A 68691-nucleotide genomic window follows, 5' to 3' on the forward strand; every position below is an offset into this window, starting at 1 on the left:
ATTGCAAGAGCTGTGCACGGATTGCCCTATGCTTTAGCATTGAAACCAAAACCTTCACCAGCCGCACTGTATTACGTTTTCCTTGTCTCTTGGATAGGATTTACTAGAGCTGCACTCCGAGCAGCTCAGAACTCACGAATACTTCCGAAGAAGCCGAAAACACACGACGTGATGTACATGAGGCTCAGAGGCTCCCTTCTCTTGTTTTTGATAACGGTGTTCAGTGTAATTTGTTGTGCGCTTTGAAGGTAATAATATTCCATGTTCAAGTTTGTGCAAATCTTCTGAACAAACACAATTTGTGTGACAATTTTAAGGAAACCATAAACCTTTTGGAAATTCTTCTAATTACCCCAACGACAATAGCTGAAGCAGAACGTTACTTCTCTAATTTTAAAATAGTTAAAACATTTTCGAGAAGCACAATATGTCAGTAAAGAATCAATGCTTTGGCTGCCTTATCAATCGAGCGTGATTTCATATCCATCATGCCGAACTTTAATCATAGAGTAATAGGACATTTTGTACAGCAGAAGACACGTCGGATAGTCTATTTACAAACGATAAAATATTTATAATTCAGCAGTATTAATAAAATTTCTACCTGTAGACATTACATTGCTATGGTATCTGAAAACAAGTGTTTCTTACGATATGGATATGGTATTTTTAAAGTTTGTTACACGCAACAGTGGCGTATTTAGGAGGAAGCTATCGGGCTCAAGATCCCCCGAAATTCATTTAAACTTGTAGGCATCCCAAAGGAAAAATTAAGTGCTTATTCATATGCTGTGTATAGCTCCTCCCGAAACAAAATCCTTAATACGCCACTGACACCCAATAAACGAAACAATAAGGTTTTGAGGGGTCGCAGTGGCTGGCTCAGTGGTAGAGCGTTCACCTCTGGTGCTTGAGGTCCCCGGTTAGATCCCAGCCCCCGCCAAGTGAACTTTGTGGTGGACAAACACCGTGTACGTGGGTTCTTCCGTTTCCTCCCACTTTCTTCATTCTACCATTTCATTCATCACTCATCATCACCGTCTCCTTTAGGCTAACCGGCATAATCGTGGGACGTAAAACTCAAAAATTTCATTTCATTTTCATAGTGTTTTGGTTGCGATACAGTAAAGTTGTATATATATTTGTTAATTTCAATTATAATTGTCATTTACGTATAACGATTAGAGTGCTAAAAGATATGCAGTTTGTGTACATTTTATAATTAATTACTGCAAACGGGAAATTTAATATACAAAAAATACACTGTGCAGAACTACCTCAGGTTATGGTATCGAGCCGCTACTGACGTCATGTATCGCAGGGCTCACTGTACCTTCACGGGTTCTTTATCAACAGTATGTATTTTTTTACAGAACTGTGCTATATAGAATAAATAAAACCGTTTATCTTTGATGGTTTCGCTAGGGCGCCTTAAATAAAGGGAGCACTGTACCATTCACGGGTTCTTTACCAACAGCATACAGAAGAACCGTATGTATTCATTGTACAGAATTGTGCTATACAGAAGAATAAGTAAAACCGTTTATTTTTTATGTGGTTTCGCAATGTCGCCTTATGTAAAGAGCGTACTGTACTTATCATGGGTTCTTTACCAATAACAACTGTAAGAATTTATTATAAGAAAAGTTGTACCTTTATTTATAAGAGCGCTCCGGGACATGTCCCGGTGGGCCAGCACGGGCCTGCCGTTATCATGGAGCCCCAGAGAGGGACCAGAAAATTTTAAATGGTAATGTATGTGATTTGATCATGGACCAACAAATACTTTTTTATGAACAATCTTTTGTGTGAGGCATTGTTCACAAAGTGGCCACTATTTAATCATCTGGTTAGTTTTATGAGATTATGTCAGAGTTTACAATTGAATGGTGACCATTTCATAAGATCTGCAACACAAGAGTTGTTTCTTTTTCCGTTGTCCTTTAAATGAAGTAAATAATTAAATAACTTGCTATTTAAAAATTTTCGGGTTGCTTCATGATACAGGGTCCTGTGAGGCAAACAGATAATTCCACTCAATGCACCCTCCAACACTTTTCTATTTCAGTTCTTTATATTATATTATCTCCAACTCATTGCGCTAGGCATTTTATCTGAATGTGTAAGAACTCACAATTAAATGGCAGTCGTTTCTTTAGCGGTTCCACAAATGGAGAAAAAGTTCCTACAAAAGTTTTTATTTTTTTTTTCTCTCCATTATCTTTCCATTGGTGTAAAATCTTATATACGTACCTTGCTACTAAAAATTTTCGGGTGACCCTCGGAGAGCAATGGTAGAGCACTTTGTGGGGGTAAACAGAGGTCCCCGTCCTCTGACATTTTCCTATTTCATATGTTGCATTCTTTATCTCCAACCATTTTGTGATTAATAAAAAGGAACCTGGGTAGCTACCTAGGTAGGTCTATTTTATATGAAATACCTGGGTAGCTACACAAAGTTAATTTCTTGTATAAAAGCAAATGGATTATAATATATTCGCAAGCAAAAAGAAAACATAAATGGTTATCAATCTTTATAAAATAATTCAAAATTGGGCTAACCCGATTCTAATGTCCAGTTTTACGTCTGGTGGAGAACGATCTTCTGTAATACGACTAATGGATGGATTAGCCAAGCGTACCATGTTATAAAGTCTGTACATATTCAGAAAACAGGTCAGGATGCCTAATTGTACAGGAGGCACCGTAATGTCCATAAGGGTGAGGCCCATGACCATTGACCAACAGCATGTGCAACTAGTACAATATTTTAAGACAAGAGTTGAAAGAAATAAAACACAAGGATTGATTTTTTTCATGCAATATTGTTTACAAAATGATTTTGGTGATACATAGTATTTACAAAAAAGATATGTATATATGTCTTTATTATTATTATTATTATTATTATTATTATTATTTTGTGCACGCCATCGAAAGTTGGTGTATGCATAATAATAAGCATATTGTCCACATACCGTCGACAGCGTCACAAAGTGTCGTATCTCAAAAAAATCGAAAATTGAGATATTTTACTATATGGTTGCATACACTGACTTCTACAATTTAGCAAAACGACATACCTGTAATGTGCGTTGTTTTGACGGTGGTGATGACGTCACTGTGTCGTATCTTAAGATGAAGCATATAAACCATTTTCACAAACAGTCGTATCTTGAGTTACGACAGTTTGTGAGCATCAGATCTTTCGCAACTGGACAGATACGCCTATATTCAAAGCAATTTGTTTATGTATACGAAGTGGCCCAAAAGTAGGTATACAGTCCCGTACTGATAAACTCATTGCTTTTTATATCATTTCTTATTGTTATCCACTTAGTTTCTTTATCATTTGTTCCTAATGTATTTTTACTTATATCTTAAGCTCGGAACACCCGAAGCAAATACACTTATAAGCTAGAATGTTATAGGCCTACTTGATCAATGCGGGGCTGTATACATATATATTTACATGACATGGGGCGTCCTGTAGATCGACATGACATGACATTTTTGAGTTTTACGTCCCACGCTTATGCCGGTTAGGCTAAAGGAGACGGTGAATGAAATGAATGAAATGATGGAATGAAGAAAGTGGGAGGAAACGGGAGGAAACGGGAGGACCCCGTGGAAACCCACGCACACGCTGTTTGTCCACCACAAAGTTCACTTGGCGGGAGCAGGGTTGGAACCCGCGACCCCATGAACCAGAAGTGAACGCTCTACCACTGAGCCACTGCGGATCGAGGAGAAGGCCTTTAGATATAGAGGTTAGCTGCGAAGATACTGAATAAGCAGTCGCGGGCAAACAAGGAGTGACCCTCCAGCTTGGGGGTTTGGGTGAGGCTAACAAACTCATCCTGTAATAGAAAAAAAGGGACACTTTTTCAGAAACAATCACAGAAGCCTCGGACCAAGACTGAAACTTGGCACGACATCAGCAAAGGAAAATGAACATGAGATTTGGAACATGGAATATTAGAATTCTTTATAGGGAGGCGCGTTAAAATCCATAACGAATGAGTTAGAGAAATACAGGATGGACCTAGTAGGAGTTCAGGTTGGTTGCTATGATGGGGTATGCGGCGCAAACACGTAAGAACATCAGAGAAATTCCTCTCCGATTCTTTGAATCTAGGCATGGATAAAATGAGGGAGATTCAGTCCACAGTACTCTAAGCACATCTATTAAGCACTGTGGCAGTAATTTTGTGCCACAAAACCCTCGCAACTTGAACCGATTGTTAAACTGGCAAGGAAAAAGAACCCATATACCGTTCATTGTGTTAACAGAATCGATGTATGAGACTAGATCTCTGTCCCAATGTCTTTGTATTCTGTCAGTTAGACGTGACGAAAATGGAGATCCAATCAATTGGACGGAAATGCGCGAAGCGAAAGTGAACAAAGACTATCCAAACTGCATTCAGTTTAAGACAAGTCATTTTGAGGACACTTACATAACTATTTCCCTGAAAAAAAACGCAGATTGAATCCACCAGATAGAAGTTCCTATTTTGCAGACTTGTCAAAAATTATCACTCCAGAGAAGTACGAGGACTCGTTTTGATTGATTGATTGATTTTTAACGTCCCTTTTAGCAACGAGGCTATATGAGACGTTGACCTACTGATTAACGTGCAATCCGAACCACATGAGCTCCCGCCGGGAATCGAACCCGGGTCTCCCACGCCTACGAGGACTCGTTATCATTGTGTCCGGGCCCAACTGCAATCATTCGAAACCCTGAACATGTTCAATTTTACAGAAACTTACATTAGCCATCCTTCTCTAGTGCAATATCAAAGCATGCAATTTGCAAATTACTTTGCAAGATTTTATATTCTGGCAATGAAAACTTGATAGCATTATTTTATGTTATGGTTAGTATGCTCTTAATATTGTGTTTCCTGTGTGTTCTCAGGAATTTCGTTTTACCCTCAAGAATCTCAGGAAGCATTTGTTAAATTATTTTGTGTAATATACACGAAGTTTATCAATAAAAGTGCAATATATTCCGATTGTTCATCTATTAATGTAGTTCTCAGAATAAAAAAATATGCGTGCGTCGTATCTTTCATACCATCGTCACAAACAGTCGTATCTCTTTCCCGCCAAATTTTTCACAAGCTCTTACAAGCAAATTCCATAAAACTTTCTACACTGATTTCTTATGATTTAAGTTATAACTTGGTAAATTTTCTCTCTTTTCGGTAAAATAGATTTTGAGTTATGGCTGTTCAAAGTTGTGTGAAAACCTATAAATCGCTCTCCTGAAAAGTTTAAAAAACTGAGATACGACAGTTTGTGACGCTGGCGACGATACTGTTCAACGTAAACTTTGCATTTGTATTTTATTACATTCATAATGAATGCAATGGATTTTTAAGATAGTAATATGTTGCGGTACGAAAGGAAGAAGACAAAAACTAACTAAATATACTACATGACCTTCGCTTATCAACTTAAATTGCAATTCTATGACTGCGCAGTTTTGTAGATGAATCTGTATTAACAATGATTGTCAATGGAAGACCGATACATATGAGCAATTAATTACAAGCAAACACTCCTGTAAAGTGTTTTCTAAAAGAAGTGCTTCTGTTTAAGACATTGACTAATTGTAATGTATCATCGTGAATAAAAATGACAAATACATGTAATAACAAAGTACATACATACCTTGATATTTAAAAGTCCAAGAAAAGTTGCGTTGATTGTGAATTTCTAGTAGTAATGAGAAATCTCTATAAACAACAAAGTTTGCTAACAAAAAATCTCGAGAAGTATTACTGGATCACCGTCAATTTTGAATCACCGTCAATTTTGGATCACCATCACCATCACTGAATCTCCGTCACTTCATTTCGGTATTAACAGAGAGTCCGAAAAGGAGATAAAAGGATGCCTAATCGATTATAGGAAACCATTTTTCAATACCTATTACCGTTTTTGCTCTATAGTGATAAATGTTAGAATCGAAAATAGTTGCTTTCTGCCTTCAGGTGGATAGACCGCTTCTATCATCAAACTCGTTTTCTAAGTTTTGACGGTTATCCATTAATAGTTCTTGAGCTCTTTGGTCTCCCGGACGAATGAACACACATTGTTTCTGTCCCAGACGGACACACGAACAAAGCAGATATCAGGTTTCATAAAACGTATTGAGCCTTTGGGGGTCAAATTTAAGAATACATTTATTGTGACCTTAAAATAACATTACAAAATAACATATGCACAACTTTGTTTGATGTCCTTCGGCCATATTCCTGGAACACCAAAGTCAAAAAATTTGTGTAGTCACCTCTGTAAAATTTCTCTGGTTTCTGGTCAAAAAATTGTGATAGTGGTTTCCACAAGTTCCTTTTGTAACTAACTTGACACCTTTCAGAGAGTTCTGCTGATACTAAAACAAATGATAATCCGATGGTGCTAGGCCCTGGCTATACGGAGGATATATTAAACTTACCAGTAAAAATTATCTCAATTTGTGAGAGCTCATTAAGGATATATATATGATCTTGCGTTATCAAGTGAAATACAACACCGTTTCAACTTAATTTTAAAGGTAACTAAGAAAGTTCTGTCGCATTTTCTGGAGGTCTGTGTTCATTTGGCACTCACATCGTGAGTTGAATGCGAATGGAGATAATGTGAAGGTCAGTGCTAGTGTGAGTATATCCAACTTACTACCTGGTTGTAGCAGTTCAGTTACACCGTGGACGTGCGTAAGGACAGAGTGAACATGAGACCTCCACAGAGTATCATAAGGGCGTGTATGCTGTATGAGTTCAAACTGGAGTCAAACGTCGCTGCAGCGGGACGGAACATATGCCAGACCCTCGGTCAGGGTGTCGTGACAGTGCAGCGGTTGTTTATCAAGTTTAAGGACGGTGACGAAATACTCGAAGACACACCACGTGCCGGAAGACCAACATAAGTACAAAATGAAAATCTTCAGCTAGCAATTGAGGCGAACAGTGGCCAGACATGTGAGGGACAGGGAGTGTAGAAACCGTTTGGCAGCATCTCCATCAATTTGGGAAGCACTACAAGTTGCGTCGATGGGTCCCACATGATTTGACTCCGGGCCAGAAGGCAACGCGAGCAGACACCTCTGTTTCTTTACTGTTTCGTCTGAGAAAGGAGTCATTTCTGGACAGGCTGTTGACAAGTGATGAGAAGTGATTCCTGTACAAAGCTCCACGGCGCCGTCATCATTGGTTAGCCATGAACCGGTTCCAAAACAGCCGAAACCAGCACTGCACTAGAAGGATGTTCTTTGTGTTTGGGAACTTCTACCAGCAGGTCAGAGCATCAATGCAACTATGTACTGTCAGAAGTTGAGCCACGTTCAAGAAAAAAAAATCAAAACTGGTACCAGCACTTCTGAATCGCAAAGGGGTCCTCCTGTTACAGGACAACGCTAAGCCCCGCGTAGCTAGGATGACCAGAGACACCATTCTACGCCTTGGATGGGAAACACTATCGTATCTTCCATACTCCCCGGACATGCACCATCCGATTGTCACCTGTTCCATTCCTTGGACAATCACCTTAGAGGACGCTAGTTCAAATAACTAGTAGAGGTGCAAAATGCACCTGATACCTTCTTCGCTTCACGACCCACCAAGTTCTGCCGCGACGGAATCCATGGTCTTCCAAAAAGTTAGCAGGTCTTCGATGCTGATGGACACTATTTTTGATCTTCCAGGTACGTCTTAGGTGACATATCAATGATCAAAGGTGGTGGGTAAAAAGGGACAGAACTTTCTTGGTTACCTTTATAAATGCCCTATGTGAAAACATGCTGACACAGGACAAGTCAGTGATTACATTACCTTATTAAATGCGGAATTGAGTTTGATGAAGTAAATGGGCATAAGATAGCTTATGAAGAACTTATGAAGAGAATGCCATTCTCACAGCAAGAAGAAGGCTTCTTCAAAATAATAAGCTAGGATGGAGATGTTAGAGATTTAAAAATACAGATGTATAATTAATTGGACAAGTTTTTCTTTCAGATTAAATTAGTTGAAGTTGCATAATACGTGATTTTGCTATTGATTTAGATAGCTTTATTATCCTTGTTAGTTACCAAATGTTGTGTTAAGTGGTGTACTGGTATGTGACAAATTGAAATAGTTCCTTGAGAGTTGTAGGAAACAATCAAGGAAAGATTACTTCACTGTAGAAAGTATATGAATTGAAGAATCTGATTTAACCTTTAAACTACGGAGGGTTTAACCTTTAAACTACGGAGCTCTGTAAGGGTTTACAAAGAAGTCCATTGCTTCACTCCTATTTATCGAAGACACATGAAACTGCCAGTGTTACAAAAGTTATTGTAGTACCATTTCGAAATCGAAATATCCGTAGTTAAGACAAGAAACAGAGTATTTTGAAAACAAGATATCCCGTAGTTTATAGTTTAAAGGTTGTAGTACACAATAAAAGGTTGTCAACTTTTGACGAAAATTATTAAGCCTTATTATAATCAGTTTAATTTATGTTAGAAGTCTAGTTATAAGGGACTCTGTTTCATTAGATCTTCAATATAAGTAAAAAGTAAAGTAGCAACGAAAAGTATGAAACCTCGAAGATGTAAATATTTTTAAGAGTTTTCACGAAAAGAATATTTCAAGATTGTATGTTAAAGCTTTTTTATAATTATTTTACTACAACCACTACTACTACTAAGTAATTTTTATTCAAACTAAGATCTATGTGTATTAAAAGTTAATTCTCTGAAAGAGTAAAATGCAACGAAAATTATAAATAATCTAACAAATAGAAAGTAACACTAATATAATCTGACGTACATATATGAACATTGAATACTGTTATTTTTTGGACATGTACGTACTGTTGACGTCTTTTCATAAATATCATATAAACTGAACGCACGCAAACTGGTCAAGGTAATGGCACATCATCAACGCATATCAAGGCCATAATTGATACTTATTTCTCAATGCCAAGATACGAGAAATGAATTTGAATGCACAGGAAGGAAGATAACAATGCAAATGAGAATTAGTAACGTATGTTTCTGTATGCACAAGCTTTCCTGTATCGTTGCGTGACCGAACATTTTTCACCATTATCTGGTTCTGTCGTCTGGAAACTGTTGCAATAGGTCACTCCATCCGCTTCTATTATTTGCGAGCAACATGAGTGGTAAGTTTCGGTTTCCAGCTCTTGGACAAACAAACAAACAAATAAAAAAGCAATGAACTGATGGGGCTTTTGTCACCAGCTTTCTCTGTGTTTATTGGATTAATGTAAACTAGACTAGCTTTTGGTGTTTAGAGGAGCATTCTTTATCGGTGTTTGTAGTATTACGGTACGCGATGAGATTGACTGTCAGACTTATATTGCTCTTCTGGGCTGTGCAGGTGAGTTATTCATATATTTTTCAGTTTTTTTTTTTTTTTTTTTTTTTTTTTTTTTTTTTTTTTTTTTTGTAAAATAATCTTCGCCTTCTTTCAATAATATAGCAAACAAAAAGATAACGCCATTAATTGTAATTAGGAGAAACAACAGCTCCATTTTGTGTTTTCCTATGGGGAATACGATTCTCCACTACGTAAGTTGACACACTTCCTTAGTATATCACTGTAGTTCTACTATGATTAAATATATAAACTCAGGGGTACAAAATGGCCTCACAGCGCAACCCCAAATAACGTACCTCAGGAGAAAAGAAAATATAATCAGGAGTGGATTAAAGACGGAGCCAATGGAACCCAGGCCCCAGGCTCAGAGAGCCCCTAAATCCTTCTCTTTAATACAAAATATAGCAATCAATTTATTATATTATAGGCTTCAGACAAATGCTAATTTTTTTCCCGCTCGCTACGCTCGCGGTATCGCTATAGTAAAGTCTTCTTCCATTAGCGTCTTCACGATACGTATTTTGTGACGTAGTGAGCTATTTTGGGCTCTATTACAAACCAAATTATTAGCTTGTGACAATTCCTTTCAAAATATCTGTGTCATTACTTAGAGCAAATCTAAGAAGTTTTCCAAATCTCCTTTACTTTATTAGTGTTTTTAAGGGAACTGATGTCCATTTAGCTTGTATTTGGCATTTATGTGTTACACTGTAATATATGAGCATTTAACTGTTAATAATGAATGTAATTAAACTAATTATTGTAAACTTGGAGCACATTAAAATAGTACAGCATAGTTCTCGGTGTTTTGATAAGCCTATCAGGCAGTGAAAGGCAGCAAAGAAAATTTATGCGCTGAAATTATTCGTAACATAGAGTCTCTTTGAAATAGCCGGCTCCAGGGCCCCAAAAGCCTTAATCCGCCCCTGAATATAATAAAAAGAAAATGGGAAAGTAACAATAAAAGCTCACATTTGATTGAAAGCTTTTTGTCAGATCTTGACTTTTTCAACCTGCAATCGCTACAAAATATCCTCCGGTTAATAGATATTAAATAAAGGAAATTTATCAGCGATATTGACATTCCTATTCACAAAACTATTCGTTAATAAAACAAAGATAAGGCAGACTAAACTTGCCTTATGTCCGAATTGTGATTATTGAGTCTTGATTTTCCTGTAGTTTTCGAATGTTATGATTCAATACAAAGAAAAAAAAAAGAATGTCCTGCTTAAGTTACAGAAATACACACGATATACCTGAGCGTTTTAAATCAATCTTATCGGCTGTTAAATGTACTTTTTAAATAATTAGGTGAATTTTACAGAGTTATCACTGGAATTTCTCCTGTATTGTCGGGTGACCATATATGTAGAAAATACATGAATCTTTGTTCAAGAACTGATCATGCAAATAAGATCGATTCCCTGTGTTTATATGTAACTTTTGTTTAAAATTGATTAAAGAAACTTCCTAAGAATTGTTTTGATTTGAATTTAGCGTCCCTTTCAGCAACGAGGCTATATGAGACCTGGATCTATAGCTTAACATGGGAGCTAAACCATATAAGCTGCAGCAGAGAATCGAACACAGGCCTCCAACGGCGAAAGCATCTATAGTAACTGCTTAGCCACGAAGGAGCTCTCGAAATATTCTAAAGAAACTTTCTAAATACAACTAAAAGATTTTGTCAAACAAACAAATTTCATACCAACACATATTTTTTTTAAAGTGAACACATTTAAAATTAATGGTAATGTCTGCCAATAGAGTAAGTCATATTTGCATAGTAAAAGGATCTATAAGACTATTTTTCAGTATAGGGAATACTCTGAGACTTTACAGTATGATCGTTGACAATTCACGGTAGTCTATTTTTCACTGTAAAAATGTTTTTCAAAAATAGTGTATATTTTGAACTTGTAAATAATTACAATTAACAAAAAAATCAAGAATAACATTCAGACTTCATTAGGTAGCCCAAAAAATAGTGAGTCTTTAGCGCATGGGATGGCGTTAGTATCCCTAATTCCAGAATATACAAATCACAATGAGTCGGGCCTAACATCATTCGACAGCTGACAATTGAAGCTGGTAGATGTCCAAGAAGTATCGAAGTTCCTCTAATCAGACGTAAGTATTGCGTGGTGAAGATGAACGAACTTTCCACAAAACAAATTCCGTAAACTTTGCGCTACTTTTTAGTTTTTTTTTATTATTATTATTTCTAATGAAGCGTAGTTTCGTAGAAGAATTTGTACTGTTTATAGACAAGGTACGTTATTAAAATCAACAGCCAAAAGATAGTTCAGTCACTTTTTTCTGGAAATTTCCATAACCAAGATGCTTCTCGCAGTGAGCGACTAATCACAGTAAAGCTAGATGATATTCTGGCAAAAATTGATTAAGTCTGATGGTGCCAGGTCCTGGCTATATGTTGATGGATTAAAATATCTGTCTTAGCTAAAATTAGCCAAGCTCTTTCAATTTCAGATGAGTAATGTATTACGTATGTGGTCTAGTATAATGTGTTTTACGTTGTTAAACATGTATGTGGTCTACTATTGTCAGCGTGCTATACGACACCCTTTGTGTTGACTACTTCCAGGCGTTTCTTTTGAATTTTTAGGTACATTTGCACTAATTGTAAATAGCACATGTCCAGTCTCTCGTTCTGCCTCATGGCACCAGTTCGTGATGCACGATTCCTTCCTATTCCACCAAACGCACAGCATAACTTTCCTGGGCATCAGTAAAAGCTTTGCCACAGACAATGGAATTTCTCCTCGCTTTGACCATTATCTTTCTCGCGCACTGTTGTCGAGTTCGTTACATTTCAGTAGAGATTTGCAGATTGAAATTCGATCGAGTAAAACGTTTTGGGATCAGATCATGTGGCACCCAAACATCGAGCTTCTTTTAGTCGTCAGCTTTCTCCAAATAGTTTAACACTGTTTTGGTCATAAATGTTTAGGCCATTGGCAATGTCATGAATTCATACATGCCGCCCTTACTCAACTTTTACCAAAATATAATCCACTTTTCCTGTAATTAGTCGCCCGCTCCAAGAAGTATCTTGGACATCAAAATTTCCAGAAAGGAAATGACTGAATCATCTTTTGGCTGTTGTTTCTGATTATGAATCTTGACCATAAACAGCACAAATTTCTTCAGGAGCCTGTCCAGATTTTTCCACTTCTATCGAAAACAATAAATTATAAAATGTAATGCAGTTTTGCGAAAAGTACACTTACCTCCACGACGTAATACGTTACTTCTGATTATAAGAATTCCAACACTTTTACACACACACACTGGCTTTATCAAGTGACGTTAAGCCTGTCCCGCTGCAACTCATATATCCTGAGATTTTGAACTCTAACGCCATCTCGTGCGTAAAAAGTTCAATACCTTTTAGACTACTTAATAGCTAACTTCGTGTAAATATATTATATTACTTTGATATGAACTATGTAACCACTTAAAATGTAACTACTTTTCCCACATTCTTAAAAAATATATTTTTTTATTTTATAGGCTGTAAGAAGTTACTCAGAACACTCGCATCATGCCGAAAGTGTATTTGGTAAGCACACATAATTCTATCAATTATTTCGTTTCTCTTTAATTTTGTTGTGTAGTGTCTTTCAAATCCCACAATTAGAGAATTTTAAGTTATAAATAAAATATTATTCTCAGCCTAAAAGACCTTACGTTTTCATAGATATTTGAACATTAAGAATCACCCCTAGACGTTATTAAAACAAAACCAAAAGATTTGCTAGTTATCAGATCTGTAGAGATCAATATCTGCATACCTTAATTTTATTGGAAGAGGTCAAACGGGAATAAGGCACAATTTATCAAAAGAAACATTATTTTATCTTATTTTTTAAAAAAAGCCCAAACTGTTAACGCTCTTTCTTTCTCAATATTTTATTTCGATCTCGATATTCAGATCGATATTTGCTTCTGATAAAATTAACCGAGTGCTGTTTGAATCCTACTTTAACTAGTAGGCCTCAAGTTTATAACTGTAGTGGTGAAAGGGAGCGTTTAACTCTAATCAATAAATGACAAAATCGAAAGAAATGTAATACTGAAATAGAGCTAAAGGAACTTAAAATTATATTTTCTAAGTCATATATACAGTACATATTGACCAATAACTTTTCGGAGCTAGATTTTAGTATACCAATTAAGTAGTCAATGAAGTTAACATCTTAGTTCTACTGCTACACACTGAACTAGTAACACTAATACACTGAGGAAAACATTTGTGTAATATTGAATAAGGAAATCATTTCATGAAATATTTTGAAGGAAATGAATGTCAGTGGTTTAAGAAAAATCTCAAATGAAAGCGTATATTTATTTTATTGAAAGCCAATTACGGATAAATTCTTGAAATTTAAGATTAGAGAAACCTCAGAACTTAAATGAAGATATTGTTAAAGATATGTTACTTGTTTTCTTCGTATAAACTGTATGGGTCTGAAACAAGTGGGTTTGTTATCGAGTTTAATAGCTGGTTCCTGTTAGGTGTTAAATTTAGTTCTTTTTCACACTTCATACGACATCAAGTTTATTATCTATTGACTTTCAAACAAGACTTTTCTTTCCAACTTTTATGTTTTCAGTATAACAAAAATGTTACGGTAGTATTAACTGTTATTAAGAGGGCCTTAATAGACAATAATAGAATAATATTATCCTTCCAACATATAAAATGCAAGCAGTGGTATATTCTTAAAGACTATGTAAATAATTTGACATTTTAAAGGCAATATATTGATTTTTCTGTGTGAAATCAAACATTAAAAAGAAGTTTGTTTTTTTTTGTCTTATAGAGATATCATCATTAGATGCATTAGGAGAAGACATAACGGCTAATTTAGAAGAGGATGAAGAACCAGTCATCCCTGTTGAAAGACAGAAACGTGAGAAGCCTGGAAAAGCAGTAAGTGATTCAAACAGTAATCAGTTACTTGGTAGCATCTACAATATTGTGACATTAATATCTACTTGAAAGCAAGAAATTGCGCACTAAAATGTTTGAGAATACATTAAATCACTATGATAATTGTCAATATCTGAATTTTTAATCTGCTTAATTTTATTATGGTTCATTAGTCGATGGGTATATTTCATGTAAAGATATTCGATACATTGTCTCTTAGTTCTTTTGAGATAAACCCTATCCCAAAATTTAGAAGAGAAGTCATCGCGAAAAATTCCACTCAACCACTTTTGATATGATAATTGAACTGATATCCCTCATACTGAAAATAAATTTATTCAGTGAGTAAACTTAGCTATAGTGCGCTCAAAAATTGAGCTTATTACAGCACTTATGGACAACAGTTTCCACTTCTTAATCTGACAGAAGTTAACTTATTTAAGATTGCACATTAAAAAATATTTAGTTCTACTATCTTAAATGTCAGACTATCTTTAAGAAATATATGATAGTAAGTGTTCTATATATAAACAAATGGACGCAGATTTAAAGACTCCACCAACATTACACATGATAAGAATGATGCGGAACGTTTTACAAATTTCCATTGATTTCATCTATTATTGTTATTCCTGAAGTAACCCACAAAAATAATAATCAGACAGTAGGCAATATTGTTTCACGCATGTTAACATTGCTGGAAAAGATATACTTCTTTCACTTGAGAGTACCTATTGCAGTGCTGTCACACAACTAGTGCGAACAGTCTAGCTTGATCTCAACCCGTGTAAGTTCGTGTGGCGTGGAAAGTATTGTCCCAATTGATTTAATCAGGATTCTTCTATTTCCTTCCAGGAATTTTTATTAGAACTTATTAGCATTTATTGTTGGTCTGCTACAGCGTAAAGGGCACAATGGTGGAACGTAAAGTTTATCATCATTTCCTCAATATTCGGAAAATGTTTCCGAAGCAGTATGCGATACTACATGAAATGTAAACAAATTTTTCAAATACCTAGGTAGTCACGAAATTGAAAACACAGAAGAATCAACAAACAAGCAAATCTACTCTGTAAAAGTTAAACAACAACCCAACTAAATGAGGTATCAAAGGAATAAAGATTTATGCCAGAAACCACTGAATACGGAGGAAGAGAGAGAGAGAGAGAAAACTCCATAGGTCATCATATTGAAACGAAATTAGTAAATGCTCTCTACATTTTGTATGGTTCTGTGCTGTCAATGAAGCCAATATTCTACCACTGATCACTAATAGCTATCTATGGATTCCACCAAATTATAATTTCTCTTGTATATTCGGATTTCCTTGTTTTAGCTTTTCTTATTGCTGCTAAATGTTAACAGCAACTTGGCATCTCCACATTGTAACCCAGAGACCAGTTTATATGGTACAGTAGGACATCGATAATCCGAACGTCAAAAATCCGAACGCGATCCCTAGAAGTTTTTTACATTTTGTCTTAGCGCTAGCGATAAATAAACAATAGGGTTGTCCGTCATCGTTGTATGAAGTCAGTGTTTTTACAAAAGCTCATTCATATGTAATTGTTTGTCGTACATATTTTTATTTTTATTTTCCCTTAGGCCTATACAAGTTAAGTTTAAGTGTGAGTTATAAGAACAGTGTAATTTAGTGTACGAGCAGGTTCTTCAGAAACCTTAACTGTAAGTAGCCTTATGAACGGTGTTGTAATTACCGTATGTACTGTATAACCACTGTATCGATAAAAGAGCATACCGTACAGTGTATTTAAGCCTAAATGGCATTTTCTTCGTCATTTTCGAAAACCCGAACAATTTGAAAAAGTGTGCGGCGCGCCACCCTGGGGAGGCGCCGAAGGTTGTCAGGGGAGGCGCGAGTACCTTTAAATAAAGAACCTACAAAGGAACATATTTATAATGCAACACGCATACTTAAGTCTCCACCCTTCTTCTTTAGTAATACATATTGGACTAGGCCTTTGTATCATCTCTGTTCTACATACGATCACGAATGACCCTTTCACCTTTGGCTTAAACGTGAAAGATGCTTGTTAGCTGGCCACTAACAATCTTCTACTTTATCTTTGTAGAATACTATGTCTTCGGAATTTCGCGTGACTCCACTGAATTTTTCTTTCTCTCAGTTCCACATATAAATGTGCCGAGTTTTATTATTTAATTTCCCTCTCTGCTTGTATTTTCTTGTTAACATAAATACCTGACTTACCACAATTTATAATTATTTACACCGGCTAATACCATTAAAAGGCTAATACCACACCAGCTAATACATTAATACAATGTAGGTCACCTGTGTTAATGAGATATTTCCATTAGGGATTAATAAATGAAACATAGTTTATCATAACGATAGTCTTTCTTTTAGGGACACATCTATTTATGTTGTTGACACTTTTCATTTTTGACAGGGGAGGTACGTTCAGAGTTTGGTTGTTGAGAGGAGCCTGAATCGCAAAAAGTTTGAAAACCCCTGGCATAATGTATATACATTTGTGCATTAGAATTTTATATGATTATGTTAACCCTCGTACTTTCTTCACACTCAGGCTAGTTACCTGCATCATTCATCAATTTCCACGTACGAAGCCTTTGTTCTATACAGCACCCTAGCAGAACTTTGTAAAGAAAAAACTCCTTCAGTCTCACGTTATGCCACTCTTCTCTTCGACACAGATTTCTTAGACCTACGTTAATTCACCTATCGATAAGAACTATAATTTGCATGTTCCTGAAATCTGAAGGAAACACTCACCACTTATAATACTGTCTTCAAAATATTTCTCTTCTGTCAAAAGCAACTTTAAATGTCTTCTATGTCGACTTACAAACGTCTTTCGTCATACAACCAGAGGCAGCTCGTGAGAGAGGTCACCTCGGTAAAACGTTAAATTTCTACAAGTTGAGGGAAGAAAGTTCATCTAATGTTAATGTTTGTATATAGCTTTTTAAAGCTGTATGAAAAATTTATTCCCTTAAGTAATAGCGATAAAATTTAAATTTTTACAGATGTGACTTCCCTCAAGAGCTGTCACTGCACGTTAAGTTCTAGATCTTTGACTATATCCTTGCTGTTGAAAGAGACAATAAATTCAAAAAAGAATCCCTCTCGTCACTGATCGTATTATCATTTTAACCTTTTGCTCATTCTTCCTTTCATCATTAAACCAACCTTCCTAGTTAATACTCAGTATGCCCTTTTCTAGTGGGCCCCTCAGCCTACCTGGAGTTTTCCAAGTTAATTGACTTCCCCAGCTCTCTTTATGCTTAATATAGGTGGTTCGACTCAAATATAAAGTATTTATTTCAATAATAAACAGGAAATTGCACAAAAGTGAAATAAATGTCAGCATGCTCGTAAGTTGTGCCCATTATTGTTGATGACACGCTGTCAGTGCTCCGGAAGAATGCTACCACCCTGAAAGAGATCAACACAGATGAAATTAAAATCAACTTTTAGATCATCAAAGTTAGCAGATACGAGAATGCGACATTTCGATGTCAACATCCCCTTTCTCGAGCTCATGTTCTCAGGTGCTATTGCAGGCGATATCTCACCCGGAGCATACCAAGGCTTGGCACATAACTTGTCTTCGGTTGGATGGACACACCAATTCACACCAATGCAAAATAGCCATTTCTATAAAATTCCTTTGATCGATGTCTGTTACAGAGTTCTGAAGTTCTTGCGGGTTCATTTTGCGTCCAGTTTAATTAACAACATAAGAACATAGAGATAAGTGATTACTGAGTGCTCACATGAAGCTTCGTTTGATTATGTTATTTACTTTTTGTGAAACTGCGATATATATGTATGTGCATGTTTGATTCATATAACCAGATACACATCTACCGTGCAGATTATTTGATCATTTACACTGATAATATGGATATATTTTGTAATACTGTAAATCAATGTAGAACTTCACTTATGAACAGTTTGGATGCAATCATGTTAAATCAAACTCGGTATTACTGATAATTCTACTTTTGTAGTTATTTGTTTGAAACAATCACAACTCCAAGTGTATACTATTTATAATCACTGTGTTCCCAGACTTGTTAACAGCTTTTCTAGAAGTACAACTTGAACCCAAGCCCACATTACACACATACCATTCTCTTTACTCTTTCGCGTAGGTAAAGATTATATACGAACTTAACTTATCCTTTTTCGTGTACCCCTCTCCTTAAAAATCGAACCTAAACAATCCCACATTTCCATTGCCATATGATCTCTTCCCAGTTAGGTAAATGTATTTATCTGTATTTTGAAATGATGATCCTCTGATAAGCATTTATCATAATTTGATTCTTCAAAATCAGGTTTTACGTATCATGACTACTCACGAGAGTATCATACGCTTCTGTAGAAGTGAAAATTATGATTTCATATTTCACGGGTTTATCCAGATGAAATTGTATAAACAAATTCAATTTTTTAAAGAAAAATCGTTCAATTTCACAGATAATATACTTCCCTATTTGGTAGTTTAAAACATCTATTTAATCCACTTAATGGTAATTTTGGTAATTTAGGATAGAAACATAATAATCTGTTCATATTGAATGCCTCTTCCATAAGCAGAAGAGACATTAAGTAAAATTGATAGCAGTATAAGTCACAGTGCTATAGCGACAGAAAACATTTGTCTGTCCTGTGTGTAAACTAAAATCAATAGTATAATGCATGTATGTTCATAATTCGTTAGAATATATTTAATATTTAATGAAGAATGATCAAAACGGATCTAATATATTGTAGTAATATCTATCCTCGAAACTCTTAGTTCACGCAGAGTTAAGTAGCACTTCAACTATCTCTAGCAAGGACTTTAAAAAAATCAAACAACAATCTCCCGTTAATTACAAAGAAATGTAATTTATAATTGATCTTCTAGGGTGTAAATACGTGTTGTAGAGGAATGCCTTCACGAGGAAGAGAAGTATTTGACCAGTGTGTGGAAGAACTGTGGAAAAAGGAAGGAAAAGGTAGGTTGAAATATGGTTCTTGTGCGATAATTTATTTCTACTAGGATTACTAATTCTTTTGGTTGCTGTATAAACAAGTGGCTACTGTATTCGCTGTCGATGCACGTTATCTTGAGTTCGTCTTAGTGTAGATCACACAATTCTTGCTGTTGATCTACTACCATAAGAAGATTGGGGTTATGTGGATTAAGAGAGCTTCAACTAGACCAGAAATAACAGGAAGGGAGCTGATGAGCTTATTACAGATCACAATATTAAACATATCTGGCTGGCCAAAGTCCTCCAAGGATTTTCACATCATAGTATTTACTAGTTTTTCTTTCAATTGTGATAAGTACGTTTACATAATTATATTTCCTATACAAGTAATTTTCTTTTCTTTAACTTTAAGAATTTCTTTCCATCAAAACACATGATAATGTTTTACTGAGTATTGATTTTGGAGTAACCATTATTTTTATTTCTCACAACCGTCATTTTCATTTGTCACTTTGTTTGAACACTTATTAAAAAGTTTTATCTTTATGGTTGGTTATTACACGATAGCACATTTTAAATTATTAACTAAGAATATTTTAAAGTATATATATATATAGTTTTTAAATTTTCTGAGTTTATCACGAATTCATGTATGTATTCTTCAAGAATGTTCTATGTATATTAGAAATTACATATTCCTTCAATAAATGTCTGAATCAAAGATAAGTCATTATCTTTAACATATTAAAGATGGTTTAAAAATAGCTACTCACTTCTGTGACTAGTCGCTCGTCTTAAAATCGAGCAAGAGAAGTCTAGTTTAAAAATGGTTAAAATTTGGAGCTACATGTGTGAAAATGGTTTGCCTGCTCTTGCATGAATCTTATGACAATTTACTTCATAAACCAGTCTATCATAAGTGACACGATATTATTAACGTATTTCTACCAGTTTTTATTGTTTCTCCCCACAAGATTTCTTGAGTATTAGATGTTTACACACAATAGTCAGGTTCTTCGATTAATTTCAAGTAAAATCAACTGCTCACTGTTGTCAGTATTTTTGTGATTGTCTCACATGCTGATAACTGCTAGAGCTCTTGGTTGTTACTAAATTGCTGTTTCAAAGTACGTTAAAAGTGTTACCCATATTCAAAGTATTTACATTTCTGGCACTTCTGATACTCAAGATATGAGCCACTGTTAAATTCTAATTTTAAACTTGAATATTATCGGGTTCAAATTAATCATTTTTAGCGTCCTCTTCGGCATTTACATCTTGACAATTTGAGGTAAAATTTCAATTGGGATCTCGTATACCCCCTTTCCCCCCAAAATACACACTTATTTGTATTTAACTACAACCAGATTTAGGCAATTTTAATATTTTAGCTTTAAGTAAAACCTCAAATGATTCAAAGCAGATTCATATTTGTTTAATCTTTTCTGCGGATTGTGACATTACGTAGGTGCACGCTATATTTGAACAGTACTGTGCTTCCAATTGCAAGCGACTCAGGCTCTCTATCAACGTAGATGACAATCCTAACATTTAACCACGAACGAATTCACCGAATTCATAATATTTCTTCTAACTTATAGTTAGCTTTTCATGCAAGGCACAGGTAAAGTATTTGTAATGGCTTGTATTACAAAATAATAATAATAATAATAATAATAATAATAATAATAATAATAATAATAATAATAAAAACTACCCAAGTAATGAGCAGCTCAAATTTTGTGATAAATATTATGGAATTGAAGGCTAATAATACAACGCAGATACTGTTTTCTGCTGAAGGCTCTACACCTAATTCAGTATGTATTAATACAAAACGAAAAAGTATTGCATAGGAAATTGTTATTTGAATTCGTATTATTTCTTTACCTAAACAAGATTTTAAATCTTCATTGTTTAATTATTTTTACATTCATTTCTATAGTAACTTCTTAAAGAAAATCGTCCGGGACAGTAAAAGTAATATTAATCTATCTATTAATGTGACTGAATTTTTAAATCAAATTTGTAATCTCATTAAAAAGTGACAAAATATTTTTACATGCTTTATAATGCTATTTTGCAGGCAAAGAGGAGAATGATGCGGAGTGGAAACGCAAAAATATGAAGGTACTTAAATTTCTATTCTTCTTAAAATTAACCTTTACAAAAGTTTGAAAGTAAAATTGTGAGTGTTTATGATGATATTGGTTAAAAATTAATGTAATACTTATGCGGGAAATGGAAATCTAATTTTAAATAAAGGTTCTTCGAAAGCTATGTAAACTGGTTGGTACGATTGGAGTTTTGCGAACCTTACAGCACCCAAGCTATATGAGATGTTCACCTACAGCTTAACGTGGGATCCACATCACATGAGCTCCCACCGGAAATCGAACCCAGGTCTCCCGCGCAAACGTCAACTCGTAGAGCCACGAAGGACCTCACCACATAATCTGTATGATAACTAAAGATTTAAAGGGTCTCTCCTGGTAAGATACTGAAATCGACCTTTGATTCAAATTAGGTCGTTATTGACCCCTTGACCTAAAACTACCTCAAAAACATTTTGACTCCTTACTCCCAACCCTTACTGAATTATCGTATCATACATGCTCAAAATTGAATATGATGCGATAATTCGGTAAGGGGTGAGGGTAGGGGATCAAAATTTTTTGGAGGTAGTTTTAGATCAAGGGTAACATTTTGGGTCAACAACGACCCAATTTGGATCAAGGGTCGATTTCATTATCTTTCTAGAAAAGACCCTTTACTATCTCTTTTTCACAATGAATTGCCTTTCTTTTAAATGATAACATTAAGCACCTTCTAAGAAATAGAAATGACACTACTCGCTGATTATTTTAAGGTGTAAGAGACAAATTCAGTACCACGTTCAACTTGTTAGCTCATGTTTCTTTTATATTTTGCAAAGTTCATTGTTATGGTTCTTCTCTTTTAAAGAGTTTGTGCTTGACTTTTATTAATTCGAAACCAAAAAAGTGAACGGAAAATAGTGTTTGAAATGTCAAGGTAGTTGACTGAAATGCGCTGGCTCTCCCTTTGAACGCAGAGTTCACTCTATAGCTAGCTACTCCTAGCAAAACCTAGCTGCTCCACTTGTTAACAAGACCGTGTACAGAAAAATAAAATCGGAAAGAAGGTGATTTGTCTGAAACCGTATTTGGGAAGGTTGAAAATTGCATAAATTCAATTTTTGCCCAATGTAAATTTTAGGATCTCGGAAAGGGATTTGATCCTAATATGGTAGAAAATTCATAAACAGTTCGTATCTTTTCGGCTGTTTCTTTGATATACCTAATATAATGCGGGCTATGTTTAGTTAAACTATTGTGTTAGAGGTTAACGTGAAATACGGACAGACTAAAATGTAAAGAAGCTCTTCTTTTAGTAATATGTTTGTAGATCAGTCTTGACGTCATGAGTTTCCATGTCATAGTTCAGCAACTATTACTCTCTTGAAAACATTCGGATTTTACATAATTTTGAATACATTAAAGTCGGTGTTGAATATAATATAGAGTATGTATATATATATATATATATATATATATATATATATATATATATATATATATATATATATATATATATATAAAAAGATAATAATGTAGATATAAAAATCAGAGAGCTATAGTTGTATTATACTTTACTTTTATACAAAAAGCAAGAACTGTGTATTTTCTAAATATTTAGGTATGCGCAACCTAATACCAAATTACTTAATTTTCTTTGTAGATTAAAGCTGAAACATACAAAAGGTTGGTCGGTTTACAACAACTGATTTGACAATGATGCTATCGCCTGTATAATTGCGTGAGAATTATGAAACTGGCCTTGTTGTCAGTTTAGTGTCTTTGCTTGCCAATGCCGGAGTCTCGTGTTAATTCTAATGAAATGCTGCCGACAGTGCACCGGTATTAGCAAAAAAAAAAAAAAACATTTTTCCACGTACATTTTTCATAAAACCGAATAGTGAAACAGTTTTGGGAACATGTTTAAATATTGGAATTACCCCAGTTAAAGATATTACAGCCAAGCAATCAGAAATGGGGGCCAAGTAGAGGCATTTGCCAACAAAAGACATCAATTTGAGATTACGAGTGAAAGTATCTTCTGAGATGCTTCTTGTTGATTGACAGGCCAGGAGAACCCGCTATCTCAACGTAAAATGGCCCAGAAATTAAATCTGGACAGTCCATAGTTAGGCACATCATTTGTCGCAATCTTGGTCTGTGGTGGGTGCATAAGTGCCAAGTTCATAACCTCTTTCTGTGCTACGTTGGTTAATATAAGAGAAATTGGAACAAACTTTATGGTTGACGAAATGGTGAGGTACGTAAGGTAGACGAAAACGTAAAGTGAATACTGTTTACTTCCAGTAATCCAACATGACACTAATCTATCATAAACACATCCCTCACTTGTACGGAGCCAACAAGAACCAGGTGAGGATCTACATGGAGAAAGCATCCACTCATGTCTTCCAGATATGAAGCCGGAAAATACAACACGTTTATTCCTTTGCATGGCTTTCTGTAAAAATGCCTTAACTCCGATTTTATAGAATATCGCTTCTGTATATTTGGACAGTTAAAGTAACATATTCAACATCACCTTCATTTGGCTACGGGAAACCTGCAGGGAGGAATGGGATGGAATTTCTGTCTGTGCTCCAGTGTAACTTGTTGCAGTGAAAATAGTGTTGTCGGGCGATAGTCCATAATATTGGTGGTCTGGTAGAATACAATTGATGATTACGGCACAACTTTTGACAGGTTAAGTACGCTTTGAGAGTTAGTTTGATATAACCTGATCAAACTTCTCTAGTTTTGCATTTTATTTGTTATCTACAGCGTTTCTTTCAATATTACTATACAACAAATGGTATAAAACGAAGAAATATGCAAAGGGACATTAATTTCATTACTAGACGAATAAATATATTTTGATAAATATTTTGTTTTTCCTGTAATTTAAATAAATATTATTTTCTGTTTCAGTGCATTAAATATTGCATGTACAGGAAAGAGCATTGGGTAAGTCTCTGATTCAAATTAATTACCGGTAAATCAATGGTGTATAGTACTGTCACTTTTCACATATCAATACTTATATCTTAAATTCAAAAAGGAAATTTAAGTTTTAAAAAATCGTGAATGTATTGAAACAAAATAGTAATTGTTTATACGGAAGTTAACATGATAAATAAGTAAATATATATCAAAGACCTACATGCAGATGTGTTAAAACAATTCCCATCAGTTACGTGCTAGAAGTTCACGTGATGGCGGAGCTGCTTATAACATTCTTTGTCGTTATATCATCATCATCATCTTTGCTACAGTTGTGTATTGAAGGAATGGTTGAAAGGAAATATTGATTACTCTTACATTATTGCATTCTTTATGTAAGAAGGTTTTTTTTTTTTATAGAATTACGAAATATTAACTAGCATATACAAGATACTAGATTTGTTTCATTGCATCCGAGGATACTTGCTAACATTATTGAGATAAAAAGGAATTATGAAATATTAGTTATTATAAGATACCAACTTTGTTTGATTGTATCTGTGGCTACAAACTAACATAAAAAATAACTTGAATTAAGACTCATTATAGATTAATATACAATCTGCTGAAATTTAACCATTCACTTGTAAATACAGGTTGTTTAGATACAACTTCCTAAAAAATGTTTTAGGGCAATTAATTGATGTAAATCTATATAATTTAAATCAGAAAAAAATGGAAATGACATATTGTTCAAGTGTGTAGTTTCCAAGTAATTCGTTATGCAATATGCTGAGCAAAGATTTCGAAATTTGTTATTTCTTTATTTGTTGACTATTTGAGAAAGAGAACCAATAAACAAATAACTTAATCAAACGATAGTTTACGTTAATTTATTAACAAGAATACATTTTTATGAATTGAATATTTTTTAGAATTTTAAAATCATTATTAGTTTATTTAGTTCCATGAATAGAGGTTACCCGTCAAAACTCAAGAACCTGGTGTCTGATACGTAGTTATGAAAATATACCTTCAGTTTATTTGCAGTTTATTTGTTTCTCTTTTGTTTTAGGCAAGCAATAACTAATAAGTCAATTATATACACCAAAATGGTTATTTTATCTATTCTCATTAAATTTTAAAGAGTGTTTTTTTGTTAAAATTAATTATAAGGTACACGCGGCGCGCATAAAGTCAAATTGATACTAGGCGCTGCGCGGTATCGTTACACAGAAAACATTTTCCTAGAAATTAAGTTTCTTCATTAGAAAATTCAAATACTTGCATAATACGAAACGTTTGTTATGATGATACCGTGTATACTCCATGAAGTCATTATCAGTACTTCTTCACTGAACACTTAAAAAGCTGTAATACTTTATGTTCTTCTCACTTATGATAATTCAGCTCTGATGTTAAAATTGGCGAGTAAAGAAATTGTATTATTTACTGAGTTGGTGAAACTCCTTAATGTCTGAAGTTGGAAATGTAATAATCAATAATTACTACGTGTGCTTATATCTTTAATGTGTTTTCTCCGACAAACAAAGAAGAAGTAATCTTTTTTCATAACGCAAATAGCGATGCCAGACGTATGAAGATCCCCTTATACACACTATAGTTATGGGTTTTCTAGTTTTTACAGAAGAATTATTTTCTACCAAAATTTTATAAAAAAAGCATATTATTTTTTATATCAAAAACTTTCTATAAATATTAAGTTTACTGTTTACATCCATTACCATATGTACAATTGCATGTAACTTTTTAGTTATCAGTCATGTTTATCCATTAATATTATGAAAGATGTGACTATTATAAATTAAAAATTGTGGTCATACGCTTACCAGTGAAAATTTTAACACTTTTGCATAATATAGACGAATACAACGTGTTTCAGTTCAAATAATCAAGTGCTAGTTCTTCTAATACTTGTTGCAACAGTAGAATAAACAAATAATGAAGTCCTTTGAAAATTATTCACATAAACGAATAATTATTGGGATAACTATTATTCGTAAATTGTGTCAAAATAATTTAATAAAGTCAAATTTTGATTATTATTCTATACCGAATAGTGTAATTCCTTTGTTTCATACTAAAAGATTATATGTTAAGTGAAAGAATATTTATTTAGGGTACTAGTATTTGAATTTATAACCTGAATAACATTACTTGAGTGTTTACTAATAATCATAAGTACGTTGTACAGTAAAATTGTTGGCACAACTTATATATTATTATAGTATATACTACTTAGATATAAATATATTTGACAATCAGTGAGGCTATGCGGCCACTAATGAACATAAATATGCATAGTAGGCAGGGCCGGATCCAGGATTCTCTGAGGAGGGGTGCACCAATAAATACTAGTACATTTGAATTAAATTTGAGTTTTTTTAAATGCCTTTAGGCATCTGTGATATGAATGAGGAATTCCTTTAGAAATGCTGTGTATCTGCTCTCGATGAATTATTTTCCTTCAACCTTCAGAAAATGTACTTAAATTATTGATTTTGCAAAACTCACTGCTAACTTCTCACTTTAACTAGTGTATATTTACAACGAAGGGAGGTACACGTGCACCTTTGCACCTTCCCCCCTAAATCCGGCCCTGATAATAGGATAATTGGAAATAATAATGGTGAAACTAACCAGTTCATACCAGCTTTGCTATTTTAAATAACTTACACTAAAAGTACAAATCGCTAAACAGAGCAACGTTTATTTAAAAATAATAAATGTGTGACAGTTTTGCCAGCTAACTGAATATATTGGCTTCATCAGACACTGCCTTCACACGTCAGACAGACAGTGTCTGATGAAGCCAATATGTTCAGTTAGTTGGCGAAACTGTCACACATTTATTATTTTTAAATAACGTTGCTCTCTTAGCGATTTGTACTTTTAGTGTAAAAATAATAATGTTTATCATATTTATGCATTTTCTTATTCTGAAACAAGTATTTCAATCATAGGGAAAACTTACAAATATTTAAGATTTACATGTATTACTAGTCTAAATCCAGAATGAAAGATATTAGAAGATTTTAAAAAAATGTACAAGTTAAGAACTTTAAATGAATTCAATTGTGCTTCAATAAAATCAACATAAGAAATATTCTTTAAAAAATTATAAATGTGTTTTATATAAAGGATAATAAAATATGCCTAATTAAGTTATATCTGTAAATGATGTATTTTAATTTATTGCTTGTAGATTTCCGAAGGTGGAGTGTTAAATGAAACCAAATATAGAGAAGATTTCATCAACACCTACAATGCAGACCCTTGGGCACCCATTGCAAATAAGACATTAGACGATTGTCTTCATTCTGTATCATCAGGTAGCCTACATTTTTTTCAGTTATGCTAGAAAGATTTCTATTAATGCATATTCAATTTTGTGAAAAAATTGCGTACATTGATGTCCTTTACCTTGTCCAAAAATGCAAAAAATAGGCCTTACTATAATAATTATTCATACTAAATTTGTCTGAAATATAACATTATCGTTATTAATAAGTAATCGCAAATTAATTAGGTCAAAATACTTTTCAGATGAATAAACAGTACTTACGCTTGTTTGCCTTCTTTTTCAGTTACTCATAATAAGTTTATAACATCTATTGTTTTCTTACCTCTTCTGTAATGTTTACTGTATGCGAGGTGAAAGACTATCTGGACTCACCACGACTTTATATGGATGATTTCTCAATGAGCAGTATCATTGTTAGGTTCAAGAAGTCTCTTGACCACTTTGTTGTCTCATATTTCTTTACCAATTCGTAAAATTCTTCATTTAATCCATATTTTTGAAAATTTTACTTGGTGTACTGTATTATCTAAAACAGTATAAATGAGGGATGTAAATAACCACTCGCCCGGGGCGAGTGATTCATCGGTGCAGGCGAGTATTTAATGTCATACCGAAGGTAAGTACATGATTTCTATTGTGGGATGTGGGATAGGAGCTTTTTTCTTGGACGAGTAACATTTTTTTGCTTATTTGCATTCCTGGTATAAATGTTGCCTTTTATACCACAAGTGTAATATCGCTTCTCATTTAAAGTATTCTCGTCTTTAAAATATCATAAATCCTTTATTTTCCCTGCTTTCTTCATTTCCTAGTCAACATCTAAAATATGCAGTTTGTCGATACTTTATGCTGTCTTCAATTTATTTTTGCCTCTTCTTAAAACTCAATTCCCCATGCTACTTATTTTCTACTGTCTTCCTAATAGCCCCTTGTTCTCTGTGAAATTCCATTAGTTTTATCTCTGTACGTTTCGTAATATTTTCCTACCCTTTCTAATTATTCTTTAGTCTCACCATTATTTTTTCTATAGTTCTCATCTTGTTTTGTCGAATTTCCTTCCTATTCTGTTATTTGAAATTACTATTTATCGTTTTGTTTTGTTCAGTATTATTATGTTTCAATACATTTCTTTCCATTATTTTCTTTGAACATCAATCTATGATCCATTATTATTAGCTATTTCTTGTACTCGGTATAACGCTATTTTTCATCAGTCTATTGCATATAACGGTCAATATCTGTATGCATCCACTGACCATTATCACTTTGGCTCATTTTTCTGAGTCTTAGCATACGAATTGATATCTTTCTTCTTTATGTTTTAACTTTTCAATTTCTAAGAGTATGGTTATAACGAAATTTTCCTATTTCATCCTTCCCATCTATCCATTAAATTTTCTCATATCAAATCACCTTCCACCCTTCATAGAACAATGTGTTTATGCGGTGTTTAGCTTTCAATTTTTCTTAGTTACAAAAATCATGGTTGGCAGAAAGAAAATTCAAAGAGTTCTCTGCGGCTTAGGCAAGAGCATCACATTTACAGCAAAAAAAAACTGCAGACTTCTTCTAAACGTCACTGAGTCCTGCTGTGTGTGTGTGTGTGTGTGTGAGAGAGAGAGAGAGAGAGAGAAAGAGAGAGTAGCCAATCAGCACACTGTCCACTTGATCGTTCATTGGAAAGAAACACGCACGTGTGTTTTTTTAAAAAAAAAGAAAAGGAGAATATGTTTGTTTTGCTATTTTCGTCGCGTTTAAAGAGAAAAAGGGAAGGACGAAACAGAAAGAGTTCGGTATAACCGTACCCTAACTTCCATTTCCCAAATTCGCTTTTGGTCACATTTTTACAGTTAATATCAATTTTAGCCCAATTGATTATATTGTGATGAGAAAAAATTGTTGTCCCAGGGAGAGTCTTCACGTTCACTGAACTATTCTAATACGTTTACCAAATCATAACACAATCCATCTATTTACAGAAAGCTTCCATGCATTTCTTTCCAAATTGTGTTGGTTGATCTAAGTTTCTTATTACGAGTGAGTTCTGTCTACAAAAGTTCACAAGTTCCTCTTTTGTTTCATTTCTTTCTCGGTGCGAGCGGTCCCGGATTCGATTCCCGGTGGGGTCACTCGGTCGAAAAAGTGAACACGCTTTTTCAGGCCAGACACCCTGAATGAGGTTTTCTCGGGTTTTCCTCATTCACCAGGCGAGCACACAATCCGAGGAAAGGGTGGTACCTAACTTATAGATCCCAGGCCGCTCCCTTCCCTCCCCAATCCTTTTTTCCTTCCCTTTCCTCGGATTGTGTGCTCGCCGAGGGGTGTCATCCCTCAAATCATGACGGGCTAAATGGCCTTAATGCCGAAAGCTCAGAAATCTAAATCCTAAATCCTAATAATTTCTTTCTCTATAGCCATGTTTGCCTAGTATAGAGATCTTGTCTTTTTAGAATTTCTTCTATGTTCTCATAGTTGCTCTTCATTTCTGGAGTTATTTGTGTTCTAATCGCTGCATTCTATTATCAACAAATTCTAATTTCTTTATTGTCTTTCAGATTCTAGAATTCCTCTTATGCTAAATCGAACGACTTTCTGATCTGTGTAAATTTCCTTTAGCCTTAAGTTCACAATCTTCCATTACCTTGGTATGGAAGTGTACAAATTCCTATAATATATTTAGCTGGTTTTGTTTCATTTCTGTCATGACATTATATAATGTTTTCGTCTTTAACATATAATATCTCTTTTAGTCTTTGTTATTGTTCGTTACTTTCAGTTACCGTTGTAATGTGGATATTCATTCCTCCAATGGTCTTCGGTAAAACATTCTTCAACAGAACCAAATGAGGGATTTATAACTGAAATCTTTTGTCCTGCGAAAGATTAACCGTAGTTTCCTATATCTGAGAAGATCAGGGAAAATAATATGCTAGTTTCCTGATGGCAATCACACCTAAGTAGTCCATGCTTTAAATGCACTCGAATACTCGAATCACAACCTGGAAATAATATTAAAATTTCCTAGCGACCACTATGGCTTTCACTATTTTATACGCGGCTGCTGCATTTAGACTAATTCAACACAAGCGAATCTGTTAATCATTTATCACTCAAACAGCTGTAAATTTCAATTTGGCACGCAATGCTCAACATTCGACACAGTAGAAGAGTTTAAGTAAAGATCATGTCTAACGAGGAGGAAATATTCTAACTGTTCTGTAAAATTATATTTCTGATGTGGGATTATTTCCTCCTATTAGGAACACTATTTAAATTTCCATATCAGATTCCTTTGCCTGTTCTTAGCTTAAGTGTCACGTTATTTTGAAGTTCTCTATAGTATTTACCTTATTTTTTAAGGAAAAGACAAATCCTTTGGTTTAGTATAAACATCAAAACTTGTAAATTTATGAAGTGTAATAGGTAAAACTTATTAATTCATATTCCTCAATGATTGTTTCTTATGTAAGTAATTAAATACGACCAAAATGATTCGATTTAATAAGTGATCCGATTGACTTACTCTCAGTTGAGCATACTTGAAACACCTTTGAATCCGAGTAATAGGGTGATAGCGTTTTAGTTCTGTCATGCTCAACACACACTTTCTAGATTACAATTTCCCAAATATGTTTAATTTACATAAATATTTTTCTTACCTATGCATCATTATAGAATCGAATGTTAATGTGCCTAGTTAGTTACTTGTTACTAGTTAATGCCGCGTTTTTATCACCGATTGTGTTCGATCTGCAGGCCACCTCTATTGACTATTGCTCGGTATCTCTGTTTCCATTGGGCTGATGGGATAGGCACCAAGAGCACAATAGTCCATCGGGGTGGCATCTGGACTCTTGGAAGAGATGTCTGAGAGGGGAACTGCTTCAATTTCAGTTTCCTGTTCGATACAGTGAATATTTGGGAGATGTTTTCGAAGCGTGGCTAGATGCCTTATCCTTAGTACAGTTCAACTTAGTTCACGTATTTTCCATACAATGCTGGGTTTTCATGCTGGCATATTTAATTCAGGACATAAGTCTAGCAGTAATCATAATTGATTTTGACGTTTTGCTCCACTTTTCGGAGACGCAGTTCCTCTGTAGCCCAATCATTTTAGACAAAATTTGTATCAAACTGTGCGAAAAATAGTCTAAAGCTGAAAATTGGCAGATTTGTTCTATTCGATATCCTGAACAATATATCAAAAGTCCCCTAATCTCCCGTGGTCGCTTCCTGGAATTACAAGCGGTTAAAGTCTGAAGTGCTGGAAAAGCAGAAGTGATCACTGGAATGGCTGTTACTTATCAACGGTTAAACCTACAAAGCTATAATAGGTCTCAAATAAAAGATAAATAATAGAGCTTCATTTAAAGCTATATATTGTTTTAATTGAACACCATCCAGGGCCGCACGAAACAATTGAAGCCCTCAAAAGTTGAAATGAAACAAACTCACTTTTTCTTTGCTTGGTTATGGACGTTTTGCTTTCGCAGATATTGTAAAGCTACCCGATTAAAAAAGTTTCAGCAAACTTTCTCTTTCCATCGGTATCTTTGTAGTGCATGTACGACTAAGAGTTACGGAGTTACGTGCGTTTAAGTGATGCGCGCTGCACTATTGCCCGTCTTTCACGCGATCGTTCTGTGAGCACCTGTAGGCTAGATACTTTACGTAATAATATTACAAATAACTGTGTGAAGCTGAAAATTGGTACATTTGCTGTATTTGATGTCCTGAACAACGGATCAAAAGTCCCCTAATCTTCCGTGGTCGCATCATAAAATTCTAGGTGGCTGAATTGCAGGAACGCTGTAGAAACGCAAGGAATCGCTCTTAAATCCAAACGAATAGGTCTACTGAGTTCAGATAGGGCTCGAATGAAAGATAAAAGAATCGGCTTTATTGTGAGGTGTTCATTTCACATCATGTACTGTCACACAAAGAAATAAAACTTATAAAAACAACTAAAATAACCCTTTTGTTTCTTCTTCTTCTTCTTCTTCTTCTTTTTACTTTGGAAGTCTTAGTATCGCAAATATTGCTAAAGCTCGATACAAATCTTTTGAAGCTACCCTTAGCTTCCTAATGACATCCATATTGTTTACATAATACCACTAGCTGTTGAACTACATAAATTTAAGCGACGCACTGCATCTGCACTGATCTTTGTCCAGCCTCACGTGATAATGTTTACGCCGTTTGCCCAGCCGATATGCAAGAGGTACAAACTATGCATGCAGAATTCTTGAAAAAATACGTTTCTTATGATGACGTCTGTAATTTCAACGCTCTCGCAACACTTTTATCTATCGTTGAAAACGCATGTAACAACCTATCATCTAACAGCCGCACTTCCGTACTTTAGATACAGTATGTTAGATAGGTGGATTTGACTCGTCTGTTTATTAGAGCTGAAAGAACTGGAGATTGGGAACTGCAACCCTCACAGCGTAGAAAGTAGGTTACCTTATCTACATGCTGCAGGTCACCTAAATTATGCTAAATTTGCGCATTTGTACATTCAGGAAATGCAAAATTTGGAGTCCGAAATCTCTGCCAAGGAATATGAGAAGTTCGCCGTTCAAGGTTATTTCACGATAAGAACGGACAAATTCTGGAGTGGAGTATGGAGTGATATGGTTGTGGAACAGCAATTAATGCGAGCAATTAAAACCTCTGGATGACTTACGAGAGGCCGAGGTATAACGGACAGTACCCTGGCTCAGTGGGTGCTTTCACTACCTGGAACTTCGCGAATGTGTGAAGCCTTCGAAAACTTCAGCGGCATCTCCTCATCGTCGTCCGAACAACATGTCGATCTCCAAGAATCCCGGCAACAATGCGACTACAAGGATCTTGAGAAGTTTTTTCTATGGCTTAATGACCATTCGACGTGAACAGTAACAATTTGATTTCTTTCACGACTGGAGTTATTTCTAATGCTTCAGTTAACTGCGATTCCGCTGAAACTTTGGGGAAAGCCTTTGTAGAGAGAATGGTTGAGAAGGATTTTGGAAATTTAAAATTGAAGAGATCTGACCGAGTAAAACACAGGTATATGTATTAAGGTGCATGAAAATGTCCCGGTTCGGTAGATACGAATCAAATGTTTATGCAGATAGTATGTGTGATGAAAACAGGAAGTTCTAAACAAGTATCTAAAGCACGAGTTAGCCCCTTATCCACCGGCGCTATTCCGAAGCACGGAATTAAGAAAACCAAACAAGTCTTCAATCTGTGATCTCTTCCAGTCGAGCACTAATAATAATGATAATATCAAGTCCCATGAATATGAAATTATAGTGGACGGATATATGCTGCTTCGAAAAGTTGTTTATCTAAGTTCAGCTACGTACGAACAAGTTTATTGAATCCTATATTTGCTATGTGAAAACTCACCACACCAAATTATCCACTGTAGTTTTCGATGGTTATGGTGTTACTACCACAAAAGATAAGAACTAATCCGAAGGGCAAGGAAACGTAGCTGTTCAAATATTTTAGTTGAAAGTACAAAAGTGGTTACATGTAGTCAAGCTGATTTTATGTCAAACAGCTGAAACAAAATACAACTAATGAAACAATTAAAAATTCGTCTTGAAAAGGAAGAAATCCACGTGAAGGAAGCCAAGGGAGATACTGATGCCTTAATAGTTGCTACTGCTTCAGAAAAAGTCGAATGTAATCGCAAAGTAACTGTACGAGTCTAAGTTAGTGACAATCTGATAATGCTTATGGTTATGATCCCTAATTGAGCAACCACCAATCTCCTGATGCCTAGCGTTGGGTCACATGCTGCCCGATTATAGAATATTTCATATATCCAAACAAGATTGATGATTTGAAAAAACATATACTTTTTGTGCATGTCATGCGTGGAAGTGACACTACTTCTGCTATTTACAAGAAAGGGAAAAATTGGCTTGGAATATATTCGAAAACAACCCACAACTACTGGAAACGGTGGATATATTTAATACGGCTGACGCAGATTGTGACAGCGTATCAGAAGCGGGAGAGAAGTTCCTCATTGAACTTTATAACGGCCGTGAATTTAAATCATTAGATCAACTGAAGGTTTACAAGTGCAACGGACTTGTAGCCAAGACCGTAATAACTAAATCAATCAATTTAGCGACTGCCTCCAACATCAGCTGCAACACGTCAAGATTTCCTTCGAGTGTACCACCAAAACAACAGTGGCTAGGAAATGGTCTGGACGCCTCACAATGGGGATGGAGACTTAAATGGCAAATATATTCTTCAGCCCACACCATACTACTGCCTGCACCCGAGGAGCTACTACAAATCATATCCTCCAACTACAAGGGAGGCTGCACCGAAAGAATGAACTGCAACTGCAGTACGGCTGAACTTCCATGCTCCAACATGTGTGGACGATGTTATGAGTTATGTCCAAGTAAAATGGTTGACTATGGAGATGAATCAGACGAGGTTGAACTTCGCCTCTAATGAAACAAGGTAAGAAAATACTTTTCTTTAAAAAGTTCATTTTTAGTTCGTATATCACTGCAACCGTACTTCCTAAGCATCCGTTGTATTACGTTAAAGCAACCCAATAATTAACAATGAATATAACTAGCTAATGATGACTGTAAATATAACCTTTAGCTATAAAATGCAAAAACGAGAAAGTGGCGGAGATTATGCAACCTACCGTTAGGTAAAATCGGGAGCTCAGTGGTCATGCGAATTACGTTAAAGCACGACGTGTTTTGTTTAAATCAAGTGGCGGATCTAGCCGGGAGCGGGAAACCTGGGTCCCCAGTTTTTTTGAGTAACAAAAATAATTGAAGCTATTATTTATATATTTGTGAACGTTTATAGTTATCTCATGATATATCTATCAAAGTCTGTGTTCTGGTTGCCCACCCCCAGTTGTTGTCATCCAGATCCGCCTTTGTTTAAATGCTTATATACACTCAACTACTGATCCTACATACAAAATATAGGTCTATATGTCATTGGATTTATATCGACCTTTTGCAATACCTGCCATACTAAGGCTTCCAAAGTAAAAAAAAGAAGAAGAAGAAGAAACAAAAGGGTTATTTTAGTTGTTTTTATAAGTTTTATTTCTTTGTGTGACAGTACATGATGTGAAATGAACACCTCACAATAAAGCCAATTCTTTTATCTTTCATTCGAGCCCTATCTGAACTCCGTAGACCTATTCGTTTGGATTTAAGAGCGATTCCTTGCGTTTCTACAGCGTTCCTGCAATTCAGCCACCTAGAATTTTATGATGCGACCACGGAAGATTAGGGGACTTTTGATATGTTGTTCAATACATCAAATAGAGCAAATGTACCAATTTCTAGCTTCACACAATTATTTGTGATATTATTACGTAAAGTACCTAGCCTACAGGTGCTCACAGAACGATCGCGTGAAAGACGGGCAATAGTGCAGCGCGCATCACTTAAACGCACGTAACTCCGTAACTCTTAGTCGTACATGCACTACAAAGATACCAATGGAAAGACGAAACTTTGCTGAAACTTTTTAAATCGGGGTAGTTTTACGATATCTGTGATAGTAAAACGTCCATAACCAAGCAAAGAAAAAGTGAGTTTGTTTCATTTCAACTTTTGAAGGCTTCAATTGTTTCGTGCGGCTCTGGATGGTGTTCAACTAAAACAACATATAGCTTGAACTGAAGCCCTATTATTTATCTTTCATTTGAGACCTATTATAGCTTTGTAGGTTTAATCGTTCATAAATAACAGCCATTCTAGTGATAACTTCTGCTTTTCCAGCACTCCAGACTTTAACCGCCTGTAATTCCAGGAAGCAAGCACGGGAGATTAGGGGACTTTTGATATGTTCTTTAGGACATCAAATAGAGCAAATCTGCCAATTTTCAGCTTTAGACTATTTTTCGCAAGGTTCAGACCTAAAATGACTGGGCTACTGTACAAGAAACCGGTCGGATGAACTCTTCTGGGAAACTTTCTGTGCATAATTTCACGAACTTTACCACAGTCTATGAGGTAAATCCACGCTACATCAAGGATAATAATAAACTTTCACCAATTACCCGCGAGATGATATTCGTACAGCCTCCTGCAGTTCTTTTCTCGCTCGGCCACATGACACCGTTTCAGAGTGTGCACACTGCTCTTGCGAATGACTACAAGGTGTAAGTCCCTGTGATTGATTGATTGTCGTCTACGATGTGCGGCGTTTGCTGGTAATCGCACTGTGTACGGGGGGATTTTCGGAGGTTGCTATACGCCGAACTACACGCAATAGCAGCGGGGCCCTCTTCACGGGAAGCCCGTTTCTAGTTCTCGCGCCGGTGTGGTGAGCCCAGGACTCTGTGCCTCATATTTCCATACAATATGATTCACAGTGGCACGACCTACAAAAACTTACTTACTTTACTCATTTCTACTATGCGCGACGCCGTGAACTTAGCATCGGAAAGGGCGATAAGGAATCCCTTCTCGAATCTGTTCAGTTCCGGCAGCATCAGACTACGCTTGTACACAGTACTCTATTGAATGACTAACGAGGTACTGTTACTTGTCTCATGCCAATCTCACGGCGGTGGTTGTGCAGGTGCGGTACAATTCCACCTTGTAACTTGCATGCACATTCAATTCGACTCAATATAAGTGAATCAACCTCTGTATGACCATTTTGTTTCAATAGAACTTGTAGTACTTAAATTTTCAATTTAGTTACAGCTCGATTATTATTAGTAGTAGTAAGTAATTTCAAAATGGTAATTACTTCTAAACAAAATTAAAAGTTTTGAATAGAATTTCAATTTGTCTCAATATCTAAGCGGTTATATGATGACATATGAGAATCCAAAGAGAAAATGAGTTTCGAAATATATGATTTTTTTTTCTAAAGTAACAACTGATATTATTGTGCTGCTTTTCTTACCGGTATCCAACTAGTCTGAAGTGACCTGGAAGGTTACTTTAAAGTTATCCTTTTGCACTTGTATGCGTTACATCACCTTACCACTACTATTACATACACAACCCTCCACTTCCACTTAATCCTAGACCTCACAAAGGGCGATAAGGAATCCCTTCTCGAATCTGTTCAGTTCCGGCAGCATCAGACTACGCTTGTACACAGTACTCTATTGAATGACTAACGAGGTACTGTTACTTGTCTCATGCCAATCTCACGGCGGTGGTTGTGCAGGTGCGGTACAATTCCACCTTGTAACTTGCATGCACATTCAATTCGACTCAATATAAGTGAATCAACCTCTGTAACAGCTCGAAGTGGCATTATACAAATAATATAAACACATATAATAGTATAAGCATACCTAATATTGTAAATATAGCAATAATTTTGTTTTAAGACTTACTAAGAATTAAAACGAATTATTTAATGTTTGCTAGAGATAAATTAATGGCTATTGTACCATACTTGCATATAACATTATGCTTTTATCTATTACAGTACACTCGAATTCCCTCAAAGACGATAAATGTCCTGAGAGAGCTCAAAAATTGTCATCGTGTGCTCTTTGCAGAATGATGGTTGTAAGTAGATCAAAAATTTATATAAGTTACTCAAGTTTTTATGTTGCTTTCAGTAATGTCAACAATGGCTCTGAAATATAATGCGTCATGAACATTTACGGATAAAGAAAACAGTCATAATGCTTTACATAGTCATAATTAGAACTTGGATTTCTTTGACCAAGAAACTTTGAAAAACATTAATGGGTTCATGCTCTAAATAGTAGCAAAACATGATTTAAAAGACAAAGGCGTTTGGATCTGTAAGAGTGGAAGTAAATACTCTCTCCATATACCCTATGTATATACATATTTCAAACAATACGTAATATAATAATATACTAATGAGAAATCGGAAACTACTTATATCGGAGTTGTCTTCTCCCCGTACCCAAGCAAATGCTGAAATGACGCTACTGCTAGAAGCCAGTTAGCCACGCTATTCCCACACTACTGCACCTTGAAGCTCAGTGGTGCCAAGTTCTATTATAAAATGCTTCCAAGGTTTGTGCAATATCCCTCATACTAGAAAAATATCCTTATATTTAGTGTAAAGGATAAAAGACAGGTATCAATATGAGTACCAGTGATTTCAGGAGAAGGCCTGGGATCATAACTTCGATCGTGGTCGATGTGGGTTACAAGTATTTTTTCAATAATACTTCCATTATTCGTGCATTCAAATCTTCCCTGAATGTGGATGGATAAATTTTACACCAAAATGAAACAAACAAAACTGGATTTCAAGTACATTTGCAGAAGAGAAGGGAGGGACAGAGACAGATAGATAAGGTGGCAATTTCTTTTATCAAAGTAATTGATGCTATAATAGGTCAACCACATTGACTTCCCTACTCTGGTTTCTTCAAATCCTGTTACACAAGGACGCACACTACAAGTGTTCGAAGAAAGAAATTTCAAATAACTTCGTTGCCAACACTGGTAAATATATATTTAAAGCAATAAGTGAAATTCTCCTTTAAAATGGCCAAAAAATACTTTTATATCGCTTTGAATCCAAACATGACCTAAAACTAATATATGGTTCTAATATACATTTATATAACCAATAAAATTGTATTCTCATGTTTACAAGAATCATGTGTTTATATTTAATAACAAGTAAAAAACTGCCAGCGTAAACATATGGTATGACAGAGAAATGTGGGAAGTAGTCATAATAATAAATATTTACCGACAAAAATTAGTAATTTATTAAGGACCAACTCATTTTACACAAGACCATAATCATGGAGGTTCGTTCGAGGTTAGGAGTTTTGAAATAAGTTTAAAAGTGATGTCGTTTCATAACACCCATGGCAGTAGGAAAATTCAACTGATACGTTATGGATCATGGCAAGTGGGCAACCCTAGCTACTTTCAGTATTGTTCATTGTTATTTGCTAAAATTTCCCTTGTAAAATAGGACAAAACCAGAAACTTGTCTACTCTTTAAATAAAACGAACTAGTATATAATGTAAAATTTGGTCAGATGGAATTAAATTAAGGATTTCACTTGAGCTTTACACCCCTAGATAGGCACATTTGCTATTCGACAAATCTGTTTCGGAAGTAATCTTTCAAGATTGTCATCAATATCAACAAGTTTTTCCATTATTTTGCCCAGGCTATATTTAAGGGTTGTTATGAGGGAGACATTTGGTCACTGGTAGAATGATCACCTTTGGTGCGAAAGATTACAGGTCATGTAAGCTTGCTCCTAGAAATGTCTCATGTGCTACATACTACATATAGAATGCAGTATGTGAAATTTTCAGCTCGAAGTATGAGTTATCAAAATATATCCAAAATCAAGAGATTACTGCGGTAGAGTATGACGAACAAACTATTACAATTTCAGCGGAATGGGACATGCGAAGGCCTGGGACGCCCTCCTTTTCTAGAGACTAGTATGCTTAACACTTAGGTATAGATCGGGGGCAAGAGAACCAGAAAAACGTGAGCAAACTTCACTATGTTTGCCAACAGTGTAAATAGAGGAGTGCATTCTTACGGAACTACTTGTTCCCCTATTGGAAAGCGGCTATTCAACCACAAATTTGCATTACATATAACACAGGCCGCCGAAACAGGTTTGCTTTTTTGAAAGCATTGGACGGAATAGAAACGAACACACTGTAGACTGGGCAGTGGAACTCGAAATGTGAACACACCATGGATTGAGAGGCATATTAGAAAATAATGGGCTCAATAAACATCGTTACCAAATATGAAATACTATTTCAGCAATTTGGCGAATAATTTTTCAAATATAATATTAAAACTTACCACTACACTGTGTGTTTTGACATTATAGAGTTGCCTTTTCGTGTTTATCTGAAATTTTCCAATACTGCTATGTAAAAGGCATATTTTCATCGTTGCTTTGAAAGTATTTTTTATATGTAATAACTAGATTTCTACCGAGTCGGTAACATCGTATTGCTGAAGATATTGGTAATGGCGCTTACATATAGCCAGTATAATATTTACTATTTTACAAAAGTTCACAAAGATTTCTAACGTGTGTTTGAAAATAATTAATTTGCAGCTCTGCTATTATATGGATGTTTGATTCTGACATTTTCATTTTGTCATAATGTTAATATTTATGGTCATTTGCCAAAAAATACTTTTATATCTCTTTGAATCCAAACATGACCTAAAACTAATATATGGTTCTAATATACATTTATATAACCAATAAAATTGTATTCTCATGTTTACAAGAATCATGTGTTTATCTATATATATATAAAAGAGAACGTACAAAATCCTTTGTCCGCTCATCACGCTAATACGGCTGAACCAATTTCTTTCATTTTTGGGGGGTTATTAGGATTTGGACCCTAGATGGTTTTTATCATATCACTTTAATTTTTAATTACCAGTGTCTTGAGATAATTGACCATTCAAGTGTCCATAACGTACAAATCCTTTGTTATTAGTTCATCACAGGTAAAAATAAACGTATTTATATGCAACCCGCATGACCGTGTCACTCGGCGGGTTAACATAAATGACAGGCGATATACAGCGGAAAATAGCTTGAATCTTCTGTTTAAAATTTTTTAATTGATTTGCTTATTTTTACAGACACTTTTACAATATGCCAGCACCGGGATGACCGCAGCGAAGCGGGGCGGGTTAACATAAATGACAGGCGATATAATGTTAAGATTTACTGCAATCTTCTATGGTTTTTATCATATCACTTGAAAGCGAAAAAGTAAAAATTATCTAAGTAACAAAGTTTATTGCGTTCCGGGGTGACCGCAGCGAAGCGGGGTGAACGCTGCTAGTATTTAATAACACGTAAAAAACAGCTACAAGTTTTGAAAAAAGATAGGCTACTTTATATGAAACGAGTTAATTAATTTTGAAAAGTGTTCAAGTTTTATTCATAAATGTAAGATTTATGTTTTTATTTAATTAAAGTACTCATATTACCTCCGTGGTTAAAACGATAACTAGTGAATTTGATTTCGAGTCCTATTATGTGGAGTATACTTTTTCTTCCTTAATAAAAGCTTAAGTATTCTTGGCTTTTAGACTACAGACTCTTGAATAATAAAAGCTCTTGTTCATTCGTACATAGGTTCTCTAGAGTGTATTTACTTGAAACCATTTCTCTTGATAATAAAATATGTAACATATCACAAAACTACAAACCTCAACCTTAAGAAGTAATTAGAACGAGGAGGGATCAGAAAGTTTCCAATCTAGTTCCGTAACTTCCCAGCATGTAAAGATTTAAAAATTTAAATGAGAGTAGAGAGATGGAACCCTGTTTGGGTTGCCAAATTTGTAAAAATTTAAGAAATTTAAAATAGAAAGATAAAAAGATGATAGTTGTTGTTCGAGCGACAAATTTGTAAAAATAGAAATAAAATAAATTTAAAAAATCATTTGAGTGGGGTCTTGGGTTCGTTTTCCGGGTGTCACCATTGCTATCATGTGCACCACCGTTAAAGTCTCCCTTCTCTGAATTAACTGGTTTATGACTCGATAGAGACTGATTTCACGGTTTGGAAAATCCTATCTCCCCGCGGTATCCCAGGGCTTTAGGGAAATAAGATCCCCTAAACCGAGAGCAAACGAAAATTTATTTTATTCGCACCTGTATCCATGTATCCACATGCTGTAATACTGAAAAAGAATCTTGCTCTAATTTCTAGTTTGTAGGGACGAACTAGACTGATTTTTACTTTCCATGAAAATTGAATAATAATAATAATAATAATAATAATAATAATAATAATAATAATAATAATAATAATAATAATAATAATAATAATAATAATACAAGAAATAAACAAACATCTTGAATTTAAACTTTTGATTGAAAGATCATGAAAATCAGTTCAATTCAGTCCATGGTAGACAGAATTAGAAAATTGCCTATATTGCCTTAATAGTTTAGCCTAACAGACTCAAAAAAGAAGTGTTATCGTTGAGGTTAGGGATACAATTTCTTTATGAAAGAAAAAGTTCACGAATTTAGGTTAACAAAATAATAAAAGCTTTAATGAGTAAAAAACAAACAAAAATGTTTAGGTAAAAAAAAATTAAAAATCGAGTATGATGAAAATTAACACTGCATTTGGAATATTGTGATAACAAATGTGAAAAATAAGGCAGAAGGCCTTAGCACCAAAATTAATTTAAGTGAATTACATCTGTTTTCTTTCTTGACCTCCAGCTTGAATGACTTATTACCAGTAACTTGACATACATAAACAAACTAGTGAGATCGATATACATAAACAGTCATATCTGAAATTTACGATTGATTATCCTTTCATAACGAGTACAATACAAGCTGGTTAATTTAAGACCTTACATTCGAGAATACTTATTTACGTAACATTGCATAATAAAAGATTAGCGTTGATCAGCTGATACTTTATGACTAATTATATTCCTAAAATTATGAATTTAAGATTTGTATAGTGTGATGGAACCTGAATCTAATTACCTACGATTTAAGTTAAGTAAAATTAATATATATTCCAGAATAAGTTGGAATACATTGAAATAACAATATCGAAAAAAGTTGAAATAGGTCGAAATAAGTTGGACTAAGTCATGACTTTGATTTAGAATTTAGTGAGAAATTTGAGAGAAAAGCAGAATAAGTTAAAGAAAATGAGTAAGCCTAAGCCTGACTTCTAATTGTTCTTAGTTATCACTGAGAATTGGAGATAATTACACCTGATATTAAATTTGATATTATCATAAACAATAAGAATACCTCATACATAATATCAATGTGATTAATATTGTGATTTTGCCATGCATAACACATATATACACACATATTAGCGAATATAGCAAAATATAAAGACACAAATATACACAGATAAATCATCAATATAAGCATGCATACATACACAGAATACAATTTATACTAGAATATTCATAATAAATGCAAAGAGGTCTTTTGAAAGAAATTTTTAGACAAATGTATCTATTTTTCATGTTTTTTTTTTCATATTAAAACCGTAACGTACGCATATAACCGTAGGTTGTCGTCATTAGTGTGATCTATGCGCATAGACTTCTGATCGCTCTATTGGTGGGAGGATCAGAATCATTCATTACATGCGGCTTTGCTTAGCCTACTTCATGGTTATTGCCAATATATACTTTTCATGATAGAATCTAACAGCTGTTCCGTTCTTAATAACGGATTCCGTATCTCTAACAAAAATGACTAATCGTGAGATTATTCGCGTTTTCTGATTACTAATTAACATTTAAGCTCTCTACGTCGAATACTTTCATTGAGACATGATACAGACTTTTTATAAAGCTCCTATTACCATATTGATTGAAATGAATTTACTCAGTTACCAACTCCTTTGTAAATGACTTTACAGACATTATAATTCCATACAATTTAAACAATACACTGATTATACTTTTAAAAAATATCAAGCTTTGTTTTTAATTATCTTACATTAACAAGAGTGCCTGTCAATGGCTTAGACGTATTTTCACTGCATACGAATTTAAACATTCTAGTTTGAATACTTAATAGTCATATTTTATCAAGAATTGCACAATTCGAGCCACTAAAAAGTCTACATATATTTTGTTTACATTTACTTTATCTCTTTTTATCCGGAATTATGCTTCATAAGTGACAAAAACAAAAAGTATAGGAATTAATATATCTTGAATGAGGATGATGCGGTCACTAATATCACATACTACATAAGTAAAATTGGCAAAGTGTCTCTACAGTTCAATGTAGGCCGACTTTAAGGTTTAAAAAAATTCTAATCGTTGATAGCTAAAGTTCGAATTATAATGTCTATTCTCAATGCGATGGAATTATGCTTGGAAGTCTAAACTATTTCCGGACTTTAATTTTGGTACAGAGGACGTCTTGCATTCTTATTTAATGCTGAGAATTTTCCTTTTACTATAAATAAATAGTTTAGATGGATCCTAGCTTTCGTTGTCACCACTGCGCTGACCACTTTCGTTGTTGCCACGGCGCTGACCACACATACAGAGGTCCTTACGTCTCCTCTTTCCATGCCTGCGCGACGAATGTCTTGGGTCCTGAGTTTTGTCCTCAGACTCCTGGGCCTTACTCCTAAACTGCTAGGTGCGACGCGCTTTGGTCTGTCGATGTCCATCGAAAGAAGCACTGTTCCGTTGATTCATCTCTCCAACAATTCACTTTTCTGCACTAAAAATTCCAATTATTACACTGTACCATCACTCTTTGTGTCGTGAGTGTTGTGTCGCACGGACTAATTATATTAAATGTTTTTATGAAGTGTTCATGACAATTCAAACTACTTTCGTATTGTTAGGGCTAATCTAACTGCTGTTTGAAAGTGTGTAGGCACCGTTCAAGTTTGTTTTCACGTCTAGTTAGTAATCGTAGCGTTTTAGCGAAATCAGTTTACTAACGCTCGCTGTGCAAGATTTTTCATAAATGTATGTGTAACAACTATATCACTCACACAAAATGTCTGTAAACGTTTACGTGATTTCGGAATTTCGAAGTTTTTCTTAGTTGCAGAAAATCTAAGTATAAATGCCTATACTTTAGTGTTGTTGAATGATCGTCCACCGGGCTACTTGTTAAATTAGCCTCGCATACTGTTTCTTAATTAATGTGTGAATTAGTGTAGTGTGTGTGTGTGTGTGTGTGTGTGTGTGTGTGTGTGTGTGTGTGTGTGTGTGTGTGTGTGTTCCGGGTATTATAAATGTTTTTGAACGCACTTGTTCCCGGTTTCTTGACTATGACTGACTGACTTCGAATTTTGAATTCTCAACTCTCGATTGTTTAAGACACGGCTCTAACTGCGTTTTTTGCCAGAGGGCTAGGATCAAAATGTATAGGATTGCACTAGGACAGAATTTGCTACAAGACTTGACTAATATGTAATCACAATTCAATTACCCATGACTCCGGGAGACAGTTGATCAACTTCGGGGAGCAAAACTTTCGGAAGTATGGATGAAAGAAACCTGACTGGATATGGCAAAATATCGGGGCAGAAATGCGAAAAGAAAGAAACTATTATAGATACGGCAAATAGATGAGATACAGGGGCAGACTAGCAATCATAGAGCCCACTCTGCTGGACTAAAATGAGGAACCATTGTATTAATATGTTAAAATGTATTTGACATTGTTTACATGCTATATCAAATATAAGTTTATTCAGTAACCTATAAATAGTATCACATATATTAATATAAAAGCAAGAGATTAATTATAGAAGTTTGCAAAAAGTTTTAAAATGAGCGTTTTCAAACTAATATTATTATTTTTAACAGTGGAATTGGTGCTTTTAGTTACATATGTTCTGAATTTAAACACCCTTTTCTAAGCAAAGCATTCACATATTTTAAAAAGCCCAAAGATAGTCTCATTAGTGCACATTTTCGCTAAGTAAAACTTAATTTAAACTCAAATTTGAAATAAGAATAAATAAAATACTTCAATAAGAGTTTATGTTTCTTTCCTCATAAATCAGGTCTTATTTCAAATAGATTAAAATTTATTTCTAAATTACACACATATATGCCAATCAGAAATCTAATCTAATATTTTTATGTGACTAGCAATTGAGCATGAATTTCATTAATGTTACTTTTGTGTTTCTTTTGTTTTCAATACATAAGTAACGCATTGCTTCAAATATCTACTTAATTCTTTGAAGCTGGATACAAGATCATTGTTTATTTTGTCGTAATCAATCGTACATGATCTCTCTATGTGTAAAGGTAGTATAAAGGGTGTGTAGGGGAGGAAAAATGAAAGGAAACTCCACCTACACACAAGCCGTCAGAAGGACGAAAGTGGGGGATTTAGCTCGTAATACAGGTACTGGATTTGGACGGCTGTCCTTTGAAGTAAAAGATCATTGGGGATATCAGAGTAATTTACGAAGAATTTCTATGAAAAGAAGAGAGACAGGGTTTGGGATAGGATTGTCAGTTAGGAAAGGTGTACCTTCATTATGACGTCCGGGTGTGCGTTGGTTCCTCACTGGTCTCCTGGTATCTCGCTCACTCTCTATGGATCTGGTCCTGGACTACTGGCGGGATATCGCGGGTGTCCGCCAGTTCGTAGAAGGAGTCCGAAACTGACTTCAACTCCGAACCGTTACTCCCGGTTTCAAATCCGTACTGCTACTCCTCGAGACGGAAGTAACCGGGGCTATTTAAGGAGAGCTCCCAGGCTCGGCAACTATTCTCGTTGAAATAAAAAGCGAGTCCCAGACGTCATAGGAGGTGTGGTTTTAGGTGTTGGGAGGAGTCAGGAAGGTGTCTCTCCTAACTTTATTACAAGATAAAGAAAACAATTACAATAAACACATAATATCCATAAAATGCTGATGTAGCAAAACATCAATCAGTTGGCTGCAGACAGTTCTGAGTGCAAGTTCATTACACACATATTTCTTGTTAGAAATTATACTCGTCTCTGTCTTTCTTAGAAATACACTGAAACTCCAATAAACACACATAAAATTAACAGAAACATGTCGCCAACATCATTGTCCGCATAAATCAATGAATCATTAATAACAGTTTTTGTGAACCCATGCAAAGACACACTGATTCCTTTACAGTAGGAAGTTCTCGAACAAACTTGTCTAAACGAAGAACGTAAGGATTTTTTTATCACTTTCATAATGGACAAAATTCGTTCACAAGCTACTTGGATACGCGAAAGAGATAAAACATGCCTATGCTTTATACAAAGATGGATTTAATCGATCATATAGATGTCATTCGTAAAGTAGGTGCAGTGCACAAGCTAGACAAACTTTACACTGTTTTCACCTTTACGTTTCCATTCATATTCCTCAATATCACTATCTTCCTCTTCTTCGCTTTCTTCTTTTTCACTTCTATGATCATATTGATCGCTATCAGCTTCTTACTTCTAATATCCTGTTTTTTACATTTTTGGATGATTATAATCTCTATAATGATGAGCAAATTAGAGCAGTTCCTTTCGAATTCATTCTCTTTCATATTTATATTAATTAGCTAGAGTATTGAAAGCACAATCAGATAGTTCTTCTAGCATTCCATTAAACCTACAAATTTATTTTTGTTTAAATTACATTTTAAACCACCTCAACACACTCATTACAGATATTTCATACAGATAGTTATCATGAAAACACTTGCAAAAAGTACTTACCAGGTTAGTATGGCGTTAGACCACTTTTCGCCCTCAGAAGAGCTCTGATGCAACGCGGAATGAAATCATAGAGATCGTGAATTGTAGCAAGTGGAATATTACCACTCCGCGTGTAGTGCATCACTCAGATCTATCAGGTAGAATATACGTGAAAATCTACTCTACATTAGTGTCTCCAAAACGGACAACGGATGATAAATTAGGCCTAAGTACAGGTCCGGGGATTAGGTAGACCAGGGGAATTGCTCAATTTCATCCCAATGTTCCTCAAACTACACTACAACTATTTCATCTGTGTTGATAGGCGCATTGTCATTCTAAAACATTGCGTCATTGCCCGAAAACAATGCCTAGACCATAAGATGCACAAAGTCTCCTAAAATAATGACGTATTCACGAGCAGTGTTATGGCCGGTAAATACACTGTATCAGTACAGAACCCACTGAAAACCAGGATATTGCGGCCTACAGTATTGCAGAGCCGAGTTGTTTCTTGGTTAGGTGGAGATACTGCCAATCACACCCTTACTTTTACTCTGTTACACAGGGGCCGTGGTTTAAAATGAAGCGAACCATTACTCATCCGACCATATTACACGTTCCCAGTCATCATCGGTCCATATTGCATGTTCCCGGCACAATTGATTTACCTCCAGAGGTCGTTACCATAGCACTAAGCATTATACTAATTAGCAAAATATCATTTCGTATGGAGTCTGAAGTAAATTGGGTCTATACTGTAGTCTGTTGGAGTATATATGTGGGTTTATATATGAAATTGCTGTAAATGATATTATGAGCTTGACGTATATTGATAACCACCTATGTGATTGGTTACAGGACTTATCTAGGCACTTTTTTGTAGAAATAAAAACTATTGAAGAAAATAAAATTTTCAATTCTTTGTACTTTGTTCCTTATTTGATAGAAATATGTTATTTCATGGTCATAATATTTGATACTAAGGCATTTCCAATGTGCTTCCATACGTCCGTCGAACTTGCGTTATTGCGGTTGTAGAAGCCTTTGGATATTTACGGATGTTTGTAATTGTAGCGTCCTTAGTTGAGGACACTGATTAACAAATGTGAATATATGTATATTGGTATAATTTTTCTTACATTCTTGTATTGTCAATGTGATATACTGTAATCTAATCTTTACGTTTTTCCATAGATTTTCTGAAGTAAAGTATGTAATGTATGTTCTTTTTCTTACAGAATTGCCCTCAGGATAGAAAGAACACAGGTAAGATATTAGAAATTAAGCAATATTAAAATTATGTTCGTACGTTTTCTTGAAGAACGAGAAGTTATTTTATTCTTTATCTAATGGTTTAAACTTTTAAAATAGTAGATCATCCAAAACAAAAATTCAGGTTGAAAGAATTTAGGGAAAACGGGTTTAATGAACATCAGTGGGAAATGGGAATCACTAAAGATTTACAGGAACCACACCGTGTGTATACACGCAGACTTTTCTGATATTTGCCCTATCTGGCAATAATAACATCAAATAATAAAGATAACGATGGTGTTCTGACAGTCAATAGAGGAATGTTAAGGAAGACCAGCTAAAATAATCGGCGTTGCACGGGAATATTTGTACGCAAAATATATTTGAAAATAAACAACTGAGTAGGATCAATAACAAAGAGCAACGTCTCAGGCACTATCCATACCAATCCCAGGGCCAGTGGGACTATCACTATTAATCTCAGTGACTCCGAGGATTATAGATTCGACAGTAATATTGGTCGTTTTCTATTAATTTTACATGTTATCCGCTTCTCACCCCTAGAGGTGTCATATATATATGTCAAATTGTAAGTCATGTATATATATATATCAACTTGTTTCTCTTCTTAACATGAGAAATTCGTGAAATATTCTGTTTTGTTTTTTGTTTGTTTACATAAATTTTAAATAATCTCTGGAAGTCCCTTTTTCCCCTTAGGATACGAACCGGAAAGTTCTATATAGTCTACAATCTCTTCCAAGCTATTGTCTCTTTGATAAAATTACTTTGTCAAGTCAACAGTGTGGATGTGTATACTGAACAAATAAAATACATTTTTGTACAACTACGTGTAGGATAGTTATTTTCTCAACAGTGTATTACATATTTCTAGGTTTTTTTAATTAAGTTTCATCTAGCAATTTTATTCTTTCGCATTTTTAGTTGTAGATTTTTTACATTCTGCTTGACTTTCGATGAAATGTTAGTCGTTATTCTCGTTTTTTTACGCACAAAATCCTTTTCTGGAAGTCTCTGTTTCGGATAGTGGAAATTACAAAGATCATAAGGATAAAAGGATCAAGAATGAAAATATTTTTAAATGAAAACATTTTTAAGAATTAAAATGAGATAAACGGCTTTATTTGTTTTAATAATATTAACTTTATCTATTATATTACTGTGAATGATAATCTTTGTAGTTAAAAAGAAACTCTTTGTTTTATCTTTATTCATCATGTTCCTATTATATGATTATTAATGATGCAATTATCCCTAGGTGAAGGAAATGGAAACTAATGTTATATTTCTTTCAATGTAGTTATCTTTTGCTAAATTTGAATTATATCTTACTCGTATATAAGATAAAACAAGGTTCCTAGAATAGTATAAAATAGCTATATTAAATTTGAAAAAGTTTATATTTGATATAAGACTTTCGTCCTTTCGTTAAGCGATGCCCATTACCCTTGTCTCCTCAATGATAAATTATTTGCCTGTTTTTATGATATTGATCAACAGATACACAAGAAAAGTCTGCAAAAGACTGTGATTGAAGTCATTGAGTAGTATTCTGTTCTTTTAATATCGGCAAATTTATTAAATGCGTTAGTTTTAAGGGAGTTGAAAAGATATTAGTTTTAAGATATACAGTATTCATGACAGAACTAAAAAAAAATGAATTCTTCGAATGTGAAAAGTAAGTTGTTTTAGCATTAATTTGATGGGATTATACTATGAAATATTACGGGTTTCGTCATATTTTTCTCGGTATTGAGTTACACTAAGAATTTACCAAAGACTTTAACATATCACCATATATTCCATAATGGTATTATCGAAATGAATTTATCGTGTTTAGAAAACTATAGTGCATGTTTCTCATGTAGTAGTAGGTGATAACTTTGATGTAAGAAGCCAAACAAAATCAATTTCATAAACAACCACCTTTTCACTACTGTATATTTGTGAATTCTTAATTTTTATACTTTATTGAAATCAAATATTTTTAGATGTATTTCTGTTAATGGTCTAATAAAGACTAACCTGTTGTTAGATCTTTTAGTCATGCCGGCAATATTACCAAAGGTGAGTGTTTAGCAAGTTGATTTTATCTGTGTTTTTAGTTTGATATTTTCGTTGTAGACCGATATCTGTGAAATATTAACAACACTTTTGTACATATTCTGAATCTAACAGCATATTTATTATAAGAATAAATTACGTGCAAAGTTGAATCATTAAGATTTACAACATCGTTGAAATTGAATTACAACAAGAATTTCAGGAATGATCTAAAAAAAATGGATCAAAAGATTGCGATCTTGGTCAAAAATTTTAGGAATGATCAAAAAATGCATCAAAAGATTGAAATATTGGCCAATAATTAGTTTTTGGATCAGGAGCCACAATTTTTTTGAACGGCCCCTAAATCGAGTTTTCGTATATTTTATGGAATAAGCACATCATGCTGAGTTAAGTTATAGTTTGGGTTTGGCTACACTATATGTCATTCTCCATATATAAGGCCTACAAGGAAAATATTTGACTGAAATATATTGGATCTTTTGATTCAAAAATAAATTTAAAGAAATTCATATTATTAATACGAAATTGAGTTAGACTTATATTACGTACGAGATTACGTAGTGTTAGTTTCATATCACTATGTTTCACTTTAATCGATTAAATTATTCATGTACCAAACTCTTAAATATTTTCAAATCAACTATTATTATGCTTTTAGCTAAAAAGGCTCTTTCTATTATTTCAGATGATGCAAAGTGCAAGAAATTATTTGCGCGGCTTGAGAAGAATTGTAGAAAGTAAGAAAGGAAACATACGTTTTAACATATCACCACTACTCACAAATATGTAGAAGCTCATTTTCATATATGGAAAGTTTTCATTAGTTAAATAATGATATATATTTACTTATTATTAACGATTATAACATTTGTTAATATATTTTTGTAATTGTTAACCGAGTTCTTAATAACTTGTTCAAAATATTCACATGGGTTGTACAAGCTAAGATATTTGTTAAAGTATAACTAAAATGAAATAAAAGGAAAGTTAAAAAATTATATTGTTTCTTTATAAATTATTACCACACAGCTGTAATAATAATTACACATTTAGAACACAAGTATGTACAGATAATTGAAAAGTGCCACACCGCATATTTTCTATGCAACCTATTCCAGAATAAAACACTCTTTTTTTTATGTCGTGGAAACAAAATATATCATTGAATATATCTTGAATATATGTCTTGAATATATCATTGAAACAATCTTCAATTCAATTAACTGTAATAGTTAAACCATGCATAAAAAAGTAATCTCCTAAATCACTCCATAATAATAAAGGATGGGCACAAAGTTGCTTCCCCAAAACAAATATACTTCACAATTGGAGAAAGCAACTTTGTACCCACTCTGTATATATGGTGCAAAGTGATTTAAAGATTTTCAAAATTGTATCGCAAAAGACTGGTGAGTTACTTTGATAGAATTATGAATTGATATTTTAAATTGGAAATTATGTTGTGTATTGTTTATTTTATAAAAATCAGAAAAATTAAACTTAAATCAAATGGAAAGTTACGTATGTTAAGCTTTCAAAACATCTAAATACTTGGAATATTATTTTGATTGAGAAATATATGTATTTTGCGTATGCAAGAAATCTCTTCACTCACTAAGAGTAATTTTAGTGAACATAACATCACTTAGAGTCCGCTGAATTGCTAAAGTTAGTTCACAAAATTGTAATAAACTGTGGAACACACTTTGCGAAACGCTGACGTATTAGCTACACACAGAGAGAAGGTAAATTCAGTGTAAGTCAAACATTAATACAGGGTGTCCAATGTACAATGATACCCGGAGTTTGGGATAGTAGAATTTTTGAACCTCAAGCGAAACACAAATAATGATTATACCAAAATGAAGCTTTGTTCATGTATATATTTTTAAACTAGGAAGCAACGATTGAAGTACACTAGGAACAACACAGTGTTGCCAGATGTAACAGAAAGTGTTTTTTTTTTTTTTTTTTTTTTTTGCAAAGCATGTAAATTGACTCATAACTCATACGTATGGATATTCTGTCATTAATTTTTAGTTTGTTTAGTTGGACTAGCTTCGAAACTATGGAGCAAAAAAAAGCTTTTTTAAAAATTTCACCCGATAACTATTCGAGGCCTCTGTAAGGGAGAACTAGGAAAATCGTAGTTTTCATAAATTAAGACTCTAAATTGACAACCCTGTTGATGTTTCAGTGCATCAAAATGTGTTAAGGATCTGTCTACATTATGCAATTCCTGAAAATAACGAAAAAGAAACTTTGAAATTATTATAATAAAACTTTTACTTACATGCACCCGGCAACACTGTTGTTCATTTTGATGGGGCTACTTACAGCAAGAGGTATACAAGAACAATTCTCGAACTATTCAAGACCTGGAAACGAACATTCGTAGTGACATTGAGAACATTACCACTTCTACTCTTCGTAAAGTTGCTGCCAACATGGTAAAACGTGTGAACCAGTGTTTGAATCAAAACAGGGGACACTTCCAGTAGTATCTGCTATAGAGCTGCTAACTCATTTCTGACAGTAGCAGTATTGCCAGGTGCATGTAAGTAAAAGTTTTATCATGATAATTTCAAAGTTTCTTCTTCATTGTTTTCAGGAATTGCATAATGTAAACAGAACCTTAACACGGTTTTTGATGCACTGAAACATCAGCAGGGTTGCCAATTGAGAGTGTTAATTTATGAAAACTACGATTTCCCTAATTCCCCCTTACAGAGCCCTCATCCGATTAGTTATCTGTGGAAATGAAAAACTTTTTTTTTTTTTTTTTTTGTTTCATAGTTTCCAAGCTACTTCAACTAAACAAATTGAAAATTAACGACAGAACATCCATACGATACGTATGAGTTACGAGTCAATTTACATGATTTGTAAAAAAAAAAAAAAAAAAAAAACACCTTTGGTTACATCTGGCAACATTGTCTGGTTCCTAGTGTACTTCAATCGTTACTTCATAGTTCAAAAATATATACATCAACAAAGCTTCATTTTGGTATAACCATTATTTGTGTATCGCTTGAGGTTCAAAAATTCTACTATCCCAAACTCCGGGTTGCATTCAGGCCCGTGCTGGCCCACCGGGACACCGGGACATGTCCCGTGTAGCGGATGAAGTTTTACCTTCCATTCGTTGAGGATCTCCGGATGGCTGTTCAGATAGTAGGTCGAGTGCTTGTAGCTGGTTCTTCTCGAGGAGTTCGATCAGTAACGAAGGAACACAAATAATCATCATCGGTGAAAGTACTAGGGTCCAATGGGAAAATTCCTGTTGATTAAAATCCATTAGTTATATTACTAGTACTAAATGCTCTGTTATACACTTTCCCTACAATCTCTGCAATTCGATAAACATCAAATGCCAGGATTGTACCTTTGAATAGTATTATTTATTGTTCAAAGTTACACGATGCATTAATGCTCATAGATACAAGAGGGTCACCATTACGCAAAAAACAAAGTTCTCCATTAGCTTAAATATTACACAGTAGTTTAAACTAAACATAGTGCTGTACTCACCATTGGTTCTATCCTAAGGTTGGACAAATAAATATCACAAGTTTCGAAAACCGAAGAGCCCAGAACTCAAAATGTAACTACAAAAATCTTTCGTTTCGGGGACGAAAAAATTAAAACGAACACTACTCGGCATAAGTCAGTAAACAACTAAAAATCGCGTTTGTAGTGCCCTTTCTCCCTTCCTCTTTCAAACGAATTTTAATGACTGCACCTAGATAGCTCTGAATTCGAGGAAAGTATAGGTGTTCAAAGATACAAACACATTCCCCTAACATTAAGTAATTCTCAAGTATCATAATTTTATACTACATTATTTTGAAGTAAATTATCGTTACACATATATTTTATGGAAACTAACAATTCCTATCTGTACTTCCGACGAACATCACCTTAGTGATCTAAGCCGATTCGATTACATTTGGCAAGTAGATTTTAGATGTGAAATAAAAGAATACGTGTTTTATTATTATTTTCTAGTTCTTAGGGAGAAACTCCCTCTCAAACATGGGAAATGAATGTCAAGAGCGTAGAAAGAAATAGTCCGAAGTGAATGAAAATGCTTACAGGGACAATAGACGTGAAATAAGGGAATACGTTTCGTATTTTCCTTGACTAAATGGTTAGATGGGGCAGAGGCTTCTCTAAACTTACGACCACAAAATGTCGAAATTAGAAATGAAAATAGTTCAGAAATACCTAAGGTACATGCTAGGTTGTAAGAAATTGTCCTGATTCAGTACGCATAAAATAAATGAATACGTGTTTTTTTTTTATGCAAAAACTGCTCATGGAGCAGAACCTCTGCCCAAAAGCTTGAAAGTCGACGTCAAAACAGCAGGAAGAAGTAGACCAAAGAGATTAAAATGGCGCACAGATATCATCATCATCATAGGTATTCTACCATTATTATCTGGTCACTTGCTGCAACTGAGGAAGTTTCACGCTCCATGGTCTTCAGCTAACCTTTACTTCACGTATGATTTTTTTTTTTTTTTTTTTTTTTGATACTGTCATCAACTGTAGCCTCATTCGCCCCATCCCTCACTTTCCTGCCACCACACCCTCTAGCACGTACCTTATGATGCAGTTCTTGCTCAGCCAATATCCTAACCAGTTTCTGTTCGTTCCTCTTTTTATATTTTAACAACACCTAATTTTTTCTTTACTCCCCTACTATTTCTAACACCTTCTCATTCGTTTTCTGTTTGCCAAAAATAATTCTCTCCATTCTTCTCCCTATCCATGTTCAGAAAGCTTCCAGTCCTTTTTAATCGCTTTTAAGAAATGTCCATATTTCTGTCCCATGCAGTACAATACTCCAGACGAAGCATTTTATGAGTCTTTTTCTCAATTCTTTACTTAAGGATCCACAAACTAGACATCCCTTAATCCTAAATGCTTCTTTCGGCACTTTTATTCTTGCTTTTATCTCATATTCGCACTTCACATCATCACTAATAATAGTATCGAAGTATCGAAAAATAATCACCTGTTTTATTTTCTCTCCTATTTCTATATTTGACACCTACCGCTTCGTTCCGATCACCATGGCTTTTGTCTTTCAAACATTTATTTTGGTCCTATATTCTTCATAGCTCTTCCTTAAATTTTCTAACATCTTATTGGTTTTCTTTTCAGATTCCGCAACAAGCGTCATATCTGCAAATCGTATACACCTAATCAGTCTACCTCTTACCGAAATACTATCTTCATTAATGTAGGCTCTTTGTTATTATCTCTTCTAGATATATATTAAATAACGTCGGCGAGAGACATCCCTGTCGAACTCCCCTTCCAATTGCACTCTCTTCTATCATTTCCTCCTCTATTCTAATACTTACTTGTTGGTTTATATATAAGTTTCTTACTAGTCCTCTTTCCATTCCAAGCCAACCTTCTTTAGAATTTCCAATTCTATTAATTAGCAATTCGCACAATCAAAACCTTTTCTGTACCAATAAACACAGCAAACACCTCTTTCCTTGTTTCTATAAACCTTTGGCCAGTTACTCTTTACATTTCTTGTGTTCTTACTTCTCCTGAGCCCAAATTGTTCCTCCTCAACTTCTTCATTTGTTCTTTCACACAACCTTGTGTTCAGTATTCAAAGGATAGTTTTTGCCTTATGCGATGTGAGATTAATATATAGATCTCCCATCCCTTTAGGTTCGATTTCTTAGCCAATGGAATCATAAGTATCTTCAGGAAATATTTTGCTCACTCCCTTGTTTCATATATTTCATTACAGAGTCGGAACAATTCATTCTTGCCCTTACCACTCATATTCTTAATAAATTCGATTGGTATCTCTCGCGGTTGTCTTTCAATTCCTAACCTCGAATAACCTTTTTCAAACTCATTGCGAAGAATATTAAATTCTTTATTATCCTCGCCTACTTCATTTTCTACTTCAACATTTAGGCCACACGATCTTTCCTTAGTCTCATATAAGTCCTCAACATATAATCTTTCCATCTTCCTAAAACTTCCCTTCTCTCGCTGATTACCTTGTCAGTCTTCTGTTCTACTGCCTTTGTAACAGCCCCTTGTTTCCTCGCAGTACAATAGATTTCACCTTCTTGAACATTTCCTTATGTTTTCTAACTAATCTATGTCCTCACATTTTCTTTTGTAAAATTGCTCCCTTGTTCTGTCAGTTTTCCTTCGTAATATTTTAATTGTCTGTACATCTTTCTGTCCTCTTCTATATTAACCTGTTTGCACACTCTCTCTTTCCTTATTTTCTGAAACATCTGTTCTGCAACTTATTGATTTTTATCCGTTTTGTGTTTCTGGTAACCTGCTACTTCTTCTGTAACCTGTCATATGCAAAGCGTAATATGCTCCCACCTTCTGTTACTACTTGCACATATGCTTTCATGGTTTGAGTGCTTTTTTTAAGTTTTCTAAAAAAAAAAAAAAAACGATTTCTTACTTCCTCGCTTTTCAACTTTTCAGTATTCAACTTCTTGTTTTCCAATTTTCTTCTGGCTACGTTTACCAGGTGAATATCCACTTCGCCCAGTCCAAGGTACTAATAAGAGAAAATGTCGTCTCCAGGAAGAATATTCGTGTTCTTCATTTTACTTCGAACCTGTAATGAACCATAACGTAGTCTATTTAATATTTTCTAGCATCTGTTGAGGATTTCCATTTATATCTTCATCTGTGTTGATTGAATCAAGAGTTTCCAATGCTTAGTGAATTATGTTTACAGAAATTGACCAGTATCTCTTTCCTTTCGTTTCTTTCGCCAGAACCATATTTGCCTGCGACACTACCTTCTTGTCCTTATTGCACAAATCCATTTAAATCTCCCATTGCAATCACACTTCCAAATAGATTCCCTGTCTATAATTTCTCTCTTCAGTTGTATGCGAAGTGGTCGGTATGTACGAGTATGCCTGCATTTCATTAGATTCTTCTATTTTCATTTAAGTCATGAGTTCGTTATCAAATTATACTTTCACTGCCTTGTCTTCTAAGCGCTTAATAGAATTGTCTCCACACCATTATGATCACTCTTATCATTACCTATAAAACTTTCTATATCCTTCGCTTCTCAATTCCCTATTACCTTCCAATCTAATCACGAACTCCTACCAAGTCTAGATTATTTTGTTTAATTCCTTTAAGATTTTCTAATTACTCTCCCTGTAACGTACGTTTTATGTTTCTATCTTAATCCTTTTGTTCTACCTGTCTTCCTTTCTTCAGCTACCTTCCCCACACAGTTACTTTCTCGTCTAATAGTTGTTCTCAAGACACCCTCCCTTCCCCTGGAGCTCCTTCGAGCAGTTAGCGTACGCACCTTTAGCGTGGGAGACCCGGGTCAAATTCCCGGCGGGAGCTCATGTGGTTCGGATTCCACGTTAATAAGTAGGTCCCGTCTTATATAGCCTCGCTGCTGAAAGGGACGTTAAACTCAAAAATAATCAACTCAACTCTACACATACCCCTTCCGGTGATCCGAATGGGAGAATATTCCACCTCCGAAACGATATTTTGGCCTGCGAAAGATCATTGTACGTATGTTCTTTTTCTGCTGTCAGCAAACTAAATATATATATATAGAATGGTGGTTTCACATTGTCTTCCACCCGGCAGTATTCCAGACATTAAAGTCACTCTGACCACACCAGGAATTAATGTCCAAATTGCTTTTCCAATGATTATGATTTCCGCGAACTTGACTACCGAAGAACTGGTGCCTTCTTCCGAGATAACCTAAGTCTGGATACTCAATTTAGATCAATTCGAAAAGGGTGGCCCTTCTGGTAATAAATTACCACTGACATAGCTCTAAATTTCACTGTAGCACACAATTTTCTCACCTCAAACATTAAAGTTTTCGTAAAGGAAGTATTTAGACGTAAAATACGGAAATGTATGTTTCGTACTTCCTTGACAAAACGGTACGGTAAGACAAAGTCCCTCTAAATTTAACGTCGAAGGAAGCCGAAGTAAGTACATTTCAACAATAAACTTTTATCTGGGCAGGAAACTTTTTTTTAAATACAGAGACGTCAATTTTGTCAATAATTATCACAAGTGAAATAGTGCAAATATATACAGGAGTTAACATGTGATACATGATTTAAAAGAGATATACGAACTACCAGCTTCACCCCAACAGTGGTGGCGAAGCGGGTAGGCCTATGAGGGGAAGTAGGTACTGTACATTACAATTACAACAGATTCTACTACTGCTATACGTACTGTATCCTAGATGTACTGTTAACTCTGAAAACACATTTTCAAGTGTAAAGTAAGGAGTTCATTTTGTAGAAGTTGGGATTTCAATGGATAACAATCTACAATGCTTGGCTAGATAATGTAGAGAAAGTAAAAACAAAGAAAAAAATCGTCCATTTTCACTATACACGTTTTTATAAATAACAGAATGCATGCATTGTGAGTAGTAATGGCAGCACTCTGCCGCGTTTTGGACTTTGACCCCGACCTTTATGACGTCATAGTTCAAAGGTCAATTCCCTTGGCCCGGGGTCAATGACCGAGGGGTACCTAGGACCACCCCCTCTAAATTTTGGCAGGGGTACCTTGGCCCACCCCTTAAATTTTGGCAGGGGTACAAGGGACCACCCCCCTTAAATTTTGGAAATTGCCAAATCTAAAAATTTGGTATGGTAGCCTAGGACCATAGTATTTACCTCTATCAGTATTGGGGGTCTATGCCGTTCCCTTTCATAGGTAAAAAATTGCCAAAAATTCAAATTTCGGGGGTTTTTGACCTAATTTATCCCCTTTGATGAGGTGTTATTATCCTATATGGTTATATGGACGTATACAGGGGTCCATTACCTTTTATAAGACATGGGTATATTAATGCACCCCTTGAAAAATTTAGGAGGGGTACCTTGGCCCACCACTTAAATTTTGGAAATTGACCAATTTAAACATTGGGTATTATAGTACAGGACCCTAATATGTATTATGATAAATTTGGGTGGTCCACCTCATTTCCTTCTAGGGTACAAAATTGCCAAAAATATAAACGTAAGCAATACGTTATACCACGTGTTTGGTTTTTGGTCGATTTTATCCCCTTTGATGAGGTGTTATTATCCTATATAGTTATATGGTCATATATAGGGGTCCATTCCCTTTCATAAGATATGGGTATATTTGTGCATCTCTTTAAAAATTTGGGAGGGGTACCTTGGCCCACCCCCTTAAATTTTGGAAATTGCCCAATTTCAACATTTGGTATTATAGTACTGGACCCTAACATGTATTATGATAAATTTGGGTGGTCCACCTCGTTCCCTTTTAGGGGTACAAAATTGCCAAAATTTTAGTACAACCACGTGTTTGGTATTTGGTACATTTTATCCTCCTTTGATGAGGTCCTATTACCTTATATGGTTATATGGTCATGTATAGAGGTCCATTATCCATCATAAGACATGGGTACATTGGTGCACCCCGGGAGGTGTACCTTGGTCCACCCCTTAAATTTTGGAAAATGCTCAATTTAAACATTTGGTATTATAGTACAGGACCTCAATATGTATCATGATAAATTTGGATGGTCCACATCGTTCCCTTTTAGGGGTACAAAAATGCCAAAATATAAACGTAAGAAATATGTTGTACCACGTGTTTGGTTTTTGGTCCATTTTATCCCCTTTGATGAGATTCTATTACCATATATGATTACAGGGGTCTATTTCCTATCATAAGATATGGGTATATTGTTGCACCCTTCTTAAATTTTGGCAATGGGGGTCCACTGAAATTGTCAAATTTAAGCATAGTACAGGACCTCAATATGTTTCGGGGGTCCTATTGTCAAAATTTTAAGTACAACCACGTCTTCGGTTACTGACTCAATTTATCCTATTTGATAAGGTATGGAAGGGTATCCCCTTTCAATTTGGTAGGACCCTTCGGGTGTAGTACGGTCACGTGATCGATGATTTTGTTTTGATGCGCGACGAGGTCCCTGGTCAACGTTCTCTAGGAATTAGGTGGAAACTTTGAAAGGAAAGATTCATGGCATTTAACTTTTTTTTCAACTTTCAAACTAAAAAAATCAAACCAAACTTTTCAAAACAAAAATTGAAACGAAAACTTTTAAACGAAAATCTTGAAACTAAAAAATTTTCAAAACAAAAATTTGAAACGAAAACTTTTGAAAAATTTTCAAACAAAAAAATTTCAAACTAAAAAATTTTCAAAAAATTTTGAAACGAAAAAAATTTTTCAAACTAAAGTATTTTGAAAACAAAAAAGTTTGAAGCAATATTTTTTGAAACGAAAAAAATTTTCAACTAAAAATTTGAAACAAATTTTGAAAAAAAATTTCAAATAAAATTTTTGAAACAAAAATTTTAAAAACAAATTTCAAACGAAAAATTTTCAAATAGAATTTAAATCAAACAGTGATCTGCTTTCACGGTTAACCGTTAAACTTTATCCGATTTTAACTATTCGATTAACAAATAAACGGTTTTCAACTATTCGATTAACAAATAAACGGTTTTTCAACTATTCGATAAACAGATGAACGGATTATCCGTTTCTCACCAACATTTACCAGTGAGTGCAAGAATTTACAAACTAAAACAAAAAAATTTGTACTCGCTTTAAATACGCATCATTTTTGAAACAAGGTGTTAGTGTTCATAGTGGATACACAGTGGTAACATCCATTTACCTGTATTCTCGCAGGACCTAGTGGGTGTGGAAAAACGTATTTTGTGAAGCGATTACTGTCACATCTCCCAACCATGATCAATGCGAAATTTCGTAAGATATACTGGTATTATGCAGAATGGCAAGACGTGTATGCAACAATGCCGGTTCCAGTAGAATTTCACGAAGGACTTCCACGAATGAAAGATTTTCAGCCTCAAGATGAACCACATTTGATTATTATTGATGGCCATATGCGAGAAGTGAATAGTGATATTGTTGATATGTTCACAAAAGGATCGCATCATCGAAATATTAGTGTGATTTTTATAACACAAAATGTAATTCATCAAAGTAAAGCAAATAGAACTATGAGTTTAAATTGTTCGTATTTGGTGTTGTATAAAAATCCACGTGACAAGTCATAAATCAAGCATATGAGTTATATCAAATCATGCCTGAGCATCCACTGTTTCTACAAGAAAGTTATGCAGACGCAACAAGAAATCCACATGGCTATTTACTGATGGATCTTAAACAAGATACACCCGATGAAATGCGATTTCGTACAAATATTTTTCCGGACGATTTGCATCATTATGTTTACGTACCAACAAAAGATGTTTAAATTATTGTGCATGTGAAAAGAATGACTTAGTCTGTCACGATGTCTCCTACAGTGAAACACGCTGATCTGCTACGTGCTCTGCACAAAGCTAAACCAAGATTGCAAAAAAGCTATTATTGCCAATGCAGACGCTTCATTAATTCATAGTATTTGTGAATGTTGTTATAATGTCTTAAAAGGCAATGTTCCACTGACAAGTGCGCAGAAGTCAAGATTAAAGCGTTACAAGAACACGCTCCGCTATCTCGTAGACAATACAAAATCATTGGATAAAAAGAAGAAACATTTAGCCGTACAACAAAGAGGATTCTTACCTGCATTACTTGCACCTATTGTAGGAAGTGTGTTATCCAGTATTTTGTTTAAACAATAAACATCATGGAACATAGCAAGAAGATGGTTTTAGTGCCACCAGAAATGCTTCAACAAATGCATGCATCATCATCCCGTGCGAGTGAAAATCGAGAATCTAATCTCGATCGTGAAATGCAATCTATATTGAATACATCGCATCCAAGTGATGAAGAAAAATGGAATCAGTACAATAGAATATTACAGAAATATCTTTATGTGATACGTAAACAAGAAGAACCAATACCACTTACAATTACATCAATGAAACCTGATGGTGACGTCCCGAATGTTGACGATAGCACGAAACAAGAAATTTTAGCCGCAATACCACAAATGTATCGTAAGAAAGCCGAACTACTATTCCGTCGTTTAAAACAAGATGACGCAATTACGTGGGATCATAAAGGAACAGTGTACATCAATGATAATAAACTACATGGATCCAATATTGTAGATTTAATGTGCGATGTGACTCGACCGAGGAAACATTCTGATCCTCAAGGCTAGGAATTGTTTTGCAACTACCTTGCATCGTCAAACACACCTCAAGAATTGATTGGTAATCCACGAAGATTAAACTATATTATCAAGCATAATAGTACAACAGCATCTGAAGGATCTGCACCACCAAAACCGGCACCTGAATTATTTTCTTCCGGAGAAGAAGAAGAAGAAGAAGATGATGATGATGATGTTTTAGAAGTCCGACCAAAAAGAAAACGTATCATTCCACAATGGTCAACGTACAAACCATGAACAAAAAGTTGAAATCCATTTATTACAATCCTGCACATCCTGCATCATTTTCTACTGCAAAGAAATTATGGCAAGCCACAGGAAAATCTATACCTCTAACCAAAATAAAACTTTGGTTAAACAAACAACCTACCTACACGTTACATCGTCCTGTACGTCGTCGTTTCCGTAGAGATTTTTATCTTGTTAACAATATTGATGATCAATGGGAATGTGATTTAAATGATTTACAATCACTTCAAAACTATAATGACAATTACCGCTATATTCTTACAGTGATTGATGTGTTTAGTCGGTACGGATGGGCTATACCACTAAAATCAAAAAGTGCCGAGGATATAGTGAATGCATTTGAAATGATTTTCCAGGACAGGAAACCAATTGTGCTACGTAGTGATCAAGGAACTGAATTTACCAACAAGACAGTACAAAAGTTTCTCAGGAAACACAACGTGCATCATGTTACAACAAAGGATCGAGATATTAAAGCCAGCATCGCAGAAAGATTTAATCAGACATTGAAACATCGTATGTGGAAATACTTTACCAAATATCAAACATATAATTACATCAAAGTATTGCCTTTACTTGTAAAAGCATACAATGAAAGTCGGCATTCCAGTATTAAAATGGCACCTGCAAACGTTTCTCAGGACAATTTACTGGAGGTGTGGCATAACTTATACGACAAAAAGCTACAACGTTCAAAACAAGATACGGATTTATCTGTTGGTGATACTGTTCGTATAAGTAAAACAAAACGTATCTTTGACAAGGGTTACCTCGAGAACTGGACTTGGGAAATATTTAGAGTAAAAGCCATTGTACCAAGAAACCCACCAGTGTATCGACTAGAGGATTTAAATCATCAACTCATCGATGGTGTTTTCTACAGAGAAGAATTACAAGCAGTGCCGCTCCCTTCGACGTTCCTCATCGATAAAATATTTCTTCACGATAATTTAAATTTTAAAATCAGTAAACGGCTATGGTTAAATATTTTCAAGAAGTTTGTTTGAAAATTTCGAATTATTTCTTTTGTTCGAAACTTTAACTTTCAGTTCGACAATTTTGGTTTGAAAATTTTAGGTCCAAAAAAATTTTGATTTGAAAATTTCGTTATAAATTTTTTTTAATTCGAAAATTTTAGTTTCCACTTTCTAGTTCTAAAATTTGGATTGAAATGTTTTGGTTCGAAAATTTTGATTCCATTTTTCGAAAAATTTTAGCTTAAAATTTCTGGTTCAAAAATTTCAGTGTGAAACTGTTTGGTTTCAAAAATTTGAATTCGAAAATTTTAGTTTCAACTTTCTAGTTCAAGAATTTGGACTGAAATGTTTTGGTTCGAAAATTTTGATTTCATTTTTCGAAAATTTTAATTTAAAATTTCTAGTTTAAAAATTTCAGTGTGAAATTGTGTGGCTTTAAAAATTTTGAATTCGAAAAGTTTTATTTCAATTTTTTTGTTCGAAAATTTTAGTTTCAACTTTCTAGTTCTAAAAATTGGTTTAAAAAGTTGAATTCGAAAAGTTTTATTTCAAATTTTTGTTTGAAAGTGTTGGTTCGATGTTTATAATTCGAAAATTTCAGTTTGATTTCTTTTGTTTGAAAATTTGAATTCGAAAATATTGATTTCAACTTTTTTGTTCGAAAAGTTTAGTTTGATGTTTTTAATTCGAAAATTTCAGTTTAAATATTTTTGATTTGAAAAATTTGAGTTCGAAAAATTTGTTTCAAATTTTCACTTGAACTTTTGTAATAATTGGAAATTAGTGGACTCAAAATTTAATCGAATAGTTAAAAACCGTTTATTTGTTAATCGAATAGTTAAAACCGGATAACGGTTGGCGGTTAACCGTGAAACGATTCCCTCTTTGCATTCACTGAAAATTTTTGGCACACACTAAAATATTTTTGAAATGATGATTTAAACTAAACAGTCAATTTTATTTAAGATATAAATTACACGAACTAACACCAGGACCAAGAAGGTGACCTTAAAATATCGTGGTTCTCTCATCAAAAAGCTTAACAGGAGTGCAATTAGGTACGCATATCCTCATTATATGTAAATAAAGTAACAGCAAACTCTACTTTGAAGAGCTCAGACAACGTCTATGTAGAGCATAAATCCTAAACAGCACAAGAATTTAAGTTAATATCAAAGTCATATAAACTCTCATCGAGAATCAAACTCATGACCTTCGGAGACTAAATATAGACCGTGCATGGCTATAACGTAATAAAGAGAATACATGAGACTAGAAACCTTCCCAAATTATATCTTTAGCAATTTTAGGTGATCAAATACTAACATTAGTTCTGGGGACCATGACTTTGGTTCTGCCAAATTAACCCACAAAAAGTAGGTACCAATCACGTTCGTCCATGTACACTTGTTCTATAAAAGCCTATATGCATCCATATACTGTAATAAAGAACCAATCAAGCTTTGAAATATTACACAATATTGAGAACATTTTAATCATGAACCTAAACAACATATAACAAGCATATAACAAGTGTTGTCGGAACAGTTTTTCCATCAGCTAAGCCCTTACTAATTAAACTAAACACAAACGCTGAACGTTTAATTCATTCAAACCAATATCAATGTTTTGTAAGAGTTATTACAATGAACTAATCAGATTTAAGCAAAGAGTAAATAGATCATTATTATCATTATTATTTATCCACGTGCTTATTTCTGATGTGTGAGGTCTCTGCTTCAATCCGCAAGCAAGTAAGTTTATGATGTTTTTTCATTTCATCATTTCTCATTATCATCGTTTCGCTTAGCTGCGAGGAGACGTTAAAATTTCCTAACACTAGCACCAAGAATCAAACTCGGGACCATTGCATAGTAATCAACAAACTAAAACTTCTCAATGGGGCACGGTCGCTTAGCGCTTGTCTCTAATGTGTGAGGTTCCTGCTTCAATCCTCAGTCAAGTTAGTTCATGTTTTCCCCTGTTTCGTCCTATCATTTTTATCATCGTTTCAAGGGGACGTTAAACTTAACATTTCCTGAAACTAGCACCAAGAATCGAATTCTGACGATTGCAATGTCTATAACGTAGTAGTCAACAAACTAAAATTTCTCAATGGCTCAGCGTTTGTCTCTAACGTGTGAGGTCCCTGCTTCAATCCTCAGTCAAGGAAGTTCATGTTTCGTCCTATCATTTCTCATCACCATCGTTTTCGCTGGGGACGTTAAATTCAACATTTCCTAAACCAGCACCAAGAATCGAACTCGGGACAATTGCAAGGTATCCATGTTCACCCCTGAAACGGAACAAAGTGGATCACAAAGTACTTATCAAATTTAAGGAAATAATTTTAAATACGCCTCCATATAACGTAATAAGGCTCCAAAGGGAACAATGACTCCCAAAAAGTAAACCATTGTACTCTATTATATAACGAAAATGTCTCGTGAAAGATAATAGGATAAGTTAAAAAAACGTCCAAATTTTAATATTTTTATACTCATCAAAGAGTACGAGGTCCCTCTCGTCACGTGGATCAATGTGATCTTATGTGTCCTGAGTGACCCCTGCCCCTGAGTAAACATAAGCAAAAATTTCAATAGTAATGTAATCCCGGGCCAAAACATCTCTAACTCATTCGCTATGGTCCATGTGGGTGGGGTTCCAAAAGTGAAATAGGGTCACCCCGACGTCAAACAAACACATTAACTCGCACCAGTAAGGGAGGTGGTGGCTCAATGGTAGAGCGTTCACCTCTGCTGTATGGGGTCCCTGGTTCAAACCTCGCGAAAATAGTTTTGTGGTGGGCAACATTATGCTCCAGTTTCCTCCCACACTTTCATTCCTTTCTCATCGTCACCGTCTCCTTTAGCCTAACCGGCATAATCGTGGGACGTAAAACTAAAGATTTCATTTGCACTAGTGTTAGTCCATCTCATCAAAGGGATAACAATCCGAACCGCATGAGCTTCTTCCGGGAATCGAACCTGGTCTCCCACGTTAAAGACGCATACGCTAACCGGTTAGCCACGGAGAAACTCCAAAGTTTTCGAGTTTCATATTAATACTAATACTAATTTATACTATTACTGAGGTCTACTAATTCATAATGTAATAGGTCATCAAGAAAGAGATCAAACCTTGTTTTGGTAATTTTATACCCATAAAAGGGAACGAAACAAGCCATCATAAGTTCCAAGCTAAAAATCCCAGTTCAGTGACGTCAAACGAACATATTAGCTCGAACCAACTACCTCTAATTCATTCATACCAGTAGAGGTGCGGTGGCTCAGTGGTAGAGCGTTCACCTCTGCTGTATGTGGTCCCTGATTTAAACACATCGAAAATAGTTTTGTGGTGGGCAACATTATGCTCCAATTTTCTCCCACACTTTCATTCCTTTCTTATCGTCACCGTCTCCTTTAGCCTAAACGGCATAAACGTGGGACGTAAAACTAAAAGATTTCATTTGCATCCGTGTTAGTCCATCTCATCAAAGATATAACAATCTCCAAATTTTATGCCATAAAAGGGAACGAAAGCATTCGTAAACCTGTACTATTTCATAACGTAATGAATCATCAAGACCATATTTTTAGTAATTTTAAAGAATCATCATGACCTCTGATCCAATACTCCCAATTCAATGACGTCATAGCATGGCCAAGGTACCTCTGATTCATTTACACCAACGTGCATGGCCCCTGAATAAGCATAAGCAACATTTCAATAGGTGACGTAATCCCGGGCCAAAGCATCCCTGATTCATTCACTATGGTCCATGGGGACCCAAATTGGATTATTAAGAGTTAGGTCAAGTCAGGCCATTACTACTATTGTGATAGATTGATGGGAAATAAAAACTCGCTTATTGGGAAGTAGGTAAATGATTTATAGATATACATATTCCTTGAAGGTTTCAATACAAATGCAACACTTCCCCGAAGAAAGGACGCAACCCTTCAGACGGATAGACCGTAAAAAGTTTTGAAGGTTTATATTGATATTTACTTAATACTAGCATCAATTACGCA

The 68691-nt window shown here is 34.7% G+C and overlaps 1 protein-coding gene across 1 annotated transcript; it reads left to right on the plus strand.

Annotated features, from left to right (window-relative positions):
* Positions 1-9170: 9170 nt before the first annotated feature.
* LOC145667694 (uncharacterized) lies at positions 9171-52236 on the plus strand. Its single transcript, XM_081735156.1, has 10 exons — positions 9171-9398; positions 12936-12984; positions 14249-14358; positions 19281-19371; positions 21437-21480; positions 24375-24410; positions 27613-27739; positions 38167-38249; positions 49138-49165; positions 51927-52236. The coding sequence occupies exons 1-10, from the start codon at positions 9354-9356 to the stop codon at positions 51980-51982; spliced, it is 669 nt and encodes a 222-aa protein (XP_081591282.1). The 5' UTR covers positions 9171-9353; the 3' UTR covers positions 51983-52236.
* The last annotated feature ends 16455 nt before the right edge of the window (positions 52237-68691 follow it).

The sequence above is a fragment of the Thermobia domestica genome, chromosome 1, assembly GCF_964235325.1.
Source record: "Thermobia domestica chromosome 1, izTheDome1.hap1.1, whole genome shotgun sequence".
Taxonomy (NCBI): domain Eukaryota; kingdom Metazoa; phylum Arthropoda; class Insecta; order Zygentoma; family Lepismatidae; genus Thermobia; species Thermobia domestica.

Bases quoted from the DNA above. Each gene is read 5' to 3' on its own strand.
- LOC145667694 (XM_081735156.1), top strand. From the start codon at position 9,354: ATGAGATTGACTGTCAGACTTATATTGCTCTTCTGGGCTGTGCAG. The intron at 12,985-14,248 runs GTAAGCACACAT...TTTGTCTTATAG, and splicing joins TCATGCCGAAAGTGTATTTG to AGATATCATCATTAGATGCA. The intron at 21,481-24,374 runs GTACTTAAATTT...TTTCTGTTTCAG, and splicing joins GGAAACGCAAAAATATGAAG to TGCATTAAATATTGCATGTA.